We start from the raw sequence: 72,089 nt of genomic DNA on the forward strand, positions 1-72,089 counted from the left end.
TGATGTTTAGATTGATTCTGATCTAAAAAGTGCGATAACAGAGTTTTACATGAATTCATGCAGTTTTCGAGCAAAGTACAATGTAACCCTGCAAGTATAAATTTAACCCACAAAATATATGTGTGCATGTGGGTCTTTTTCTGTCTGTGTGTGTGTGTCTGTCTGTCTGGGTTAGGGGTTGTGAGTGTGAGAAAGCGTATGTGTGTGTGTGTGTACTGAGTGTAGAGTGTCTGAAGTCTGTGAGGGGGTGCATGTGTGAGTGTGGGTGTCTGTGCATATGTGTGTATAGGAGTGCCTGTGTGTGTGTGTAGTGCAATGGTGGTCATCCTGTAATGTGACATGAACCCAAGGTCCTGGTTGAGGCCCTCCCTATGGGTATCGAACTTAGCTATCAGCCTCTGCTCGACCACTTTTCGCTGCTGCCTGTCCCAAAGTCCGCCTTGGAGGATGGTCACCCGAAGGTCTGAGGTCGAATGTCCTGGACCACTGAAGTGTTCCCCAACTGGGAGGGAACACTCGTGTCTGTTGATTGTTGTGCGGTGCCCATTCATCCGTTGTCGTAGCCTTTGCTCGGTTTCTCCAATGTACCATGCCTCCGGGCATCCTTGCCTGCAACGTATAAGATAGGCAACATTGGGTGAGTCACATGTGTACCTGCCATGTACAAGGTGGGAGGTGTCCCTTGGCGGTCACCTGCAACACTATCAATGAGGATGAACACCTCAACAAGACCGTCCCCACATCTCCACTGCTTGCCTTTAAACAACCGCCAAACCTCAAACAGATCATTGTTCGTAGCAAACTGCCCGGCTGTCAGGACAACTCCATACAACCCTGTCACGGTAGGCGCTGCAAGACATGTCAGAGTGTGGACATATAGATACCACCATTATGCGTGGGGACACCTCCCACCTTTCTTCCTGAAGGGCTTATGCCCGAAACTTCGATTCTCCTGCTCCTCGATGCTGCCTGGCCTGCTGTGTTTTTCCAGCACCACATTTTTCAAACCTTCAACATATTGTCTAGCTATCACCATTGTTAACTGCTAACCTGAGAATGCAACTTTTAAAAAAAAAAGGTTTTGTGATTTACACATGAAAGAAGTGAAAATATCATGGTATTCTAACAGATGAAAGACTTAACAGACAATCAATTTTTCAATGTATAATTTCAGTTACATCACACTGTAAAGTTTTGCTATAAATTCTGTGTGTTAGGATTGAGCCCTTCACTTCACCTGATGAAGGAGCGTCACTCAGAAAGCTAGTGTGCTTCCAATTAAACCTGTTGGACTATAACCTGGTGTTGTGTGATTTTTAACTTTGTACACCCCAGTCCAACACCGGCATCTCCAAATCTTGACATAACTAAGGGTTTTTATCAGACAATACATTTTAGGTGTGAGGCCTTGTTTCAAATCTGTCCTTGTTTTAACCTGGAGTCAGACTGGTTTTATTTCCAAAGCATGAATTTATAAAATGCCATATGACGGACTGACTGTGTCTTCAAATTGTATGCTTTTAGAACAAAATAGAATGTATCTGCAAATACAAATAACACAGAACAAACTGTGAAGGATTTGGTCATCGCTTTTACAAAAGGACCAAGAATCTGTCGAGAGTGAATGTAAGCCTAAAAATAACAAACAGCTCTGCATAAACATAAAACATCAAAAACTTTGAAGACCAGCTCTGAGCAAAATACAAACATGAAAGGGTTCATGGTCTGAGAATTTCTTATCGAAGAATATAAGAAATAGGAGCAGGATTAGGTCTTCTGGCCCATCAAATCTATTCCGCCATTCAATAAGATCATGACAGATCTTTTTCTAGACTCAGCTCCACATATTCACCCACTCACTACAACCCTTAATTCCTTTGTTGTTCAATAATCTATCTATCTTCACCTTCAAAACATTCTTCCTAAACATTGAGTCCTGAAGGCAATAAAGTGACTCATCAGAAGATGAGCTGCTGATCTTGGGATTCAATGAAACATGACATGGCAGAAACATATACAGCATGAGACAAAACTGGTGAATTGAAATGGCAAGCAACTGGAAGCTAGTATCATTCTTTTCAAAAAGTGTCAGTCTTATCATCTGCTGCCTGTTGAGCAGTTTCAACTGTTTGGTTGTCAACATAAGATTGTTCATTGTTCTTGGTGAAAATAATCCCAAGCGGGGGACCCTTATCCAGTCGATGAGATAGACCTCATGAGCCAATATTAACAGGTAAGAGGAGCGCGCTTATTAATGAAAATTGAATTGGTAAATGGAGGAATCTTGTACAATTAAAAGTATGTGGAAACTAACAACCAGTAAGTATGATGTTTTCTTTCTCTCTCTCTCTCTCTCTCTCTCTCTCTCTCACACACACACACACACACACACACACACACACACACACACACACACACACACACACACACACACACCACAGACACTCTCATGAGCAACATCATCTGTTGCCAGGATGTTGCCAGGGTTGGAGGATTTGAGCTTTTGGGAGAGGCTGAATAGGCTGGGGCTGTTTTCCCTGGAGCGTCGGAGGATGAGGGGTGTCCTTATAGAGCTTTTCTCACATCATGAGGGGCATGGATAGGGTAAACAGACAAGGTCTTTTCCCTGGGATGGGGGAGTCCAGAACTAGAGGACATAGGTTCAGGGTGAGTAGGGAAAGCTATAAAAAGGGGCCAAAAAGGCAACTTTTAATGCAGAGGGTGATGTGTGTATGGAAAGAGCTGCCAGAGGAAGTGGTGGAGGCTGGTACAATTACAACATTTAAAAGGCATCCGGATGGGTATATGAATAGGAAGGGTTTGGAGGGATATGGGCCAAAGTGCTAGCAAATGGGACTAGATTAGGTTAGGATATCTGGTCGGCATGGATGGGTTGGACCAAAGGGTCTGTTTCCATGTCCATCTCTATCCCAGAACTGAACCAACAATCAATATAACTCTGAGAACCTTTGAAAAACAGATTAGAACATAGAACATTACAGATTAGTATAAGCCCTTCGAGCCTCGATGTTGCACCGACCTGTGAAACCAATATGAAACCATCTAACCTACACTATTCAATTTTCATCCATATATCTATCCAATTACCATTTAAATGCCTTTAAAGTTGGTGAATCTACTACAGTTGCAGGCAGTGTGTTTCACACCTCTACCACTCTGAGTAAAGAAACTACTTCTGACATCTGTCCTATATCTATCACATCTAGAAAGAAATAAGCTGATAATCAAAACAGTCTTGTGAAGGGTAGGTCGTGCCTCACAAACCTTATTGAATTCTTTGAGAAGATGATCAAACAGATGGATGAGGGTATAGTGATTGATGTGGTGTATATGGATTTCAGTAAGGCATTTGATAAGGTTCCCCACGGTAGGCTATTGCACAAAACATGGAGGCATGGGATTGAGTGTGATTTAGTGGTTTGGATTGGAAATTGGCTAGCTGAAAGAAGACAGGGTGGTGGTTGATGGGAATGTTCATCCTGGAGTTCAATCAGTAATGGGGCACTGCAAGGATCTGTTTTGGGTCCACAGCTTTTTGTTAGTTTTATAAATGACTTGGATGAGGGTGTAGAAGGATGGGTTCATACATTTGCAGATGACACTAAGATCAGTAGAGTGTGGACAGTGCTGAAGAATGTTGTACAGAGGGACAAAGATAAGCTGCAGAGCTGGGCTGAGAGGTGGCAAATGGAGTTTAATGCAGAAAATTGTGATATGATTCACTTTGGAAGGAGCAAAAGGAATGCAGAGTAATGAGTTAATGACAAGATTCTTAGCAGTGTAGATGAGCAGAGGGATCTTAGTGTCCATGTACATAGATCGCTGAAAGTTGCCAACCAGGTTAATAGAGTTGTTAAGAAGCTTTCATTAGTAGAGGGATTGAGCCTCGGAATCATGAAGTCATGCTACAGCTGTACAAAACTCTGGTGCGGCCACACTTGGAGTATTGTGTACAGTTCTGTTCACTGTATTATACGAAGGATGTTGAAGCTTTGGAAAGGATTCAGAGGAGATTTTTACTAGAATGTTACCTGGTATGGAGGGAAGCTCTTCGGAGGAATGATTGAGAGACTTGAGACTGTTTTCGTTAGAGAGAAGGTTGAAAGGTGATTTAACTCTGATGTAGATGCAGTTACATTGTGGTAATTGTAATTAACAATAAAACTGATAGTGATATAAGCATGAAAATGTTACCCGGCTATGGGCTCGTCTTTTTTGATCCCACTAGGAACAGATGGGCAAATGGTAAAATGGGAACGTATGTTAACACATTCGTAACATTTCGTATGCTTGTGCCAAATGTATTAAAATCTGCAGTCGCTGGGTTTGTTCACACATTCCCTTACATTCAAAGGGTGGTATCGTCTGAGACCTATTCTGTTTAATGCATCTGAAATGGCAGAATGGATCACTCATGAGATGGAGTCCCTAATAGTTGGGGTTCACAGAGCTGATAAATGCTTTGCAGAAAACATGTAATATTGGAGAGACATTACTGGTACCGAGATAATTGGGAAACAGCAGCGTACAGCTTTTCTGTGTTTGAACGTTTGTATCAACCCCAAATTAATACCTTTCATACATTACCATTACCAACCCATCAAGGATAGAAAGACCAGTTGCCTCTATTTGCCTTATTAGATCTGAGCTAGTGGGTTGGTCTGCGGGTCAGAGTTATTGCATTCAATATTTAAATATCAATTTAAATGTGATGCATATATGGAATGAGCTGCCAGAGGAAGTGGTGGAGGCTGGTACAATTACAGCATTTAAAAGGCATCTGGATGGGTATATGAATAGGATGGGTTTAGAGGGATATGGGCTAAGTGCTGCTAAACGGGGCTAGATTAGGTTAGGATATCTGGTCAGCATGGGCAGGTTAGACCAAAGGGTCTGTTTCCATGCTGAATATCTCTATCCCTATCTATCTCAGACCTTCACCAATAATCAACATAAACTCTAATTTTACCAATCTCATGTCAGCAGGAAGTTTTAATCATGTCTGGTTTTCTTAATATACAGCTAAGTTTATTCCAGACAATGGCGATTACCTTGTGTTTGGACACAAAGCATACATGTGGCTACTGCCATCTTGGACAGGATACGGAGGAGCCAGTGTTGAAATGGTTCGATAAAGTTAAAAGTTACACAACTCCCAGGTTATAGTCCAACAGGTTTATTTGAAACCACTACCTTTTGGAGCACTGCTCTTTCATAGGAAGTTGTGGAGTGAGACCATAAGACACAGAATTTATAGCAAAAGTTTACAGTGTCATGCAACTGAAATGATATATTGAACAAACTCAATTGTTGTTAAGTCTTTCATCTTTTAGGATTTCAGTTCAGTAATATATAAATCCCAGAACTTCTTTTAGGTCACACACTCAAGATAACTTAAGGGTTTATAACAAAAGGTGACAACCAGTTTAGATAATGCATTAAAGGTGTAAGGTTATAGTCTATCTGTATCCCAATCTTGAGGCAGACTGCTTTTATTTCCACTTTTAATCTTGGACAGGGTTATGTTACATAGGCTATGAGGTACCATTTGTATGTCGTTCGTCATCTCTCTTGGAGGGATCACTGAGACAGCACTTTGGAAATTGAACCAGTTACCTTGAGAATGTGACTTAAAAGAAGTTCTAGGATTTACATATTAATGAAATGAAACCTGCAACCCATTCTAAAAGATGAAAGACTTAACAACAATCTTTTATGTTCAACATGTCATTTTAGCTGCATTACCATAATCTTTTGCTATGAATTCTGTGTCTTATGGTCCCGTTCCACAACTACCTGATGAAGGTAGTTTAATGCTTTCAAACAAACCTGTTGGCCTATAACCTGGTGTTGTATGATTTTTAATCTTGGATAGGGTTATGTTACCTCGGTTACATGGTACCATTTGTATGTGATTCGTCATCTCTCCTAGAGGGATCACTGGGCCAGGACAAATGTGCCATACAGAAACAGAAAGCTTCTTCACCATCTTGTTATCCTGCTACTGTGTCGTCAAGTTAACCAGAGAATCTATCAATATGGCAGCTATTCTAGAACAGGTAACAAATGATACCTTAAAAGTCCTTGAAGATTAATGCTCAAGTAGTCACCATACAAACTACAGCAAAAACAATGTTCAAAGTGGAAATGAAAACTGTAGCAACTGTGAAAAAGAGGAAGCCAAAGATGATGAATGGGACATTTTAAGTTTCTTAGTAGGAGTAAGTTTAGCAGAGAAAAACAGAATGGATTAAAGACAGGGCAGTATTAGGAGCAGATGACATTTGGAGGAAGGGCGGTAAGGTGTTAGCGCTCACATTCTGTTAACAGACAATACGCAATGTTTACCATGGACTAGCACACACATGGAGGGATAAAATGATACAACTGAAATCCAATTGCTGGAGGTGGAAAGAAATGGGAAGAGACAGAGCTACATTATTGTCAGAGATGCACAGCATGTACACAGACACAACCAGGCCAGGGAATTAAAATTAAAATGAGCCACCAGCACTATCCATGGGGATCATGGGAACATTTCCCAATGGACTTCTATCAGACCACTCCCACAACGTTAGAATACAAATTTTTGCCAAGCCATGGTTGATCAGTTCACCAAAATGTGGAAGCTGTCCCCATGAGGGATCGAATAGCAACCACAGTAGCATGAATATTTTCCATAGAAATAATGCCCAGCTGGGGCGTTCCTTAACAACTGGACTCAGAGTGAGGGACCCATTTTACAAACAGATGCCAGAAGAAGATTGCAAACTCTTGGGAATAACAGAAAAGTCCCCTCCCACCCAGAGAGTTTGGGGATGGTAGAGAGGATGAATAGAACTCTGAAAAATGCTCCAAACGAGGCAATGGAGAGAAGCAGTTAAATGGACCCTTGCCTCACCAGCCGTTTTCATGGCCCAGAAAGCAACACCCCTGAGGGCCACAGGACTAACACTCTTTGAACTCATGATGGGATGGCAAGTCATACTCCCCCAGGCCCTGATCACTGGGGGAAGCAGAACTCACTAACAGGAGTGGACAATCCTGGGATGACATGAAATTCCACTGTAAATATTTTACATACACTTCATGGGCATGCAGCCTGTGAAGGGCTGGGAGGCTAACAGATGCCCAGGACAAACAGGAATGTCATCCCCAATATGAAACATCCTGGTGCAAGTTTTACAAAGTTGAAGGCATGTATATACACTTTAAAATAGAGAGTGTTTTCTGAATATTGAAGTCAGCGTAAAGTGCAGGCTCAGATGCCTGAATGGAAAGGCTGGGAGATGGGCTGTTCCAAAATAGGTACATGTAACAATTGGCTGTTAAATGGATACCAGAGGTTTGGTGTCTATTTTGAAAGCAATTTGAATTTAACTGGCTACTTTAAATTATGCTCAGGATACTAAAACCCAATCGAGTTTGAATTTAATTGTTTTGACAACATCAGACCAATGACCGAGAATGAAGTTGGGTTGGGGGGGATATTTAAAAGCAGGGCATTTTGAAAATTTGGTCAGAACTACCACCAAACAGCAGTTGAACTGTTGTAGAGCCAGAGAGCTAACTGCCCTTCCAATATCTTGCTCTCAAAGAAATTAGAAGATACTCCTTATCAAAGGTATCTTTTCCTGTAAAACGTACTTGCAATAAAAAGAAAAAAGACCCAGGGAGATCAGGAGATCTAAAATTGAGGATAGAGGAAAAGACAGAGACTGGATTTGAGATTAAGTTAATGTAATGTTTAATAAGTGTGTCATTGGAACAGCATGGTAATAGGATTATGTTCAGTTAAGGGAAAGAGTGTTCAGTTTGTTAATAGTTTTGTTTAGTGTTTACTATTAGAGTTAGGAAATTGTTATTTTTCTTTAAATAGTGTAAATTAGGAGTTGTTTGTCACTCATTCACATTTTAACAGATTATAAGATGAAGCAAACTGTTCTGGGTGTTTGGTTTTAATTAACAGAGGAGTTCAACCTCTATGTCATAACAGTTTGTGGGCTTGTTGTCCATGATTTGGACATGTTTGGACAGATCCAGTTGGGGATCTTAACAGCTTTAGTTGGAGTTAGACAGTTTTGAGCAGATTTGGGTACAAAAGGTCCCAGCAAACTTGTCAATTAGCGTCCCAGATCCTTAACTAAAACTTAGGTGAGAAAATTTGTTTAATTTTGATTACTTGTGGTTGGTTAAATTAAAGCTGAGGGAAATGGCTCTTAACATTGGTAAAGAGATTCTGGGGTTTGAAAATGCCTCCCAGATTTGCCAAGAAAGTTTAGAAAGATAGAGGAAGGATATACTTTAGAATTAGCAAACAAGTTAGAATTGGGTTTAACCAGGTACAAAAGGAAAGCTGAAATTGTAACGTAGTTGGTCGAGCACTTAGAGATATCAGAGAAACAGACAAGTGTAGTGGACTTAGAAAAACGTAAATTGCAAATGAGGCAACTGGAGTTACAAGATAAAGAAAGGGAAATAAAAGTCATGGTAGAAGATAAAGAAAGGGAAAGAAGGCTCTCAGCTGAACAAAAAGAAAACAAAGAGGAAGAGAGAAGGAAAAGAAAGAGAAATAAAAAGGGAGAGAAGGTTCTTAGCTGAGCAAAAACAAAGAGAGAATTTGAATGTGAGAAGTTATGAATTAGTCAGGAAAGTTAACAGAATGGAAATGAAGGGAGAGGTAGAGATGTATACAAATATGTTAAAACATTGCCACATTTTGATGAGAAAGATGTTGAAGCTTTTTTATTTCATTTGAAAAATTGGCTAGGCAGATGGAGTGGCTAGAGTACTTGTGGATAATGCCTGTACAGACTAAGCTGGTCGGCAGAGTAGTGAGGTATTTGCAGCTCTGTGAGCTGAGGGGGTCAAGAGATTATGCAGATGTCAAAAAGGCTCTTTTGAGTGCTAATTAATTGGTACCAGAAGCATATAGACAACAATTCAGAAACAGTGCAGATTCTTATGTTGAGTTTGAAAGAATTAATCATAGCAAGTTTGATAGATGGGTACGGGCATTAAAGATAAGACATTTGAGGCTCTAAGAGAGATTATTCTGCTGGAGGAGTTTAAAAACTCAGTTCTGGAGATGATAAGAATTAATGTGGATGAACAGAAAGTTCAACAAGTGAGAAGAGTGGCAGAGATGGCAGATGAGTATGCATTGGTGTATAAGGTGAAATTTAACTTCTGACAAGAATTTCAACCCACGAGGGATAGAAATTGGGAGACTGGGAGATCCTTCACTACAAAACAAAGAGTAGAACACAGAGAGAATAGTTTACCACAAGTGAGAAAAGAAACCCAAGCAGCGAAAGGGAGGTGAAAGGCCTCGGGTGTTTCCATTGTGCTAAGGTGGGACAGGTAAAGACCCAGTGTTGGTTGATAAAGAAAGGCACTTTGGGGAAGATTTGGTAAGAGAGGCTAAGCCAGTGTGATTAGTGGAACTGGTAAAGGAAACCCTAAGGGAAGTCAAGGAGCTGCAGGGGAATGCACAGCCTAGGCAGGGGCTGGGTATTGAGTTAGTGCCAATCCACATTTACTCAGGAAGAACAGACCGAGAAGTGAAAGAAGTTATGATTTTAGGAGATATGGGATCTGGTCAGTCTCTAATAGTAAAAGATGAAGTATTTACACTCTTCCTGACATGTTACCTGAGAGGGTGATAATTTGTGGAATAGATGGACAGAAATTTAACATTCCACTGTATTAGATCAGGTTGGAGAGTCGAATCAAGATTGGGGAAGTAACAGTGGGAGTGATTGACAGAGTTGAGAGTGTGGTGCTGGAAAAGCACAGCCGGTCAGGCAGCATCTGAGGAGCAGGAGAATCGACATTTCGAGCATAAGCTCTTCATCAGTAATGAGGTTGGTGGCCCAAGGGGGCTGAGAGATAAACTGGAGGGCAGTGGGGCTGGAGAGAAGATAGCTGAGAATGCGATAGATGAAGGTGGGCGTGAAGGTGATAGGTCAAAGAGGAGGATTGAGCAGATAGGTGGGAAGGAAGATGGACAGAAGATTTGAATGGAGCTGTTTTTGTAAGGTGTGTTCAGGAGGGTTTCCTAACTCAGTACGTTGACAGGCCGACGATGGGAGAGGCCATTCTAGACTTGGTGCTCGGAAACGAGCCGGGGCAGGTATCGGATCTTGTGGTTGGAGAGCATTTTGGTGATCGTGACCATAACTGCCTCATGTTCCACATAGCTATGGAGAAGGAGAGAATTAGGCAAAATGGGAAGATATTTAATTGGGGAAGAGGAAACTATGACGCAATTAGACATGAGTTAGGAAGCATGGACTGGGAGCAATTGTTCCATGGTAAAGGTACAATAGACATGTCGACTCTGCTTAAGGAACAGTTGTTGAGAGTGATGAATAAATATGTCCCTCTGAGACAGGCAAGAAAGGGTAAGATAAAGGAACCTTGGATGATGAGAGCGGTGGAGCTTCTCGTCAAAAGGAAGAAGGTAGCTTACATAAGGTGGAGGAAGCTAGGGTCAAGCTCAGTTCTAGAGGATTACAGGCAGGCGAGGAAGGAGCTCAAAAATGGTCTGGGGGGCACGAGAAAGGCTTGGCAGAACGGATTAGGGAGAACACAAAGGCATTTTACACTTATGTGAGGAATAAGAGAATGGTCAAAGAAAGAGTAGGGCCGATCAGAGATAGCATAGGGAACTTGTGTGTGGAGTCTGAGGAGGTAGGGGAAGCCCTAAATGAGTTTTTTGCTTCTGTCTTTATGAAAGAAACAAACTTTGTAGTGAATGAAACCTTTGAAGAGCAGGTGTGCATGCTGAGAATGGATAGAAATAGAGGAAGCTGATGTGCTGAAAATTTAGTCAAACATTAAGATTGACAAGTCGCCAGGCCCGGACCAGATTTGTCCTCGGCTGCTTTGGGAAATGAGAAATGCAATTGCTTCGCCACTTGCGAAGATCTTTGCATCCTCGCTCTCCACTGGAGTCGTACCTGAGGACTAGAGAGAGGCAAATGTAATTCCTCTCTTCAAGAAAGGAAATAGGGAAATCCTCGGCAATTACAGACCAGTAAGTCTCACGTCTGTCGTCTGCAAGGTGTGTTGGGGAGATTTCACTGCGGTGTTTAATGTAGGGCTAGGGAGGGTGACACTTCCAGCCCTGAAATGGTTAACAACAGCCAAGCGAGCTGCTGCAGGCGATTGCATGACTGCTGGAGCTTGTAAGGGATATGCATAATGTTAATTAAATCTTGGAGCCTGTAAATACCAGCCAGTATCAATTGCCCCATCGAAACTCGGGATTAATAAAGAAACTGATCGGAATCTGTAACTGTTAGACAAGTGTGAATTGCTCTATCGGAACCTGTAACTAGTGAGTGTGAATGGCTCTATTTAAGTCTAAAGTTGATAAGTGTAATTGACAATTTAGTTAAACTAAAACTATTGAAAATGGCTAGCCTGTCAGACGCAAAGTAATTCCTTGACACAATGGACTATTGAATACGGGATCGGAACCGCTCCCAGGGATGGCTGAGCCATTGTCAAGCACAGCAGGAGCTGGACAGGCACTTCGATGCGGCCAATAGGAGGACGGATCCCCAGCGCGCGCAGATGAATGGACCAATGGGGAAGGCGAACTGACCGGGGACTCCAGGCAGCGCGAAGTATAATTGTGTCAACTTTGAACGGGAAGGCAGAACGCCTTCTCCAACGAATGCATGCTTGTAGATTCGTTGTATCAGTTAAGATTCTGTGAATAAACTGCTGTCTGCGTCTAATCATAGTTGCCAGTGTGAGTCTCTCCTTCCAAAAGAACACGCAAAGACGGGACCCTCCGGGTCCGTCTTAACATTTGGTGAGCCTGACGCGGGAAGGGAAAGAGACAACGGCAAGTTGGCAACGTTGGCGGATCAGGGAGCAGACAACCTTCGGCCGAAGTTTTCTAAAGGTGGGGAAGCGCCTGTTAAATCCAAGGCTTCCAGTAGTTAGATTTACTCTCAGTTAGTTTCTTGTCTGCTCTCCGACCCTCACCAACCCAAAAAAAAACCTGATCAATTTGACAGCAGCATCGCAGAGTCCTGACTGGTAAGCTTTTACTAACCTTTTGACGTACCCAGAGTGTGAATCACTAGCGTGGCTTTCGGAGCCGGAGCGCATATATATTTTTACCCAGAGTGTGAATCACTAGCGTGGCTTTCGGAGCCGGAGCGCATGTGTTTTTTCCCGTGTGTTTTTTCCCCTGAATCTCTAGCGTGGCTTTCGGAGCCGGAGCGCATATATATTTTTACCCAGAGTGTGAATCACTAGCGTGGCTTTCGGAGCCGGAGCGCATATATATTTTTACCCAGAGTGTGAATCACTAGCGTGGCTTTCGGAGCCGGAGCGCATGTGTTTTTTCCCGTGTGTTTTTTCCCCTGAATCTCTAGCGTGGCTTTCGGAGCCGGAGCGCATATATATTTTTACCCAGAGTGTGAATCACTAGCGTGGCTTTCGGAGCCAGAGCGCATATCTGTTTTGCCCGATTTTGCAGATAGTTCTGCCTGACGATTACCTGACGTTTCCTACCTGAGCGCTGACCATATTCGACTTCCTGGATCCATGTTACTGAGCACTTAAACCTGACGGACTTTTGGTTTGTATATTTGTTGTGACCACCGAACATACCCGGGGTGACAGAGGTCGGAGCTCTTCTTATGAAGAGGGTGTAACCGTACAGACGTCTGCCTTAGACCGGTTGTTAAGAGCAGAGATCTGCCACGCGAAGGTCAGGTTTTGAAAGACGTACTGTTTTTGAAGCGGTTCCCTTCAGGGGAGATCCGACATGGGGGACCTGAATTTTCGGACCACCTAAGTTGACTCACCTCAGGACAGCATGTCCCGGAGTGCCCTGGTGGCACTGCAGGGACGGTGGGGACATGCCTATTCATAGTCAGTTACTACTGGATAGCGTAGCCCTGCATAAGGAAAGGTTGGACCTGGTGATTGCCCAAGCACCAGAACAAAAGGGAATTATCCTGACAAGATTGAGAGAAACATTTAAAAATCCCACATTAATGATCAAGATTCTGGACGGTCTCTACAGGTCGCCACATTATTCGGCTCTCCAAACAATTGTGCTAGGCAAGCCCCCCGCGGGGTGGGCACCCCCGAGCCAGACTATTTAGCCGCGACTGTTACTTTACCCACTGATGCGTACACTGACGAGTCCACCCCAGTCCCGAAAACCCCCGACTCGCGGCCACCAACAGGGGAGATATTGGGGGAGATCAGGACCCAGTTAAGGGAGAATAATACTGCTATGGAGGCTAAACGAAAGGTCCGAAACCTAGAGAATAGTCTCAAGCTGTGGCGGGTTAAGAACTGGTTCCCTAAAGATGAAAGTCGAAGGGCAGGCCTCCGAGACGGCTACACATATCTTGGAACAGTTTGGGAAGATTCTAGAGCAGGTGGGGGCAAAGACCGCCGCGCGGGAGCTGGTGCCTCCAGCCGCTCAGATGTACAGTTAACCCTAGTGCCCGATTCCCTCACTTTCATCCGGATGTGGGTGCTGTCTTCCACAGACCCAGCGCTGGGTCATCTGTCCGTTTAAATCGGAAACTCACCCAGCTTTTACCTCAAAGGGTCCTTGCTGTTTACACAGCCAACGGCCTGTGGTGAAATTGCTAGAGTTCTGGGTAATCACTTTTCAAGTACGTTTAATATATTTCACAGCTGGCGGGCTGGGGGGGATCTCCTGCTGATTCGAGTACTTAAATCCTAGAAAGCTTACCCAGCTGACAGCCGGATTGCCTCCCTGTGGTTTATAATGATTTTTTTTCTCGATGCTTGCGGTTTATAATGATTTGTCTAATGGTGCCTGTGGTTTATAATGATTTTTTTCTCGATGCTTGCGGTTTATAATGATTTGTCTACTGTTGCCTGTGGTTTATAATGATTTTTTTCTCGATGCTTGCGGTTTATAATGATTTGTCTACTGTTGCCTGTGGTTTATAATGATTTTTCTCGATGCTTGCGGTTTGTAATGATTATTTTTTCTCTCTCTTGGATAGATACAGATGCTACAGTTTGCGCGCATGTCCGTTCCCGGTAGACGGGGGATTATCATTAATGTACGGCAATTCACACTGCTCACGGTGACAGGCCTATTTGAGGGTCATCTATTTCCGTAGGGTACGGGGCTCCAATAGGTGTGCTTATGTTTTTGTTTTTCCCCTACTTCTACCCAATACTATTCCTTCTCCCTCAATGTAGCATCTACTGTTCGAAGATTATAATGAACCCCTTCCGTGTTAGTTTTGCCCACCTACATTGGCAGCACTTTAGCCTATACTGTACGCTGCAGTCAGGGGCCGAGAAGTACTGTATGCCCCGGGATCCAACTGCTGGTCACACCAGTAACTACTACCCTGCAATCGGAGGCTCTATGTGGGTTTTGACCGGGTTGCCACTGCCCGGCTCTGTCCTCAGCGGCACCTGGATGGAGGTTGCTGTCCGTTACTGACTGGAGGTTGTCCAGTGGCGGAAGACTCTCCTCGGGCACGGGTCAGCCTGGCACAGGTGCAATTGCGCTGTGCACTGGGAGGAGATTGCCTCCGACCACATGGCCTGCAGTACACACATCAGACGCCTGGATGGGCCTGCAGGCCGGTGAACCATTCTGGCCGGCAGGAAGGCCGGGGCACAGTACACTGTTCCATTGGGTTTCCGGTCGCTGGCGTATACCTGACTGCGGGCAGTATGCCCTTACACCTTCTCGTTTGTTGTACAAGGAAACACGAGACAAACCACACACCACCGTAGCGGATGGGCATTTGCACTTCTTTTCTTGGACAGCAGACGTGGCACCCTATGTGGTTTACTTTCCCCCTTCCGGTCCTCTTACGTTCGTTACTGTTTACATGGGTTGGTATGGCCTCAGTAGAGGCCAAGGGAGGGAATGTTGGGGAGATTTCACTGCGGTGTTTAATGTAGGGCTAGGGAGGGTGACACTTCCAGCCCTGAAATGGTTAACAACAGCCAAGCGAGCTGCTGCAGGCGATTGCATGACTGCTGGAGCTTGTAAGGGATATGCATAATGTTAATTAAATCTTGGAGCCTGTAAATACCAGCCAGTATCAATTGCCCCATCGAAACTCGGGATTAATAAAGAAACTGATCGGAATCTGTAACTGTTAGACAAGTGTGAATTGCTCTATCGGAACCTGTAACTAGTGAGTGTGAATGGCTCTATTTAAGTCTAAAGTTGATAAGTGTAATTGACAATTTAGTTAAACTAAAACTATTGAAAATGGCTAGCCTGTCAGACGCAAAGTAATTCCTTGACACAATGGACTATTGAATACGGGATCGGAACCGCTCCCAGGGATGGCTGAGCCATTGTCAAGCACAGCAGGAGCTGGACAGGCACTTCGATGCGGCCAATAGGAGGACGGATCCCCAGCGCGCGCAGATGAATGGACCAATGGGGAAGGCGAACTGACCGGGGACTCCAGGCAGCGCGAAGTATAATTGTGTCAACTTTGAACGGGAAGGCAGAACGCCTTCTCCAACGAATGCATGCTTGTAGATTCGTTGTATCAGTTAAGATTCTGTGAATAAACTGCTGTCTGCGTCTAATCATAGTTGCCAGTGTGAGTCTCTCCTTCCAAAAGAACACGCAAAGACGGGACCCTCCGGGTCCGTCTTAACAGGTGTTAGAAAGGATTCTGAGGGATAGGATTTATGACCATCTAGAAGAGCATGGCTTGATTAAATGCAGTCAACATGGCTTTGTGAGGGGCAGGTCATGCCTCACAAACCTTATTGAGTTCTTTGAGGGTGTGACTAGAAAAGTTGATGAGGGTCGAGCTGTGGATGTGGTGTATATGGACTTCAGCAAGGCACTTGATAAGGTTCCCCATGGTAGGCTCATTCAGAAGGTCAGGAGGAATGGGATACAGGGGAACTTAGCTGTCTGGATACAGAATTGGCTGGCCAACAGAAGACAGCGAGTGGTATTCCACAGGGCTCTGTCCTTGGGCCTCTACTGTTTGTAATTTTTATTAATGACTTGGATGAGGGGATTGAAGGAAGGGTCAGCAAGTTTGCAGATGACACAAGGGTTAAAGGTGTCGTTGACAGTATAGAGGGCTGTTGTAGACTGCAGCGGGACATTGATAGGATGCAGAGATGGGCTGAGAGGTGGCAGATGGAGTTCAACCTGGATAAATGCGAGGTGATGCATTTTGGAAGGTTGAATGTGAAAGCTGAGTACAGGATTAAGGATAGGATTCTTGGCAGTGTGGAGGAACAGAGGGATCTTGGTGTGCAAATACATAGATCCCTTAAAATGACCACCCAAATGGACAGGGTTGTTATGGTGTTTTGGCTTTCATTAACAGGGGGATTGAGTTTAGGAGTCGTGAGATCTTGTTGCAGCTCTATAAAACTTTGGTTAGACCGCACTTGGAATACTGCGTCCAGTTCTGGTCGCCCTATTTTAGGAAAGATGTGGATGCTTTGGACAGGGTTCAGAGGAGGTTTACCAGGATGCTGCCTGGACTGGAGGACTTATCTTATGAAGAGAGGTTGACTGAGTTCGGACTTTTTTCATTGGAGAAAAGGAGGAGGAGAGGGGACCTAATTGAGGTATTCAAGATAATGAGAGGCATAGATAGAGTTGATAGCCAGAGACTATTTCCCAGGGCAGAAATGGCTAACACGAGGGGTCAAAGTTTTAAGCTGGTTGGAGGAAAGTATAGAGGGAATGTCAGAGGCGGGTTCTTTACACAGAGAGTTGTGAGAGCATGGAATGCGTTGCCAGCAGCAGTTGTGGAAGCAAGGTCATTGGGGACATTTAAGAGACTGCTGGATATGCATATGGTCACAGAAATTTGAGGGTGCATACATGAGGATCAATGGTCGGCACAATATCGTGGGCTGAAGGGCCTGTTCTGTGCTGTACTGTTCTATGTTCTAGGTCAAGAGGGCACTGCCGAGTTGGAAGGTTGGATCTGGGACAAAGTGGGGGCAGGAGAAATGAGGAAACTGGTGAAATCCACATTGATCCCATGTGGTTGGAGGGTCCCAAGGCAGAAGATGAGGCGTTCTTCCTCCAGGCTTCAGGTGGTGAGGATTTGGCGATGGAGGAGGTCCAGGATCTGTATGTCCTTGGGGGAGTGAGAGGAGGAGTTCATGTGTTTGGCCATGGAACAGTCTGGGTGCTGAGGAAGGAGATGTAGATGTGATAGCAAGTCTGCTTCAGGACATGGCTGAAGAGCTTGAGGGCAGAGGAGATGACCTGGGGTTTGACAGAGTATCCGTTCCGGAAATACAGTTTGTGTTTGTGAACAACCTAGCAGGATCCAAGGTAAGAGTGAGGCCCCTTTATGGTGGAGTGCCAAAGGAAAACCAGGGAACTGAGGAGTTAAAAGAAAAATACCCTGAGTTTTTTTCCAGACTGTGTAGTAACAAGGTCCCACTGTCATTAGTTTTTCTCTCTTGGTGTAACTTGAGAGAGACAGAGAGTTGAGGTTTAATTAGCAGGCACCCTGTTTCATATAATGGTGCAGGAAAATACCTGAACAGGCAGAGGATCAGACAGAAGTACTTAGTCCTGAAAGGCTAATGGACTGAACCGGAAGATGAGACAATAAAAGATATATATTATGATGCATACTCAGAAAATGAATCAGAAGCCCGAGGGTTATTATCTTAAAGATAAAATCCTAAAATGAAAATGGAGACCATGGCAGGTTAGTGCAGAGGAGAAATGGCTGGAAGATCACCAGATTGTGTTACCAGTAGCATACAGACAGGAAGTATTATGGATAGCATATGAATTATCAGTAGGAGGTCATGAGGAAGACTCAGGCTAAGGTACAAAAGCACTTATCTTGGCCTGGACTGCATAAAGATGTGGTTAGATTTTGCCATACATGTCAAATGGTAGGTAAGCCACAGGCAGTAAAGAAACCACCACCTCTGGAGCCAGTTCCCACATTCGATGAACCTTTCACATGGGTTTTGATAGATTATGTAGGTCCCCTCCCAGAAACCAAAGGTGGGAACCAGTATTTGCTAACCATTGTGGATGTGTCCAACAGATTTCCGGAGACAACTCCATTACGGAGTATTAAGGCAAAATGTGTGATGGAGAAGTTGGAGCTTTCTTCACCAGTATGGGCTATCCAGGGAGATTCAGTCAGACCGCGGGTCTAAGTTTACAGCTAGGTAGTTTAAGGAAAGCATGGATGGCTTAGGCATACAGCATTTTAAACCAACTGCATACTATCCTGAATCCCAGGGAGCCTTGGAAAAGTGGTGTCAGATCATATTAAGAGCGTACTGTCAGGATTACCCAAATGATTGGGATAAAGGTTTGTTTGTTTGTCATTAGAGATGCACAAAACAAATCTAGTCAATTTACTCTCTGAATGAATATTCAGGTATGAAGTAAGAGGGCCTTTGAAACTAATTTTAAAAAGATGACAGGACCAAAGTCAGAGATCTCACACTTGGATTATGTATCTGAGGTGAAGGAGAGATTAAACTGGGTATCTGGATTAGCTACATATCACCTGAAGAGGACACAGCATAGAATGAATAAGGTGGTAGATAAAAACTGGAAGTTCAGATGTTTGCCCGTGGGGGTGATGTATTAGTATTGTTACAGTGGAAGAGGATCCCTTCAAAGCCAGGTTTAGTGATTGCTATCAAATGTAAAAAAAAAACTTGAATCAGGTAAACTATCTGGTAAAAATGTCAGATAGAAAAAAACTGTGTCAGGTATGTCATATGAGTATGTTGAAACCTTACTATAATAGAGGCAGGGAACTGGAGAAAGAGATGTTAGTAACTGCCTCACAGAGTGACGAATCAAATCCAGATGGTGTGGATTTTGATGCGTCTCAAAATACATTAAATAATGAGGAAGTCCTTGCGGAATGGTATAAGATAGTGAGCTATCTGTCTCAGGAGAAAAGAACCGAGTTGAAAGGCTTGTTGCAGCTGTATGAGGACATAGGCAGGAATAAGATGGGGAGGACTAATACTATTGTGCATAAGTTGGAAGTACGGAATGCTGTTCTGATAAAACAACACCCTTACAGGCTTAATCTTCTCAAAGCCGCACAGGTCCAGAAGCAAGTGGATGTGATGCTCAATGAAGATATCATTGAACCAAGTCAGAGTAAGTGGAGTTCACCGATCGTATTAGTTCCCAAACTTGATGTGACTCCGCAATTTTGTGTGGACTATCGGAAGGTCAACACCATAACTAAATTGGACTCCTGTCCAATACCAAGGTTGGAAGACTATATGTAGAAAGTTGTACAAGCCACTTACATCTCAAAGTCGGACTAACTGCGTGATTATTGGCAGGTACCATTATCAGAGAAAGTAAAAGAAGTTTCTGTGTTTGTAACCCCAAATGGGCTATATCAATTTAAAGTGATAGCCTTTGGAATGAAGAACACACCAATAACTTATGAACAGAGCTGTGGTCAGATTACAAAACTGCCATATATCTTGATGACGTAGTGATCTTTAGCGACTCATAGAAAAATGACTTAGTACAGTTGGCAGAGCTCGTTGAACGATTACAGGAAGCAAAACTGGTAATAAGCATAATAAAGACAGAATTTGTGATGGTAGAGGTGGATGTTCTCGGTACATAACACCTATTGAAGACTGATCCCAAGAAACATGAGGACAAAGGCCATCAAGGAATGTCTAAGACAATCCTCGAAGAAAGAGGTGCTTTTATTTTTGAGACTGAGTGGATTCTACCGGAAATTTGTTCCAAACTTCAACAGCATGGTGGCACCGCTGATGGATTTACTAAAGAAGAGCACAAAATTTCACTGGATAGAACAATGACAGGAAGCATTTGAGAATTTAAAATCCATATTAACCACTACACCAATTTTTCTGAAATCCTTCAAGGTTGCAATTGATGCTAGCGATATAGGAGTTGGAGTTGTACTGCTACAGGAAGATGATGATGGAATTGAACGGCCAATTGGCTACTTTTCAAGGAAACCCAACACCCACCAGAGAAAATACTCCACCATCGAAAAAAAATATTGAGTTTGGTACTGGCCTCACAACATTTTTATGTTTATGTGACAAACAGTGTGTTGGAGACAATTATGTACATGGAGCATAATCCTCTTACATTTTTGGAAAGATTTAAAGACAAACATATGACACTATTTAATTGGAGTCTTATGTTACTGACTTTTAATTTACAAATTGTATATGCTGCTTGTCGTAAAAATGTATTAGCAAGTGCATTATTGTGGATTTAAAGGAATGTGAAGATAAGATTTGACTGATTCCAATGTTATTTATATGTGCAGAAATTAATAGGAAAAGAATGGCTTAGATTAATGACATATGTATTTCATAGTAATAGTATTAAGAATTAGTTAAAATATGGCTTTTTTTAACTATGGTGGTTCATTTTTTTCTTAAGGGGAAGATGTTATGAAGTTGAAGGTGTGCACTATACCTTTTAAGACAGAGTGAATGCTGTTCTGAACTGAGAGATGATAAGCACCTGTGTCTATGACTGGCAGTCCCAGAGTGTACTGGAAAATTGAAAATATGTAACATTTGGCTGTGAAATAGATACCCGAGTTTTAATTGCTGTTTTGACAACAATTCAAATTTAATCAATCAGTTTAAATTATGTCCCAGGTTACTAATACCCAATCGAGTTTGAATTTATTGTTTTGTCAACATCGAGCCAATGAAACGATCCAATGTTTAGGGGATATAAAAATGTGGATATTTTAAAAATTGGTCAGAGAGCAACTGCCATGGAGAGAGAAACTTCCGGAGAGTTAAAAAGCCATCTAACATTGTGCTCTTAAAGAAATCAGAAATATAAACCCTCTGTATCAAAAGATACCTTTTCAAGTAAAGCCAATTTTTCAGTGAAAAGGAAGAAGATAACTCAGGGAGATCATCAGCTCGAAGAGTGAAAATAAGGAAGAAAACAGAGACTGTGTGGTTTTGAGATTAAGTTCATGTTAATTTTAATAAGTGTCTTATTGGAACAGCATTTGTCATAGAGTTGGATTCAGAGAGTAAGTAATTTAGAGAAAAGGAGGCTTCGATTTATGACATTATTGTTGTTTAATGTCCACTTTTAGAGTTAGAAATTGATGTTATTTTCCTTAAATAGTGGAATTTAGGAGTTCTTGGTCACTCATATTTTATCAGATTTTGAGGTGAGGTGAGCTTTTCTGGGTGTTTGGTTTAATAAACAGAAAAGGTTCACCACCATGTCATAAGAATATCTACAAAACCGCAAGAGTTCAACCAACAGCAAAACTTAAAAAAATGTGACCAGTACCATTGGCAGGATTCAAAGAATATATTGTTCACTACTCACAACTTCTCTTCCCTCCTACATGCCATCCTTAAATGCTTGGCAATGCATCCACATTTACACTTATGTTAGTTTTAAATAAAAACTATTTTGTTTGAATTTTTTTGCACAAATACTGTTGTTCTATTGTTAATTTAGATGTTTCAATTTGTTAGTCAAGTGATTGATGTCGTCTGACCATCACTAATGCATTTTGCCTGTTCATTTTCATTAATCAAATACTTTTTTGTGCATAAGTTAGTTCACTTCCTAATCAGCACTTTACTTTTTCTGAACCCCTAATAATTACTGAGTGTCCTATAAATCTAATTGTGGTCATAACTTAGTTCAAAACGATAGAAGAACAGCAGGCAGGAGGCCTGGAGTGGAGCTGAGTGGGATGACCAGCAGATTGGAGGCCTGGAGCTGAGTGGCACAGCCAACAGATTGGAGGCTTGGAGCTGAGCAGAACGACCAGCAGATTGGAGGCCTGGAGCTGAGCTGAGCAAGATGGTCAGCAGTTTGGAGGCCTTGTGCTGAGCGGCATGACCAGCAGTATGGAGGTCTGGAACAGTGTTGAGTGGGACAGCCAGTCGATTGGAGACCTGGAACAGTGTTGAGTGGGATGGCCAGCAGATTGGAGGCCTGGAGCTGAGCAGGACCACCAGCAGCTTGGAGGCCTGGAGCTGAGTGAGACCACCAGCAGATTGGAGGCCCGGAGCTGAGTGGGACCGCCAGCAGCTTGGAGGCCTGGAGCTGAGTGAGACCACCAGCAGATTGGAGGCCTAGAGCTGAGTGGGACGGACAGCAGCTTGGAGGCCTGGAGCTGAGTGAGACCACCAGCAGATTGGAGGCCTAGAGCTGAGTGGGACGGACAGCAGATTGGAGGCCTGGAGCTGAGTGGGACAGTTAGCAGATTGGAGCCTGGAGCTGAGCGGGATGGACAGCAGATTGAAGGCCCGGAGCTAAGCATGATGGCAAGCAGGCTGGTAGCCTGAAGCTGAGGGGGATGACCAACAGATTGGAGGCCCGCAGCTGAGCAGAACGGCCATCAGATTGGAGGCTGGAAGCTGAGCAGGACGGCCGAAAGGTTGGACGCCTGGAGTGGAGCTAGCAGGACAGCTGTCAGGTTGGAGGTTCAAAGCAGAGCTGAGGGGGATGGCCAGCAGATTAGAGACCAGGAGCTGAGTGGTGCGGCCAGCAAATTGGAGGCTTGGTGTTGAGCTGAGCAGTGCGGCCAGCAAATTGGAGGCTTGGTGCTAAGCTGAGTGATGCAAAATATAGATTTCCATATACTCGTAACAATTTTTGTGCACCAGCAGGCTGGTGGCCTGGAGTTGAGCAGGACATCCAGCAGATTGGAAGCCTGGAGCAGAGCAAGATGGCCAGCAGATTGGAGTCTTAAAGCTGAGTGGAATGACGTTACAAAGAGTGACTACTAATGAAAATGCTCTTTTGATAATGAACTGAACACATTGTTCATCAGAACACATAATAGCACAAAATATTCATTTCCTTGTCCTAATATTTGTGTACAAGATTATACCTTGACTCACTAATATTCACCTGATATCTGTGAAGGACTTGGGTTGACTTTTGTGCTGTGCACAAAAATTGCTGATAAATATAGATTTCTAAATACTCATAATGTGATAATTACAATTTCCAATTATCAGCACAAAAATTGCTGCAAAATACTTACTACTGTGTCACGTAAGAGTAATACATAAAGACGAGTACAGTAATTAGTTCAAGACTAGAAGGTATTGACAAAATTGTCATACTCAGCAGCACTCCTTCACTAGAGTTATTCACAATGATCTGGATATCATGTCAGCATTCTTTCAGAGGCAACAAAATGCTAACGTGATTAACTAAGAATTAGCCTCTGAGTATTGAGTACAGGAGTTGGGAGGTCATGTTGCGGCTGTACAGGACATTGGTTAAGCCACTGTTGGAATATTGCGTGCAATTCTGGTCTCCTTCCTATCAGAAAGATGTTGTGAAACTTGAAAGGGTTCAGAAAAGATTTACAAGGATGTTGCCAGGGTTGGAGGATCTGAGCTACAGGGAGAGGCTGAACAGGCTGGGGCTCTATAAGGCTGAGGGGTGACCATATAGAGGTTTACAAAATTCTGAGGGGCATGGATAGGATAAATAGACAAAGTCTTTTCCCTGGGGTCGGGGAGTCCAGAACTACAGGGCATAGGTTTAAGGTGATAGGGTAAAGATATAAAAGAGACCTAAGGGGCAACTTTTTCACGCAGAGGATGGTACATGTATGGAATGAGCTGCCAGAGGATGTGGTGGAGGCTGGTACAATTGCAACATTTAAGAGGCATTTGGATGGGTATATAAATAGGAAGGGTTTGGAGGGATATGGGCTGGGTGCTGGCAGGTGGCACTAGATCGGATTGGGATATCTGGTTGGCATGGTCAGGCTGGTCTGAAGGGTCTGTTCTCATGCTGTACATCTCTATGACTCTATGCTGTTCAGATGTGTTACTGTACATTCTGGCTTCTGACTCAAAAGGTAGGGACAGTATCATTCTGTCCCGAGAACCCCTTCCTATGATCTTGTAGGCTTATGAGGGACATGCATGTAAAAAAAAGTAACCTTTTGAATATACCCCAGATCAGATGGCAATATTAGGTTCCTAAAAATTGAGTCTCTGATGCTGCTTGACATACCCAACATCCACACAGTACTAATGAGAAATCAAAGAATGGAGACAGAATATTTTGCCAGATGAGGGCTTGCCATAAAAAGCTTTTCTACAGCAAGTTAATTGAAGAATGCTGACATGGAGAGACCACAGTAAAGTGCATCAAGGATATCCTGAAGACTTCAGGGAAGAATGTTATCTTTATAACTGAGAAATGGCACAAACCTGGCACAAGGTAAATCACGATATAGACCTCATAAATTCTGAGTCAAGATACTACCTTCAGTAAACACTGGCCTGGAGAAATAATATGCGACAACTCCAGAGTCACAAGTATCTCTTTTGCACCAACAATACACATTCAATAGATGTTCTAGTGCAAAATTTCAACAGCGATTTTCAAATACATTGTACTGGAAGGTTCAACTCCATGCACTCCAGTTGATGTCTTGATCATGGTGGATGTTGAATGGCAAACAGCTAAACTAGTGGTAGGTCACTCTAATGAGCTCTGAAGGAGAATCACTGGAATGGAAATGTTATTTTTTTTCTCTCCACAGATGCTGCCAGAACCGTTGAGCTTTTCCCCCCCAGGTATTTTTGCTTTTGTTTGTTGTAGCTCATTCTACTAATGTGCACCATTCATTCACACCATATTTAGTTTGACTAATTTCAAGTAGAGAAAGAGCATTTAATAATTATTTGTCATCTTATTAAGTGGTCGAAATACCTGAACATCACCGAGATTCAGGTTAAAATATTTCCCCAGCTTGGAGTGAGACAGGAAGACAAATATGTCAACACAACAATTTTGAAATGTGTCCAGGTTGTCTTCCTTATCTCTCAATTCCTGTTGGTGCTTTCTAGTGTCAACACGGTCTGTTATGAAATAATACGATAATTTTGTTCCCATGCAAACGTATAATGTAAGAAAATCGCGTAACAGCTAATGGGACTGGAATTGCATTATAGCCAGTACAGGTAAGAAAAGGTCGCATTGTACAAATGATGGTCTAAATTCCTCAATCTCGTTATAGCCAAATTGCATTGGATAAACATGTATTACAGCAAAACTGACTGTAGAGCCTTCTTCCTCAGCCTCACCTGTACCCAGAAACTTATGCTAATAAGGTAATTATGTTAATGAGATGATTCATATGCTAATTATACCATTCCACCCTTGGCCACTGGAGTGGAGTTTCCAAACACCGCCCCCCCCCCCCCCCATAACCTCAACCCAGCTTCATTTACTGAACCCCAGTTCAGTCAGAGACATCAGTGCGAGAAATTCATTTCCTGAACCCCAATTTATCCAGGGGCTGCATCCTCAAGATTTCATTTAGTGACTGCTGGCTTATCCAGGCATTTTAGTCCTGTCTCCTTCCTCTTGATTTTTGGATCTTTCAATGGACCAAGATCAAGCCTTGTGATGTTAATCCTTCCTATGACAGACATTAATTGGCCAGGAGAGTTAGTCATGGATCCAACTGGTTGAGACATGACTGCGCCCAATGGCATTGCAGCCACTGAGCATCAAATCTGACTTCCTGGTCGGTACAGGCAGACAAATTTGATTGCAAACTTTAACTGTGTATCTCTCTCCCCATTGATCTTGTCAACCTGCTGAATTCTTGCAACACTTTGTTTTCTCCTCATTGCTTCCACATTGTTGGGCGAGAGGTACTGAGTGGCAAAGTTGCCATGGTTACTGCTTCTACCCAAGGGACTGGCGTGTCATTGCTGAGCACTGAACGGTGCACAAATTATGATCAGCAGCCACAAGAAAGCCAATGTAGATAGGACCCTGAAACAGCTGCAGGCTGTGGTGTTTATGTTTAGGGCATGGTCTGCCATGATAATAAGATGGAAGACTGCAAGGCACCAGTCAATGGGATACTGAGGTGCCAAAAACTGTTGACATCCTGGAGTTCAATGCTGCAGTCCACCCTGTTGTGGGAGGGTTTTGGATTGCTCAGAGGAAGCTGGGACAAAATTTTCAAGATTAACTTGAAAGCAGCTTTCCTCCTGGCTCAGCAAGTTGCGCCATCCGTGGTGCAATGAAGCAGTGGCACCTTTGTCTTGGTGAGCTCCCATATTGGCCATTCTGTACCATCAGCCCTACGGTGTTAGTAAGATGGCTCTAATGGGCCTAACCAACATACAGGCCAATGAACTGGCCTCTTCCAACATCAGTGTCAACTGCCTCGCTCAAGGTGGCATTTGGACCCAGTTCAGCTCTATCTTTTTGTTAGACAAGACTATTTGCAAGCAATTTGAGGTACCATACTCCGAATTGGTGAGTCAGAGGATGCAGCATACATCACTGGGGAGACCATTGTGGAGGCCAGAGCTTTCCACTGCTGACTTTGAGGTGATTGTAAGCTATGGGAATGCTTTCCTCAACTTTCAATCCAGTTGCCTTCTTGGAATATTCATGTTTACCTCAGCTTTTTAGACTTCTATTTGCCTTCTTACTGACTGACATAAATGCATTCTTTGTACTCTTACACATCCACCACTCTTTCACTTTCCACTATTTCCCGACCCTATAAGTCTCAGAAATTATGCATTCCTTTAGCTCTGAGCACTTGCATTTCCTTCACCTCCTCCATTGCTGGCTGTGTCTATAACTATCTAATATATATCTGGATGCATCACAGCTTGATATGGCAACTGCTCTGCCCAGGACTCTAAGAAACAATAGAGTTTCGAACACAGTGCAGTCCATCAGACAAGCCAATCTTCCATCTACTGACTCCATCTATACTTCTTGCTACCTCGGGAAGGCAGCCAACATAATCAAACACTCCTCCCACCTTGGTTATGGTCTCTTCCAACTTCCTTATTCAGGCCGAAGATACAAAAGCTTAAATACATGTACCAACAGACTCAAGAACAGCTTCTTCCCCACTGTGTTTAGACTTATAAATGGACCTCTTGGATTTTAAATTTAATATAGATGTTTGCATTGATTCCTCCCTCCCTCTCTTACCCATCTTTAAAAAAAAGAGGATCCCCCCGTGAACTAAAACCAAAACAAGGACAAAGACTGCCTCATCCTATCATCTGTAAAAAGGAGTGAGAAAAGTGGTGTAACCTGCTTTTCAGAAACTTCTAGTGGTTAAATAAAACCCCTGACACTCACTTTTTAAAAAAAAAAATCAACAAGTAACAATTTAGGTATCTAACTGTAACAGTGAATAAATTAACTAAACTGTTAACAAACTGACTATTAACTATTCCCGAATAAAGCAAGATTCTAATGGTATGCTGTTCCAATAACTACATTCATGTACAAAAAAGTAGAATTTAGTCTCTCAAAATTACAGCCATGGTACGTCTTTCAGAATGTTCTGCGCTTCCTCTACCATTTTGTCTGTCAGGAATGTCTTCGCCATTGGTTTCTTCTGTCAGTAACGTCTTTGCCATTGGTACTGTTATTGCTTAGACGGTGATTTCTCGAAGACATCGATGATTGAGAGCCAGTGATTCTCTCTCAAAAGCTGAGGGCTGTTCGCTGTAGCAGATGGCAGTTAGCTCTGGGCTCTTTGTCCAACTGCCCCTTTCTTTAATACCCATGATGACATATCAATATTTCTTACAATAGGATTGGTCCAATGTTGTCAAACATGTTAGATTTAAATTTATTAGGTTTTTGGTATCTTAAGTGCCTGGTTCAAACTGATTGACCAAATTCAAAGACCTGTTGCCTTAATAAGAACTGCTCCATGGCCTGCTAACTGTATAGCCTTTCGATATAAATGTTTCAGTTTGGGTGCTCTCTGTGCACCTGCATCCCCCAAACTACTGCTCACAGACACCTCGAAGCACTGAAAAAGCATCATATTTTAAAGGTACCACACTGCTTTCCCCCCCCTAACTTTTTTTAAACATTTTTATTTGCAATTTTACAAACATGAAGTTCTAACTTCCTGCCTCCCAATCCACAACCACTCTACCCAACTTTGTTTCTCCCTTATGCACTTTGTATGGTATGGTCTGCCTGTACTGCAAGACAAAACTTTTCACTACACGTGGATACATGTGACAATAATAAATCAAATCAAATACCAGCAATTCCCTCCCAAAAATGTTTGTCTTTTGTTCCTTCATTAAGATGCTCATTAACATCTACTTCTGTGAACAAATTCTCCTGATATCAATTCGCAGGGTTCATTAATCCTGTCTGATATTTTCTCCTGTGAAATGTTGCCAGAGATTTTACACTGAAAAAGATTACATAAACATGTTCTGATGTGATTCCAATTTTACAATAGCATAGTTAGTATGTAATTGTTATGAAAAAGCAAGACAAATCGATTGAAAACTTGAAACAATCTCTTGGGAGTATTCTGAAGTAAAGGGAATTTTGGAAGATCATAAGTGCATGCGTCCTCACAGCTCCCTCTTTTTGATTCTCAGGATGCAGATCATCAGATCCTGAGCAACTGTCAGCTCTAACATAAACATCAAACATATTCAGCTGAAGGTTTTCCACTACCTTATATTAAAATCTTGTTTCCACACGGCAGAGTTTGAAGAAGGTATTGTTGGAGGAATCTTGACTAATAAAGCATTTAAAATGCATTGTTGTATAAAATTCATTAGCTACAAAAGTTTACCGTAGAACCTCGATTATCCAAATACCAATTATCCGAAAATCGGATTATCTGAAGGAGATCTTGAGGTCCCGATAGAAACATTACATGAAAGACGTGTTTCCAACAGTGATCGTCTCTTTAGTTTACAATGATTAAACAGGCACGATCTCCAAATGACTGAGCTCGCCCTCTCTCTCTCCCCACACTTTCTCTAGAGTTCTACACAGGGGTGTATACTCCACCTCCGCCCCCCCCCCCCCATCCCAGGCATAATCTCTCCAACACTGTTCTGTGCAGGGCAAAGGTGGAACCTGTCAAAAAATTGCAGTAAAAAGTTGTGTGAGTGTGTGCTGTTTGGAGACTTACCCCACAAAGGCAGCTGCAGCAGTCTTGTTGGTGTACAGTCATGATGCCCTGGAAAGGCGGAGGGGGTAGATGGGGAGGTGGGGTGGCAAGCGCTGTTTCGGGGGCGGGGGCGCTATTGGACCAGGTTGGGGGGGTGGGGTTAGATGGGTCTTGGCGCGGTGTTTGACCGGGTTTGGGGAAGGGGTCAGGTTTGGACCGGGTTGGGAGTGTTGAGTGGGAGCAGGTTTGGACCAGTTTGAAGGCGGGGAGGTGGGTTTGGGCCTGATTGGGGGTGGGGGTTGGATCGGATTGGGCGCAGGGGGTGAGGTTGGACTGGGTTGGGGGTGATCCTGGTTGGGGGTGGGAGGTGGGGTTGGTCATGGCTGGGGATGGGGCTCTGGGGGTGGGCAGGGGGTGTGGGGGGTGGGGTCTCACAAGCTTTGTGCTGGGGGTGCGGGCGGTGTTGGGCCAGGTTAGGGGGGGCAGTGCTGGACTGGGGGGAGGGGAGGGGAGGCGGTGCCTCGCGCAACGTGTGCTGCTTCAACTCCTGATCGGGAAGCAGACTTTAAAACTCCGAGCCCCATAAGAAAAGCATTTAATCAATTTTCCAAATAGTCGATTATCCAAACGAAATAGTGCCCGCCCATCTCGTTCGGATAATTGAGGTTTCACTGTATTGTCAAAACACGTGGCACTGGAAAAGCATAGTTGAACAGACAGCATCCATAGAGTCATAGAGATGCACAGCATGAAAACAGACCCTTCGGTTCAACCTGTCCATGTTGACCAGATATCCCTGTCCATGTTGACCCAATCTAGTCCCACCTGCCAGCACCCGGCCCATATCCCTCCAAACCCTTCCTATTCATACACCCATCCAGATGCTTCTTAAATGTTGCAATTTTACCAGCCTCCACGACTTCCACTGGCAGCTCATTCCATACGCGTACTACCCTCTGCGGGAAAAAGTTGCCCCTTAGGTCTCTTTTATATCGTACCCCTCTCACCCTAAACCTATGCCCTCTAGTTCTGGACTCCCCAATCCCTGGGAAAAAACTTTACCTATTTACACTATCGATGCCCCTCATAATTTTGTAAATCTCTATAAGGTCACCCCTCTGCCTCTGATGCTCCAGGGAAAACAGCCCAGCCTGGTCAGCCTCTCTCTATTCCTGAAGAAGGGCCTGTGCCCGAAACGTCGAATCTCCTGTTCCCTGGATGCTGCCTGACCTGCTGTGCTGTTCCAGCAATAAAGTTTCAACTTTGATCTCCAGCATCTGCAGACCTCACTTTCTCCAGCCTCTCTCTATAGCTCAAATTCTCCAACCCTGGCAATATCCTTGTAAACCTTTTCTGAACCCTTTCAAGTTTCACAACATCTTTCCGATAGGAAGGAGACCAGGATTGCATGCAATATTTCAACAATGGCCTACCCAATGTCCTGTACAGCCGCGACATTACTTCCCAACTCCTGTACTTAATACTCTGACCAATAAAGGAAAGCATACCAAATGCCTTCTTCACTATCCTATCTACCTGTGACTCCACTTTCAAGGAGCTATGAATCTGCACTCCAAGGTCTCTTTGTTCAGCAACACTCCCTAGGACCTGCTAAGATTTGCATTCCGAAAATGCAACACCTCGCATTTATCTGAATTAAACTCCATCTGCCATATCTCAGCCCATTGGCCTATCTGGTCAAGATCCTGTCGTAATCTGAGGTAACCCTCTTCGCTGTCCATTATACCTGCAATTTTGGTGTCATCTACAAACTTATTAACTGTACCTCTTATGCTCGCATCCAAATCATTTATGTAAATGACAAAAAGTAATAGAGCCAACACCAATTCTTGTGGCACTTCACTGGTCACAGGCCTCCAGTCTGAAAAACAACCCTCCACCACCACCCACTGTCTTCTACCTTTGAGTCAGTTCTGCATCCAAATGGCTAGTTCTCCCTGTATTCCGTGAGAGTCGATGTCTCGGGCATAAGCCCTTCATCAGGTCATTCCCATTGCCACATGTTTTGACTCTGATCTCCAGCATCTGCAGCCCTCACTTTCATCTACAAAAATTTAATGTTTACACTCATTGTGAATGAAAACTCTATAATATGAACAAACCTTTTTTTTAATGTGCAAACAACTAATTTAGTCTAAGTTGAAGGAACTATACACAACTCACATCAATGTTTTTCAGTACTGAAGCCTGATCACTCTCCCTCCAAGTCTCTGATACTATGAGTGTTGTCCACACAATCCTAAATATTAAACCTCTCAAACTCTCCTGCAACAGAACGTAATTTCAACTGAGGCAAGACCATTCCTAATTACTGCACTGATTTCAACCTGCATTAATAGAGGTATACACCTCTTTTGACTTTCTTCCTATCTTTCTGATTTGTCAAAAAACCTTGAATGTTCCGTTCAAAATCTTTACATCAGAGGAGGATGTCAGTCAGGTCACTGCATCTGGACCAGACTTCTGGATGATCAGTTTGCCTATTGATGTAACCCTGTGCATTCTTCTTTATCAGATGATAATCTAATTTTCTCTTGAACACCTTAATTAATTCTGCTTCCACCATATTCTCAGGCAAGGCATTTCAGATCTTAATCACTCAATGTGTGAAAAAGTTTCTATCAAATCTCCATTGCTTCTTTTGTCAATTCTTTTAAAGCTGTGCATTTTTCAACTCTTCCAGTTATGGGAGCAGATTTTCTATTCTGACCGTGTTTAGACAGCTCATAATTTTGAATATCTAGATCAAGGTGTGGACAAAGGAGCCCTACCAAAATGGAAAACAATGGGTATCAGGGGGAAAACTCTCCGGTGGTTGGGGTCATATCTGACACATAGGCAGATGGTTGTGTTTGTTGGTCAGTCAGCTCAGCTCCAGGATATTTCTATACGAGTACCTCAGGGTAGTGTCCCAGGCCCAACCATCATCGGCTGCTTCAAAGAACATCCTTTTCTCATGATGTGCAAGACCATCATCAGCTGCTTCATTATAGGGTCAGAGGTGGAGATGGACTACCCAATATACCATACCTCAGGCCATCCTCGCCTGCAAATATGAGATAGGCATTTGCCAAATCATAGGAGTACCTGCTATGTACGTGGTGGATAGTGTTCCCACATTTGATGGTAGCATCCATGTTGATGATCTGACATGTCTTGCAGAGGTTGCCATGACAGGGTTGTGTGGTGTTGTTTTCGATGTTCTAAAGGCTGGGTAGTTTGCTGTGAATAATGGTCTGTTTAAGATTTGAGTGCGAGATGTGGGGGTATAAGGATGATCTTGGCGAGATGTTCATCATCATCAATGATATGTTGAAGGCTGTGAAGAACGTGGCATGGTTTGTCCACTCTAGGGAAGTGACAGAGGATGAACTTTATCAGTTGTATCCTGCGTCCATCTTCTGAGGAGTCATCACAGTTTTTCACTGTGGCATGTCGGAACTGCCGATCGGAGTTGAACATTGTCCTTATGGGGGCGTCTGTCGCATTCTGCCTCACCTGAGCAGATCCTGTGTACGCACAGGGCTTGTTTCCAGGGAATGGCTTCTTTAACATGTTTAGGGTGGAAGCCAGAGACGTGTAGCATCATGATGTTAACGTCGGACTTGCAGTTGAGTGAGGCATTGAGGTGTCCATCTGTAATGGAGACGTGCGTGTCGAAAGATGAGACTGATTCTGAAGAGTAATCCATTGTAAATCTGATGTGGCATGAAACCAGTTGAGATCATTGTGCAGTCACTTCAGTGATTCCTTGCTAAGAGTCCAGAGGAACAAAATGTATCTAGTGTACAGCACTGGTTGGAGGTCCTGCACAGCAAAGGAGTCTTGCTTGATCTTGTGCATGAAAATGTTGGGATATTAGGGTGCAAACTTCGTCCCCATGGTGATTCCATGTGTCTGGATAAAGAGCTGGTTGTTGAAGGTGAAGGCATTGTGGTCAAAGATGAAGCAAATGAGTTGTTGGATGGTGTCTGGAGATTGACAGTTGTTATTGAATATTAAGACTGCAGCATCAATGTTGGGGAGTGCTGTTGTAATGTGCTGAAACGTCCACTGTGATGACCTACCACCCCACCAATCTCCATGTACAGCGTATCATCCGCCGTCATTTCCGCCACCTCCAAATGGACCCCACCACCAAGGATATATTTCCCTCCCCTCCCCTATCAGCATTCCATAAAGACCACTCCCTCCGTGACTCCCTCGTCAGATCCACACCCCCCACCAACCCAACCTCCACTCCCGGCACCTTCCCCTGCAACTGCAGGAGGTGCAAGACTTGCGCCCACACCTCCCTCCTCACCTCCCTCTAAGGCCCCAAAGGAAACTTCCATATCCACCATAAATTCACCTGCACCTCTACACACATCATCTATTGCATCCGCTGCACCCTATGTGGCCTCCTCTATATTGGGGAGACAGGCCGCCTACTTGCGGAGCGTTCCAGGCAACACCTCTGGGACACCCGGACCAACCAACCCAACCACACCGTGGCTCAACACTTCAACTCCCCCTCCCACTCCACCAAGGATATGCAGGTCTTTGGACTCCTCCATCGCCAGACCACAACAAAACGATGGTTGGAGGAGGAGCACCTCATCTTCCGCCTAGGAACCCTCCAACCACAGGGGATGAACTCTGATTTCACCAGTTTCCTCATTTCCCCTCCCCCTACCTTGTCTCAGTCAAATCCATCGAACTCAGCACCGCCTTCCTAACCTGCAATCTTCTTCCTGACCTCTCCGCCCCCACCCCAGTCTGACCTATCACCCTCACCTTGACCTCTTACCACCTATCGCATTTCCAACACCCCTCCCCCAAGTCCCTCCTCCCTACCTTTTATCTTAGCCTGCTGGACACACTTTCCTCATTCCTGAAGAAGGGCTTATGCCCGAAATGTCGATTCTCCTGTTCCCTGGATGCTGCCTGACCTGCTACACTGTTCCAGCAACACATTTTCAGCAGCTGTTGATATGGTAGTTTACTGGCCTTGTAATTCTGCAGTTAGGCCGGTTTAACTTTACATTTTTTCTGTCTGTCTGCAATACTTTGCAAGGCCCTTACTTCTTTGTTTCCCTATGCTTTTATAGATTTCATAATAAATGTTAATTTTTCATTACATTTCCCCTCTTTTTGTCATTTTATGACAATAATGACATAAAAAAAATACAGAACCAGATAGCTATATATCAAACTGCTTAGGGAGCACCAGGCCTTTCCTCAGACACTAACTACCTGTAACACAGCTTTCTGGTGGTGTCGTCACTTGCTCTGGTGTGCCCTGTACATAGCCCATTTTCACACATCACACACTTCAAAATTATGGTATGGTGGGATCCATGCAATTGGAGTTTCCTGCTGTGGGGCCTCTGATCGTTTTACCATTTGGTATCCCGCTGTACTCATAAGCAAATGCCGTAGGCAGGTACACAAGCAGGTCCTATACAAAGCACTATGATTATTACCAGTTCTACAACTAGTAGAACGTGTAGGATCCAAAACCCCAATCTTCCCCAAAGGAAGGTAAGCCATTGAAACCAGGAGTCATCTACTGGGGGAGGCGGTCTTATTGCCACCTTCATAAACTTATTACAGTTGTGATATTCTGGGACTTATCAGGAATATTAAAACAGCATGAGGTACCTAATATTTTGCAAACGCCCCCTCTCTTGGCCGTCAGTATGTCTAGTACTAATCGATTTTGTATCACTGCTTCCCTTACTGCCATTAAGTCAGTATTAATGAGTGTTAGACCTTCCTCTGTCTCATTTCCTAACAGTAATACACTATATGCAAGGCCATTAATCTTGTTTATTGCCACCGTTGTCCCTGCTCCCAAGAGAACAGACCACCCCAATGTTCACACCGTGTAGTCCAGAGGTCTGCAAGTGTGCACCTATTCCAATGCCGTGGGATGTCCCTTCGGGTTCACCCGTTACTGGCCTTTAGAATGAACACTGTCGTGCCAGTGACAGTACCGTGGGGTAGCAGCACCCCGTCCATCCCAGGAGAGTACCCTGTCTCTCCACAGGCCCTTTTATACCCGCCATCATGGTCTGATTATTAATAAAGGAACAAGTAATGTTGACGATCGTAACATTTGTGTAGGTTGCTGAGCAAGAATCATTGTTCAAGTACAGCATCGTAGTTCTCTGGGAGATCCCTAAATGGAATCTCCACTATATGGAAGGCTGTGGTCGGCAGCGTGTCAGCATTTGGACTGCAATTAGCCTTGAGTTCTGGTGGTGGCGCGAGATTTGCCCTAATTGCTCCCCCTATCAAAGTCAGAGTAGTCGCCGCCCGCAGAAGCAGGCAGCTAGCATTTCTTGCCAGGCTCTCTGTAATTGGTTCGGCAGTCCACCGTTGGATTGTGTGCAAACATATCCAACAAGGGTAGCCAACCTCTAATTTCTGATGTTCTATTAGGGCCAAAGCACATGCTCTTTTCCCTTCACATCTAGAGATGGCCCTTCGCACCTCCCAACCTACTGGCGTTGCATTTACGCCACTTATCTCATGAAGGGCCAATTCCACTACCGAGTTACATTCACTCCTGAGCCCCCGGCCAACTCCCTCCAGATTCTGGCATGACATGAATGCCCTCTGCTCTGCTTGGTAACTGTACTACTATATTCACCTGTCTATAGATGTTAGCAAAGGGTCTATCTATTCCAGACCATCTATTCCATACCACCAGGCTCCCTCATCACGCTTCTGAGTCTTGGTTATTATTACCCGTACCCTGGTACCTCCTTCCTTGATAATAGAATACCAATTTCCTGTGCCAGGTGTCCCTATAGCCGTGGTGGCTACTACTAAATGCCAGTCACTGAGACCACAATGATTCCTGCATAAATATTTATTGTCCCATTTATAGTCGTCCTGGTTACTAAATGGTCATGAGTCACATGTAAAGGTCCCCTTAACACTCTCGGTTAAGATTACTGTCTGCAGCTGTATCCCAGACGCCCCTGCCCTTATGATGAGTCTTACCAGGGCACTAACTGATAGTGCGAGCTGGGACAGCCCTGCATTTATATGAGGCATCGAGCAACTTTACAATCCCTACGTATATAAGTCCAATCTGGTTATTGGAGTTTCACTACTTGCACTTATTTAGTTCCAGAGCCGTCTGATGTCTCCTCAGGTCCAGCTACCCGTTTGCAATGGCTGGTGTGTATCCATGTGGCTCTTTCACAATCTTAACATCTGTCTGTGTTGTAAGGAGCACTTGAAATGGCCCCAGCCACCTCTTCGTCTTCCAGCTTTTCCTCCTGAAGTCTTTCACCAATATCCAGTTTCCAGGTTCTAGGTCATGCAGCTTCCCTTTTGCCCTTCATGGTCCATAGCCGGTGGACCAACATCAAGTATCCTTCTGGTTCTACAACTTCAACTAATAGTGCTTGCAGAACCACCTGGTTGTGATCGTACATCAGTACTCTTACCATCTGACTCATTGTCTGTCGTGGGGTCATTGCGGGCAGGCCCTGGATGCCTTTCCATTTTGCAGTGGACGTCCTTCTTTTGGGCTTCTTGCTTCTATCTGTTGCAGGTATGAAGTGCTATCAGTGATTCAGCAGACCCTAAGGCGGTGGCCACTGACTTGGAATCTTCACCACACGGATTCCATAGGGGGGCTGTTAGTCTTGGAGGGCAGCCATCAAGGTCAGGATCTTGAACAAACTTAAGATACTGTACAGCTTCATTAGGTTGGTTTCCGCGCACATCTGCATGTTCCCTAGTGTTTGTACACATATATGATCTATCTTTTACTTGAGATTTCCTTTCCCTGATATCAGCCTCAGTCTTCCATATGTTATAAGCACTCCAATTCACAGGTTCTACTTTTCCCTTCCATCTCTCCTTCTCTCTCTCCTCCAACCGTTACCTCAGTATTTCCAACTGCCTTTTACACAAACTTCCTCCCTCTGGAAAACCATAATCCTTGATCCACAATTCTAACTGCTTTACATACTCTGGGCCGTAATTATTTAACATTTTTTGTATTGTTGGTTGACCATTCCAAGTCCTCTGTGGACTCGCTTTTTGTTTGCTCTTGCTGGAGCCCATTTTCAGCGTTATCGGAAAGGTGTTCAGCTCTCTCTCTCTCTCTCGCATGCGGTATCGTTATCTTTTTTTTGCCAATATGACTTGCTTTTACCTTCGGAGATCCTCTCTCATTGGGCACGTCCACCTCAATGCCTTGGTTTTCGTAAACCAAGAAACCATATACCCGGAATGTCTTTGATGAGTCCAACTCAGCCAAGTCTAAAAGCACCCTTAAACTTTCTGTCTCTTAAATACTCTAGAGACGACAATCCTTTCCTTTGAGTTTTACTTGAATACCGTGCGAGAGTTCACTGGACCCTCCTCCTGATTTATTTATTCTCTTAGAATGAGTCTTTATGTAGGATTACTCAAGCCATGACTCTTACCCTGACCCTATTCGATTCGGACCCCGGCGCTGGGGTGATCCACAAATTCCCAGCCCTTTCGCGCAAAGCGGTCAATTTAGGGCTCAAGATGAAATGGAAGTCCTTCAAGGCTCTGGCATCTATGCCTCCTGGGAATCTTCATAATCTTACCCAGTCATGGGATCCTGGACGAGCCCCCAACTTTACTGTCATGAAAATTAAATTGACTCGACTCAAATGCTAGCAAGAGCAAAGAAAAAGTTTACTTTTAACCTCTGCAGGAGACCCAATACATTGGCAAGACGCCTCATGTAAGGGGCGCGTGATTGCTTTCACTTATTCCCTTTATACTATAATTCGCTTCTCCTTGTCAACACCTCAAGGCCAGGAGCCTTTCCATATATGAAGTTGTTTTTCTCATTCCTTGACTGTTGATATGATAGTTTACTGGTTTTATATGTCTGCAGTTAGGCCGGTTTAACTTTACATTTTTTTCTGTCTGTCTGCAATACTTTGCAAAGTCAGGCCCTTACTTCTTTGTTTCCCTGTGCTTTTATACATTTCACAATAAATGTTAATTGTCCATTACACTCTATCTCAATTTCAAGGTTGTGGCGCGCGCTGTACAAAACGATTGAGGTGTGTGCAAGCGTGTGAGACTGCAGAATCTCTGTGTAGTGTGTTATAACTTGAATTGAGTGGGCTCCTGATCTGTAGTCATTTCCAGATTTTCTTTTCTTTCTTGCATCTGTGCAGAAAATTGATGGATGTGTCAATATGCTGATCTTCTTGGAGATCCTCTCCAATGTGAGCCATCAGTTTGTGATGTCAATGGTAGCCAAGATGTGGCAGTATTGGTGTTGGACAGGGGTGGACAAGTTCAGAAGTCACACGACACTAGGTTATAGTCCAAAAGGTTTATTTGAAATTGCAAGCTTTCATCAGATGAAGTGAGAGAGAAACGCTGAGAAAACACAATTTATGGGCAGAGACATCAACGGCAAGCAAGGTCAAAAGATCATACAAATGGTGTGAGCAGTTTATCAAATAATAAGTTTCTGAAGGTGACCAAGAGTGTTAGACAATGAGAGTAAAGTGTCAACAGCTGAATAACAAGAGACGGGTTGACTTATAACCCAATTAAATGGGGCAGAGAGATAATTTTGAAAAAAATTAAAAGTAAGGTGGCGCTGAAGATAAAATAAATGACTGGAATAACATGGAACAAAAAATAGAAGCTGCTGGAAAAGCCCAGCAGGTCCAGCAGCATCTGTGAAGAAAAACCAGAGGAATGGTCACTGAACCCAAAACATTTACTCTGAAATAGGAAGAGGAAAATGTCACTGATAGGTATTGTCTATATGCCGCTAAATAATAACATCATGTTGGGGTGAGTAATAAATAAAGAAATAACTGAAGCATGTCAAAATAGTATGGCAATTATCTTTTGGGAGGGGAGGGGGGGGGGGTGATTGTTAATCTACATATGGATTAGTCAAACCAAGTCAGTCAAGGTAACCTTGAGGAGGAATTCATAACATGTAGTTGTGCCACCTTGCTAGAAAAGTATGTAATGGAAACAACGAAGCAGCAAACTATCCTGGATCTGGTCCTGTATAATGAGACAAGAATAATGAATGATCTCATAATTACGGATCCTCTTGGGAAGAGCGATTACAATATGGTTGGTTTTGGATTTTCCCTCCTCACTCTACATCTGCTTTGTAAATACAATGTCTTGTGCTTCAATAAAGGAGACTACAATGAGGGGGAACTCCTTAAGGTAGACTGGGAGCAAAGATTATATGGTGGGAAAGTGGAGGATTTTCAAAGTGATGTTTTATAGTGCTCAGCACAAGTATATGCCAGTGAAAAGGAAGGACTGTAGGAAAAGGGATAATTGATCATGGATAACTAAGGGGATAAAGGAGGGTATCAAATTTAAAGCTAATGCATACAAAGTGGCAAAGGTTATTGGGAAACTAGAGAATTGGGAAATCTTTAAAAGTCAATAGAAAGTCAAGAACAAAGCTATAAAGATAAGATAGATTACGAGAGTAAACTAGCTCAGAAAATAAAAGCAGATAACAAATGTTTTTACAAATATTTAATGAAAAAAAAGTGGCTAAGGTAAACATTAGCCCTTTGCAAGATGAGACAGGTGAATTAATAATGGAAAATGAGGAGTTGAACAGGTATTTTATGTTATGTTAGATTTTATGTTAGATTTCACAAATAACATGTCAGTAATTAATGACAAGGACGCTGTGGCAGGTGAGGACCTAGAAATGATCAGTATCACTAAAGAGGTAGTGTTGTTCAAGCTAATGGAGTTAAAGGTAGACAAGTCTCCTGGCTATGATGGAATATATCCCAGCACACTAAAAGATGGCAAGGGAAAATAGCAAATGCACTTGTGGTAATTTAACAAAATTTGCTGGACTTTGGGGCAGTTCCAGCAGATTGGAAAACCTCAAGTCTGACACCACTAATTAAAAAAGGAGACAAAATGCGGGTAACTATAAGCCCGTTAGCTTAATTTCTGTAGTGGGAAAAATGCTTGAATCGATAATCAAGGAATAAAAATAGCGTGACATCTGGATAAAAATTATCCTACAGGCCTTATTACTCTGGGGAAAAACAAAAACAAGTAAACAAAAATGATTCTCCCTTGCAGTGACCAGAGGGAGCCAAAATAAAAAGAAACTGAAGCAAAATCAAAGAAAACAAACAACTGAATGAATAAATCCCTCTGCTCTGTACCCATTGAACACTGTTGGGTTGGGGACAACAATGGTTTAAAATCCAGCGGGAAGTTCCCCTGATTATTTCATCTAAAAATAAAATTCCCCTCACACCAATCCCCATCAAATGCATCAGAGACAGGGACAGTTCAGACCTAAAATAAAAGCCCATTTACCTCTCCCAAGGGGTCTAATATCAGAACAAAGGGAAAACAGAACAGCCCTCTTCCCAGGGCATCAAACCAAAAACAAATGCAAACTCGAACATCAAAATGAAAACTTACACTGCAGAGACAAATGAACTAAATCAGAGTATCGGTATCCAGGTTGATAATGCACTCCAGCCCCCACGACTCCCAGCGGTCTTGAAAGGGCTCAATCATGCTGGTGAGCATTGTGTGCTACCTCTCCAGGGGCACCCGAATGTAGACATAACCATAAAAGAGGGGCAGTCAGTCAGGCACAACATGCGCCTCTTCAGCCTGCTACCTGGACCTGTTAATGGCCACACTGGCCAGGTCCAGATGCAGAGCAATGAGAAGGCTCATAGACTTGTCCACTCCTCCCCACACTGGATATCCATAGATCAGGAGTGTGGTGTCGATGTGCCATTAAGCAGGAGCCCTACAAAAAAACTAAAAAGGGGCTGCAGACAAATGAACTTGACTTAAATGTGAAATACTGTATCCTCCATGGCACAGAACATCATGTGCCATTCCTGAAGAAGGGCTTATGCCCGAAATGTCGATTCTCCTACTCCTTGGATGCTGCCTGACCTGCTGCGCTTTTCCAGCAACATATTTTTCAGCACAGAACATCATGTGGTCTGGCACAAGGTAAACTCGCTCAGTCACCAGTTACTCAGGGCTGTCGAGTGCAGGACTCTCCACCCCAGAAATGAAGACCCCTTTGTAGAGCATCCTCCACTGGGGATCTCCAGTGTCATTATGCCAAGGTGTATCTGGGCGTGGGTATGGATCGTGCAGCATCCATCCATACAAATAGCACCTCTGTAACGTTTGAAAGAGCGCTGCAAGGATATCCCTGAGACAGCTCCGATTGTGGGGCAACATGTCACAGGGAAGACCCATGGCGCAGGGCTGACTTCAAGGTCTGGACAGACAGGGGTCAGTTTATCTGAAAACTCACCCAACGCCTGAGCCACATAGTGTACACAAGGTGTAATGGCTAAGTGCCTTGTCTGTCAGGCTCCGAACCGGACCTGGACCAATACCCTCACAGTCAACTATGCAGGTGTTATCCAGCCCGCTCCTCTGCCATCCAGTGTTTCTCCAACCCTAGTCAGCCCTACATCCTGAGCTCTCTCCTCCCTCGGCCAATGCAAACCGTGCTTGAGGAGAAACCTGTTCCTGAGTTGTGGCTCCCTGATGAAAGCCTTCACACCTGTAGTGGGGAGATCTCCAGTGCAAACCGACTGTGTCCCAGATTGTGATAAGGTCCAGATAGAGACAGGCAATTCTTGGAAGAAAGCCCAAGGCTGGGACCAATCCATGAACAAGAACTGTGTGTTGTAACAGAGGCCATGTGTCTGACAGAAGAAATTAGTCATCTGGGCGCACTATCTTGGAGAAGTCTCAATATAAAGGTATCACTACAGGCTCTGAAGGTGGAAAGTCACCACCTGGCAGCAGAAATATACCAGCGACTGACCACCCTTCTCAAGTGGGAAACTCAGAACCTGTGCTGTGACCCAATGTTGCCTCTTGTCCCAGAAAAACTGAATGTGTTTTATTGGGTTGGTGGTGGCAAAGACAGGGGGTTGAACCAAAGGGACCAACTGGTACCATGATGGCCACCAACTGGTTTATGACCAGCACTCGTGCGTTGTTGGACAACACTCAGACCAGTTCCGTCCAGTGTGCTTGGCGAGTGGTCACCTCATACTTATTCACCGGCCAGGATTCCTCAGATGTTGGTACAGGAGGTGAGTGATACTTCATGTGAATCCCCAGAACTTCTCTGGCAAGGGGTCCATCTTCCATGGACCAAGCAAAAGTCCCAAACACTTGCTCCAGTTCATCCTCCCAGAGGATTCCTCAGAGCAGGCCTCGTGGCACTCACACATCCTCCACAGTTTGCTAGATCCGTAAACATGAGAACAGCATCTGTATATGCTAAAAGAATCACCTCCAGCCCAGGTCCACGTGGAGCCAAACCCGACAGCCACTTACACAAGCACAGAAATAGCTCTACACAGACAGAATAAAGCTAGCTACTCAGGGGGCAGCCCTGACACACCCCTCTCCCAAAGCATTGGGGCTCTGTCACTAAGCACTCTGTGGTGGTGTATAGAAGTCAGATCCAGGTGACTAAGTGCATCCCGATCACATGCTCATAACCTACTCTGTCAAATGTTGTTTCCTGATCAAGGAAGTTAAAGGCATTTGACAGGCAAGCCCTCTGGGAATAATGTATCACATCCCAGATCAGGTGGATGTTGTCATGGATGCACTGGGCCAGGATGGTGTAGGACTAATCTGGGTGGATCATGTAGTCCAGCACGATGCCAAGGCGAGCAGAAAGTGCCTCAGCAAAGATTTTGACTTCCGTGCAAAGGTGGGGGACTGGAGCTAACTCTTTAACAATTGGAGATCCTTCTTCTTAGACAACAGTTATGACTGCCCTGCATCAAGAAAGGGGCATCTCTCCCAGGACATTCCCCCAGGACTTGTGCATAGTCATCTCCCAGAACATCCGACAACATCCTGAAGAATTCCAAGGTCAGCCCGTCCAGCCCTGGAGATCTGCTCCTGGAAAGACAGTCGAGACATTGGTCAGCTCCTCCAAACTCAGAGTGGCGTCAAGTCTCCTGGAACCTTCAGGTTTGACCCTTGACAGGTCCTCCCACAGAGCTATGCAAGCTTCTTCGTTGAATGGATCTGAAGAAAAGAGCTGTATTGTAATCCTCATTTGGGCTCCAATGCCCTCCCATCTGAGATGAAGGGTCTATTGTTGGGTAGCAGTACGTGGAGCTGCTGGTGGACCCTGTGCCTTACTTCTGCAAGTAGAAGGGGGAGCCACAATCGTCATCCCAGAGGAATGGACCTGTGATCTCACATGCGCGCCTTGGGACATAACAAGTTGCAGGTCTCAGAGTGCAGCCTTCTTCTCCTCGTACACCCTCCCTACATCCGGTCGTCCAAGATATGAATCCAGATTAAGCAACTCCTCCAACTCATGGATTTCTGCCTCTTCATCTACCCTTATGCATATTCCTGAGAGAAGATATGGATGTGAGCCTTGCCTACAACCCTTCATAGCCTCAAGGAGGGGAAGTCTCCTTGCTTCCTTCTCTAACCGGCCCAGAAGCGATGAAATTAATCCCAGAACCACTCATCCTCTAGCAGCAGGCTGTTAAAAGGTCAGTATGCAGATCTGAGCTATGCACCGAATGGAAGGAGCTCCACCCAACCAGGTGATGGTCTGTGCACGGCACCTGATGCATGGATGCTGCCAGAACGCAGGATGCATATGCCAACAAAACATATTGGCAGTTGATCCTCGGCATTCCAATCCCAGGCCTCAGAAAGGTGAAGGCAATGGAATTAGGAAGAAGATTCTGCCAGATATCCACTAAGTCAATGGTCTTAACCAAATCCCTCAACTTCCCCACTGATACTGAGCTCTTCCGGGGTTCCGCCACAGTTCCACTTCTTGAGGGTACAACTGACATTTCCAGAGAAGGATGAGTTCACTCTAACCAATAGAGCCAAGAAGGGTAGACACTTCCTCAAAGAAACACGTCTGCTCAGGTCCCATCCGAGGCACATATAAATTCATTAAGTCAAGCACCGTGTCTCCAAAACAAACTGCGAGCTAGAGCAGACAGCATGGCACATGCTCCTTGACCATTAAGATCTCTGGCTGTAAAATAGGTGTCAAGAAGATAGCCACCCTGCCCAAACTGGAAGCCAAGTGACTCATGAATACCTTTCCCACCACTCCAGGAGTCCCATAGCCTCAACTCCTGAAACAATATGTGTTTCTTGCAGGAGGCTCACCATGTATTCCCATTCTCTGAGGAGTGAGAAGATAAGAAATTGGCATTGAGGCTAGCTATAGATGTTATCATAGCTGTACTATATGCCACCATCACCAGTTAAAACAACTAAAAATAACTTACTGAGCAGCAGAAGGAATGCTTTCCCCCTCTACTTCCCAAGGATGCGGCAATGGAAACCTTGGCAACGCTGCCTCATGTTCTTGTCCATTCCAAGGGCCACCAATAGCAACCAGGCAGACATGATCAGAAGCGGTAGTGAATTCTACTGGAAACAGGACTCTGTCTCAGTGATTGAGCATTGCTCACTAGAAGTCCTGGGATTTCCTGACAGGATGAGTGGAACCTCATCCTCATCCAACATGACATTGTCCACAACAGATGCCCTGGCACTCTCCAAGTCGTTGCTGCTGAGTCATGACTCCTCCTGCAGGTTTGACAGGAAGAGTATTCTTTGCAGAGACCTCCAAATCTTAAATTATACCAGACTCAAATAGAATGTTGACCAAATGTCAGGTCCCTTGGGTGACAGCAGTTTGGAACCTTGCCTCTCCTGCCATTGCTTCACTACCCTTTGCATCTGGCAAAAGATGCCCAGTAAGGGGTGAGGTTCCTGACATAAAGGCCTGGGAGGGAGTGCCAAGGTCTGATCCTTCATCACTACCATCCAGGGTAACGTCAGGATAACAATTCCCACCGCAGTCCCTAGCTAGCACCTTGAGTTCCAGTTCATGTGGGTGGGCAAGACCTTAGCAATGATGCCTATCTCAGACTCTGAGGTACCAAGTCCAGTCGCGGGGGACTGTGGTGGCAGGTTCATGTCTCCCGCCTCTATTGAGGAGGGATAAGGGGTTTCCATTGAACACTACTCTCTCATCCCTGAGAGAGGTGTTATCAGTACTGGATTCTCCTGGTCCTTCAGGTGCTGAGGAATGCAGCCTTTTCTGGGAGGGTGGGGGAGATAAGGTACTCCTCCATCTGCCCATTGTCCTGCTGTCCCATTCCCCTTCAACCCTCCCCCCTTCTTTCTTTTGTCTCAAAGGTCTCGGGACACGTAGGGGCAGGGGAAATGGGGGCACTGCCTGTTCATTCTTGTGTTTATGTCTGACAGGCCCTGGGCCAGGTTCCAAATCCTGCACTTTCTCTAGTCCAGACTTGTGGTTACTATCCTCTGGAAGGTACCCCATCCTGCTCTGGAGAGCAGCCAAGGAATCCTCCTGAGAGAGTTTAATTTTAGGGGGATGCTCGTGAGCAGAAGGGCAACGATGCTAGCTGCGGCCAGGAGTTGCCCCATCTCCCCAAACCTGACAATGCACACCTTCTGCTAACCAGAACAACTGATATGCATCTCTAAGCTTGACAGTAAACGCATTTTTGATGACCTCCTCCTGGGCCAGGAAGAAGTAGACATATCTCAGGCAGGCCTCCTTCAGACCAAGCAGCAGCAGCTAAACTTCAAGGAAGTTCATCAAGGAATGGAATTAAAGGAGCAAGTTTAAAGGTTGTTGGAGTATCCCCAATACTTTATATGTTTGGTATATCTGGCAAAATCTCACAATTTTTAGAATAAGGTTTTTTAGCTTGTGTTTTCGTAATTCCCAAGTGATCTGCCATTGGAATTTCATGAGCTGCTCGTTAGATTTTGTAACCAGACTCAGATGAAACATAGAAAGTAAGAGCAGGAGTAGGACATGGCCCCTTCAAGACATATGACTATACCAGAGTTGAAAAATTTGGTGCTGGAAAAACACAGCAGGCCAGGCAGCATCCGAGAAGCAGGAGAATTGACGTTTCGGGCATAAGCCCTTCTTCTTATGCCCGAAATGTCAATTCTCCTGCTCCTCGGATGCTGCCTGGCCTGCTGTGTTTTTCCTGCACCACATTTTTCAACTCTTGTTGACTCAGCATCTGCAGTCCTCACTTTCTCCTATATGACTATACCAACTCAGTACCCTGTTCCCACTTCCTCTCTCTGATCCCTCTAGGCCTATGAAGTAAGTCAAGCTCCTTCTTGAAAACTTTCAATGTGTTGGCTTCATCCATTTTCTGTGACAGATAATTTCACAGGCCCTCTACTCTGAGTGATGAAACTTCTCCTTAATTCAGTCCGAAACTGCATACCCTTTATCCTGAGACTGATTTCGTCCCCGAACCTCAAGGTACTGTTTAAAGGACCACAGCTGTTTTTTCTCCCTGTGTAGATGTTTGAGGTCATCTGCATTTTATTGAGTATATTGTCTTTTAAATATCAATCAGATATTGATTTTGACTCAATTTGAGTAGATATTCTGTCTGGTATAACTCTATTCAGGATTCTTCTTGCATTACAGCCTCATTCTGTTTACCTTCATCTTTTTTATTTATGTTTTTGAAGCCAATAGATGGGATCATAAGAGTAATGGATGAAACTGAAGATGGATCAGTTCGAAATGTCAGTTGCTCATCTGTTGTTCACCAACATAACCCTAATACATTGCATCAGTATGATCTCATCCAAAACTTTGCTGACCTTATTAGTTCCCATTCACCCGTCACTCTTTCTGACCTGCACTGAATTTTAAAAGGTTTTGACGAACAGGGAATCAATCAGTCTGATGGAGAATCTATTAGAAGGAATTCTGTGGGACAGAATTAATCTACACTTGGAGAAGCAAGGATTAATCAAGAACAGTCAGCATGGTATTTGTGTAGGGGTGGTCATGTCTGATCAACTTGACTGAATATTTTGAAGAAGTAACTAGGTGCATAGACAAGGGCAATGGTTTTGATGTAGTCTGCTTGGACTTAAACAAGGCTTTTGATAAGGTCCTATGTGGGAGAATGATAGCAAACATAAGAGTCCATCAGGTCCAAGGAAACTTGGAAATTGGATCCAGAATTGGCTGAGGGGCAGAAAGTGGAGGGTGATGGTTGAGGATGTTGTTTTGTGACTGGAAGCCTGTGTCCAGTGGGATTCTGCAACAATTAGTGCTTTAGACCATTACAACTTGTGGCTTATATAAACTACTTAGACTTTAATATGGGGGGAAGGGGGGGTGACCAATAAGTTCACTAATAATACAAAAATTAGAGGAGTGGTAAATCATGAGAACAATAGCCTCCGATTACAGGAGGACACAGATGGGCTGGTAAATGGAAAATGGATTTCAGTCCAGATAATTGTGAGATGATGCACTTGTGTAGGACAAACAAGAGGTTGGAGCAGTCTGGTCTTGATCAACCCCTTGGTTGGTCTATTCCATTCCCTTGGTATCATGGTAGCCCACAAACCTACCAACACTCTGAAACTGGTACTGATGAACCTAAAGGATCCTGTACCAACAACCATCAAAATGTATGTCATGTAGAAAATACCCCCTGCAAGCACTGCAACAAACACTACAATGGACAGACAGGCAGAAAATTAGCCACCAAGATACATGAGCACCAACTAGCCACCAAAAGATATGACGAACTATCACTAGTATCCTTAACATAGACAAAGAAAGACACCAGTTTGACTGGGACAATACATTCATCCTCGGGCAGGCTAAAGACACATGAATAGAAGGTGGGACAGAAGACCAATGCTTCAACGGAGGCTCAGTGATGATGTTACCTAGCATGGTGACCAAACGACCAAGAACAAATCTACCAACTCAGCAAACAAACTTACAACTTGAATCTCAACAACTCTCCAGGGACCAAACAAGTGCACAAGAATTGGAAGTTAACTTTTGAATATGGTTAAGGTGGGGTGAATATGTTCTGGTAAACAAGGAATTAGACATTCTTTTGAGATTTGTAGCACAGGTTGATGACTAGCATGTAAATTAGCCTGCTGAGCTGGAAGGTTTGTTTTCAGACATTTCATCACCATGACTAGGTAACATCATCAGTGAGAGTCTCTGGTGAAGCACTGGTGGTACATCCCACCTATTTATAGGTCGGGTTTCTTCAGGTGGGTGATGTCATTTCTGTTTTTTTTTTACAAGGGAAGGTAGATGGGATCTAGTTCATTGATAGAGTTCTGGTTAGAACTCCATGCCTCCAAAAATTCTCATACGTGTCTTTGTTTTGCCTGTCCGAGGATGTGTGTGTTGTCCCAGTCAAAGTGACGTCCTTCTTTGTCTGTATGTACGGAAATTAGTGATAGCAGGTCCTGTCTTTAGGTGGCTAGTTGATGTTCATGTGTCTTGGTGGCAAGTTTCCTGCTTGATTGTCCGATGTGTGTTTTGCAGTTCTTGCATGATATATTTTTAAATGATGTTAGTTTTGCTGGCAGTATCCAACAGATCCTTTAGTTGTTGTGGTTCTGTTCGCCGAGCTGGAAATTTTTGTTGCAAACGTTTCGTCCCCTGTCTAGGTGACATCCTCAGTGCTTGGGAGCCTCCTGTGAAGCGCTTCTGTGGTGTTTCCGCCGGCATTTATAGTGGCCTGTCCCTGCCGCTTCCGGTTGTCAGTTTCAGCTGTCCGCTGTAGTGGCCAGTATATTGGGTCCACGTCGATGTGTTTGTTGATGGAGTTTGTGGATGAGTGCCATGCTTCTAGGAATTCCCTGGCTGTTCTTTGTTTGGCTTGCCCTTTAATGGTAGTGTTGTCCCAGTCGAATTCATGTTGCTTGTCGTCTGCATATGTGGCTACTAAGGATAGCTGGTCATGTCGTTTCGTGGCTAGTTGGTGTTCATGGATGCGGATCGTTAGCTGTCTTCCTGTTTGTCCTATATAGTGTTTTGTGCAGTCCTTGCATGGGATTTTGTACACTACATTGGTTTTGCTCATGCTGGGTATCAGGTCCTTCATTCTGGTGAGTTGTCCGAGGGTGGCTGTTGGTTTGTGTGCTGTTATAAGTCCTTGTGGTCGCAGTAGTCTGGCTGTCAGTTCTGAAATGCTCCTGATGTATGGTAGTGTGGCTAGTCCTTTGGGTTGCGGCATGTCCTCGTTCCGTTGTCTTTCTCTTAGGCATCTGTTGATGAAATTGTGCGGGTATCCATTTTTGGCGAATACCTTGTTCTTCTTCCTCTTTTTGCAGTTCTGGTGTGCTGCAGTGTGTTGTGGCCCTTTTGAATAGTGTCTTGATGCAACTTTGTTTGTGTGTGTTGGGGTGGTTGCTTTCATAGTTCAGGACTTGGTCTGTGTGTGTGGCTTTCCTGTATACCTTTGTGGTGAATTCTCCATTCGGTGTTCTCTGTACCATCACGTCTAGGAATGGAAGTTGGTTATCCTTTTCTTCTGCTCTCGTGAATTGGATTCCTGTGAGTGTGGCATTGATGATTTGGTGTTTTCTCTATATCTGTGTTTTTAATTATTACAAAGGTGTCATCAACATATCTGACCCAGAGTTTGGGTTGAATTTGTGGTAAGACTGTTTGTTCTAACCTTTGTATTACTGCTTCTGCTATGAGTCCAGAGATCGGTGAGCCCATGGGTGTTCCGTTGATTTGTTCGTATATCTGGTTGTTGAATGTGAAGTGTGTTGTGAGGCACAAGTCCAGTAGTTTAAGTATGCCGTCTTTGTTGATAGGTTCAATGTCCTGTTGTCTGTTCTGTATGTCCAGCAGGTTGGCTATTGTTTCTCTGGCTAGGGTTTTGTCAATAGAGGTGAACAGTGCGGTTATGTCGAATGAGACCATAGTTTCTTCCTTGTCTATGTGTATATTTCTGATGATGTCCAAGAATTCCTGTGTTGATTGTATAGATTGTCTGGATCCGCTGATCACGTGTTTCAGCTGAAACGGACAACCAGAAGCGGCAGGGACAGGCCACTATAAATGCCAGAGGAAACACCACAGAAGCGCTTCACAGAAGACTCCCAAGCACGGAGGATGTCACCTAGACAGGGGACGAAACGTTTGCAACAAAAATTTCCAGCTCAGCGAACAGAACCACAACGAGCACCCGAGGTACAAATCTTCTCACAAACTTTGAAGGTCCTTTAAGTTCACTAGTTGCTGTTTGGTTTGGTGGTAGGTTTGTGGGCTACATAGAACATAGAAAAATACAGCGCAGTCCAGGCCCTTTGGCCCTCAATGTTGCACCGATCCAAGCCCACCTAACCTACACTAGCCCACTATCCTCCATATGCCTATCCAATGCCCGTTTAAATGCCCATAAAGAGGGAGAGTCCACCACTGCTACTGGCAGGGCATTCCATGAACTCATGACTCGCTGTGTAAAGAATCTACCTCTAACATCTGTCCTATACCTACCACCCCTTAATTTAAAGCTATGCCCCCTCGTAATAACTGACTCCATACGTGGAAAAAGGTTCTCATGGTCAACCCTATCTAAACCCCTAATCATCTTGTACTCCTCTATCAAGTCACCCCTAAACCTTCTTTTCTCCAATGAAAACAGCCCCAAGTGCCTCAGCCTTTTCTCATACGATCTTCCTACCATACCAGGCAACATCCTGGTAAACCTTCTCTGCACCCATTCCAGTGCCTCCACATCCTTCCTATAGTATGGCGACCAAAACTGCACACAATACTCCAGATGCGGCCGCACCAGAGTCTTATACAACTGCAACATGACCTCAGGATTCCGGAACTCAATTCCTCTACCAATAAAAGCCAGTATGCCATAGGCCTTCCTCACCGCACTTTCAACTTTCAGAGTGGCAACTTTCAGAGATCTATGTACATGGACACCAAGATCCCTCTGCTCATCCACACTACCAAGTATCCGACCATTAGCCCAGTACCCCATCTTTTTGTTACTCTTACCAAAGTGAATCACCTCACACTTACCTACATTGAACTCCATTTGCCACCTTTCTGCCCAGCTCTGCAGCTTATCTATATCCCGCTGTAACCTGACACATCCTTCCTCACTGTCAACAACTCCACCGACTTTTGTATCATCCGCAAACTTGCTCACCCAACCTCCTAGCCCCTCCTCCAGGTCATTTATAAAAATGACAAACAGCAATGGTCCCAAAACAGATCCTTGTGGAACACCACTAGTAACTGCACTCCAAGATGAACCTTTACCATCAACTACTACCCTCTGTCGTCTTCCAGCCAGCCAATTCCTAATCCAAACCTCCAACTCACCCTCAATGCCATACCTCCGTATTTTTTGCAGTAGCCTACCATGGGGAACCTTATCAAACGCCTTACTAAAATCCATATACACCACATCTACCGCTTTCCCCTCGTCCACCTCCTTAGTCACCTTCTCGAAGAATTCAATAAGGTTTGTGAGGCACGACCTGCCCTTCACAAAACCATGCTGACTATCCTTGATCACATTATTCCTATCCAGATATTCATAAATCCTATTCCTTACAATTCTCTCTAAGACTTTGCCCACAACAGAAGTGAGACTCACCGGCCTATAGTTACTAGGGTTATCCCTACTCTCCTTCTTGAACAAGGGAACCACATTTGCTATCCTCCAGTCTTCTGGCACTATTCCTGTAGACAACGAGGACATAAAAATCAAGGCCAATGGCTCTGCAATCTCTTCCCTTGCTTCCCAGAGAATCCTGGGATAAATACCATCAGGCCCAGGGGACTTATCTATTTTCACCCTTTCCAGAATTTCCAACACCTCTTCCCTACATACCTCAAAGCCATCCATTCTATTAATTGTGACTCGGTATTCACATCTGCAACAAATGTCCTGTTCCTGAGTGAATACTGACGAAAAGTATTCATTCAGTGTCTCCCCAATCTCTTCAGCCTCCACACGCAACTTTCCACTACTATCCTTGACTGGACCTATTCCTACCCTAGTCATTCTTTAATTCCTGACATACCTATAGAAAGCCTTTGGGTTTTCCCTAATTCTATCAACTAAGGACTTTTCATGTCCCCTTCTTGCTGCTCTTAGCTCTCTCTTCAGATCCCTCCTGGCTACCTTATAACTCTCAATCGCCCCAATTGAACCTTCACACCTCATGTTTACATAGGCCGCCCTCTTCCCTTTAACAAGGGATTCCAATTCCTTATTAAACCACGGCTCCCTCACACGACCCTTTCCTCCCTGCCTGACAGGTACATACTTGTCAAGGACACTCAATAGTTGCTCCTTGAACAAGCTCCACATATCAATTGTGCCCATCCCTTGAAGCCTACTTTTCCAAGCCACGCATCCTAAGTCGTGCCTCACCGCATCATAATTTCCCTGCCCCAGCTATAACTCTTGCCCTGCAGTACACACTTATCCCTCTCTATCACTAGAGTAAAAGTCACCGAATTGTGGTCACTGTCCCCAAAGTGCTCACCTACCTCCAATTCTATCACCTGGCCTGGTTCGTTACCCAGAACCAAATCCAGTATGACCCCACCTCTTGTTGGCCTGTCTACATATTGTGTCAGGAAACCCTCCTGCACACATTGGACAAACACCGACCCATCTAACGAACTCAAGCTATAGCTTTCCCAGTCAATATCTGAAAAGTTAAAGTCCCCCATAACAACCACCCTATTACTTTCAGTCTTCTCCTGAATCATCCTCGCAATCCTTTCTTCTACGTCTCTAGGACTATTAGGAAGCCTGTAGAAAACTCCAAACAGGGTGACCTCACCTTTCCTATTCCTAACCTCAGCCCAAACTACCTCAGATGGCGAGTCTTCATCCATCGTCCTTTCCACCGCTGTAATACTATCTTTGACAAGCAATGCCACACCTCCCCCTCTTTTACCCCCACCTCTGACCCTACTAAAACATTTAAACCCTGGAACTTGCAACAGCCAATCCTGTCCCTGTTCTACCCATGTCTCCGTAATAGCCACAACATCGAAATCCCAAACCACACTACAAGTTCACCCACCTTATTTCGTATACTTCTTGCATTGAAGTATACACACTTCAAGCCAATTTCCTGTTTACAGGCACCCTCCTTTGAGATTGGTGCCATGTTCCTAACCTCCCTACACTCCAGATCCTGCACCCTAAAGCTACAGTCTAGGTTCCCATGCCCCTGCAGAGTTAATTTAAACCCCCACCAAGAGCACTAGCAAACCTTCCCCCAAGGATACTGGTGCCCCTCAGGTTCAGGTGTAGACCATCCTGTTTATAGAGGTCCCACCTTCCCCAGAAAGAACTCCAATTATCCAGATACCGGAATCCCTCCCTCCTGCACCATCCCTGTAGCCACGCATTTAACTGTTCTCTCTCCCTATTCCTCGACTCTCTGTCACGTGGCACGGGTAACAAACCAGAGACAACAACTCTGTTTGTTCTAACTCTGAGCTTCCAACCTAGCTCCCTGAAAGCCTGCCTCACATCCTCAGCCCTCTTCCTACCTATGTCGTTGGTGCCAATGTGGACCACGACTTCGGGCTGCTCCCCCTCCCCCTTAAGGACCCGGAAAACATGATCAGAGACGTCACGTACCCTTGCACCTGGGAGGCAACATACCAAACATGAGTCTCTCTCGCCCCCACAAAACCGCCTATCTGTGCCCCGAACTTTCGAGTCCCCAATAACTATTGCTCTGCTCTTCTCCACCCTTCCCTTCTGAGCAATGGGGACAGGCTCCGTGCCAGAGGACCCTGGTAAGTCGACCCCCCCATAAGTATCCAAAACGGTATACTTGTTCTTGAGGGGAATGGCTGCAGGGGGTCCCTGCACTGTCTGCTTCCTCCTAGTCCCCCTCACTGTCACCTATCTGTCTGCAATCTTTGGAGTTACTACTTCCCTAAAGTTCCGATCTATGGCCCCCTCTGCCTCCCGAATGATCCTAAGTTCATCCAACTCCAGCTCCAGTTCCCTAACACGGTCTTGGAGGAGCTGGAGATGGGTGCACTTCCTGCAAGTGTAATCAGCAGGGACGACCATGGCATCCCTCACCTCAAACATGTTGCAAGAGGAACATTGCACTGCCTTCACTGCCATCCATCTAAAAGTAACCTATTAAAAAAAAACTAGGTCTAAAGAATAGAGCAAGCAAAATGCAGCACTTACCTACTTACCACAACGGGTCTTATTATTAGGTTAGAGGAGGAGGGTGGATGGGAGGCACTACCTCTGTAGTGCCTCGGGTTCCTCTCCTGCATGCTTTTATAGGACAAAAAAAACCTACCCGGCTGCCCCTCTGGTCGTCGTCACTTCCCCCGCTGCTCCCGCTCTTTCTGTGAAGAGAAGAAAAAAAACACTGCTGCCCGCTACCGGTAAGTAATTTTACAACAAACTGTCTTACCTTAGCTGCTGCTCGCACTCAATATGGCTACCATGATGCCAAGAGGTCTGAGTAGTCTGGAAATCATTTCTGATATGTCTTTGATGTAAGGTAATGTGGCTATAGTTTTTGTTGCATTGTGACTGCGTATTTGGGTTGGTTTCTGAGAAATCGGTGGATTGCGTTTATTGGGTACCCGTGTTTCTTGAAAACGTTGTATAGATATTTTTGTAATTCTTGGGTGCTGCAGTGTGATGTAGCTGGTTGAAATAATGGCTTGATACAAATTTTCCAGTTCAGCGAGCTAACTTACATACTTATCCTTGAAGGTAGGTGAGAATATGGATTTTAGATTTGATCAAATTAGATTCCCTACAGTGTGGAAATAGGCCCTTCGGCCCAACAAGTCCACACCGACCCTCCGAAGAACAACCCATCCAAACCCATTTCCCTACATTTACTCTTGACTAATGCACCTAACACTACAGGCAATTTAGCATGGCCAATTCACCTAACCTGCAGATCTTTGAACTGTAGGAGGAAACCGGAGCACCCAGAGGAAACCCACGCAGACACGGGGAGAGTGTGCAAACTCCACACAGACAGGTGCCCGAGTGGGAATTGAACCCCGGTCCCCAGCACTGCAAGGCAGCAGTGCTAACCATTGAGCCACTGTGCCACCCAAATTGTGGTTCCAATCAGGGCAACGATGACTTTAGTAAATGGATCTGTTTCAAGACACCAAACGGTTTATTCTGGTCTTTATTTGTATTAGGCTAAAAATCGTATTGTCAGTTTATATGTTCCTCATAAGACAAAACTCAACAAAAAACAGCCCTCTGCGTTTTATAGGAAATCCAAAATGGAGGTCTACACTTCTCAAAAGAATCCTTGTCTCCAACTCCCCCCGAGCAACTGATTTCTAGAACTGCCTTCAACAAATCACTAAATGCACTAATTGTGCACTTCTTTTAAAATTCCTGTGCAGAACATGGAGGGAAACCAAAGACTATGTTAGTTTAAAGGATGATATTGCCACTCAGTGGATAAATAATGAATAGCAGCAATGATATCAACATTTGTGTCACTACCAGACCTCTTCAATGTCAATACAGACACAATGGTTACAGAAATGTTTGAAGACAAAACATGTGCCATTAATAATGGGAGCAAAACTGGCAAACGATAATATCACTTACATTTTCAGATGAGGAAGTATTGTTCACAAACACAGAAGATTTCAAGAACTAACAGATAGACCAGTTACAACAGACATGAACTCTGAAATGAAAGAAAGCATTGGCAAGACTCAACTTAAGTGAATGTAGGTGTGTGTCATAATAGATGCAAGATTTGAAGGAAAAAAAGGAAAAGAATATCCATTATGAATAGCTGAAAACTAAAGGAAATTACTGAAAAATGAAAGGATTGCTATTGAATATATTGATAGTCTTTCCTCATTACGAGCCATGACTCTGCCTTTCAGCACAGCACCTATGATGGTTCATGCAATTACAGAATAATTATGCCATTCAGCCCATCATGCCTGTACTGCTATGTTACCGACTACCAAACTTCTGTTGCTTCCAATATTCCTGCATTTGTCCTATGCTATCTTGAATGCCTTAATTAAATCTTCTTCCACATATCTAAGCAGTGTATCAGGACCCTAATTACTCAGGATGTGAAAAAAACTTTTTTGTCACTTTATATTAATGTATGGGATGATGGCATCACTGGCTGGGCCACTACTAGCCTCTTGGGAAGGTGATGATGGGCTGCCTTCTTGAACCGCCACAATCCACGGTTGATTGCTGCGCCACAACCCAATGCTGTGGGTTGATTCCATTAGGGAGGGAATTCCAGGATTTTGACACAGTGATATGGTATGAATAGCTCAGAGGGGAACCTGTGTGGTGTTCCCATGTATCTGTGTCTTTCACAATGGAAGTGATTGTGGATTTGGAAAGTGATGTCTAAGGATCTTTGATGGATTTCAGCAGTGCATCATGCAGATGGCACACACTGCTGCAAATGAATGTCCGTGCAGGAGGGAATAGATGTAGTGGACTGCTTTGTCTTGGATTGTGTCAAGATTTAGATGTTGCTTGAGGTGGACCCATCCCAGCAAGTTCAGGGCTTTCCCTCATTCTCCTGATGTGTGCCTTGTAGATGATGCGGTCTTTGGGAAGACAGGAGATGAGCTACTTGCCATAATTTTCACACCTTGCTATTGCAGCTGCTGTGTTTATATGGTGAGTCGAAATCAGTTTCTGGACAATGGCAATTCCAAGGATATTGATAGCAGGGACAGTGAGTACCCTTACCAACTTTTATAGGTGCGCCAGAGAGCATTCTGTCTGGATGCATCACTACCTGGTATGGCAACTGTACCATTCAAGATCAGAGACGGTTGCAGAGAATGGTGAACTTGGCCCGGACAATCACAAAGGCCAATTTTGCATCTGTAGAATCCATCTACCAGGCCCACTGTCAAGAAAAGGCTGCCGGCATTCTCAAAGATCCATCCCACCCTGGTAATGTTTTTCTACAACCTCTATCACCAGGGAGAAGGTACAGAAGGCTGAACACACCCATCAGCAGGTTTCATAACAGTTTCTACCCTACTATTGTTAGAATACTGAATGGACTCACAATCTCTTAACATTCACCTGTAGCTGTGTTTTTGTTTTTGCCGGTGTTACCTATTATTTAATTATCTATGCTACTTAATTATGTGATCGGCCTATATTGCTCGCAAAACAAAGTTTTTCACTGTGCCTCGGTACACATGACAATAAATTCAATTCAATTCAGTCATGGTAACAGCATTGAATATCAAGGGTTGGTGGACAGATTGATTGGAAATGGTCATTGTTTGGCATTTGTGTGGCATAAATGTTAGTTAATACTCGTCAGCCCAAGCCTGGGTATTGTCCAGGTCTTGTTTTATTAGAAAATTTACTGCTTGAATATCGGTGGAATTGTAAATGGTGCTGAACATTGTGAAATCATTCAGCGAGCATACCCTCTTCTTACCTTAGGTCAGTTATAAAGCAGCCGGAAATTATTGGGCCCAGGATACTACCCTGAGAAACTCCTGCAGAAATATACTGGAGTTGAGATGACTGACCTCGAACAACCACAACCATCTTCTTATGCATCAGGCATGACAGAGTTTTCTCCCAATACTGATCTTGTTTTGCTTGGGCATCCTGATGTCAAAAACTATCACTCTCACCTCATCTCTGGAACTCAACATTTTTGTCCATCTTGGAACCAAGGTTGTAATGAGATCAGGAGTCAATTGGCCCCGGTGAGCAGGCTATAGCTGAACAAGTGCGACTTCATGACATTGATAAAGTCTTCCATCACTTTCCTAATGATCAGTGTGGAAATAGTAAGAACTTAGCACACTGCTGTATGATGGGATACTTGACCAAGGGAAAGGGTATCTTGGCTCTAAGGCTCGTAGTGTTAGTTGAAAAATACTAGAGATAAAGACTGAGATTGTGTAATTAAAAAACTGACGAAATATAGGGAGTGTACCATAGGCTCACGAGTGGGGGTGCTTCTTGAGCTCATAATTTATTTGTCCTTGAGCACCATCAAAGAACAAAGGGGATAGCTGCACTGTGCTTATCTTTATCTTGAATTATTGTAAAGTTTGGAACACAAGCACATTTTTTTTATACCATTGCATTATTATAGGCTGACTGATCAGCTTGAGAGTGCTGTAACTGGAGCAACCTCTCTGTGAATTCACCAAAAATAAAGCTTCTTGAAACAAGACTCAAAGTCTCAGATGAAGTAATTTCCTTGACAATTAGGAATAGAATGATCGGATGGGAATTGCTGAGTTGGATTTGTCCTGCTTTGAGTACAGGATATACCTGAACACATTTCGACATCACCAAGTAGATGCCAACTACGATTGCTTCGCTAGGGGCGCAGCACGCTCTGCAGCAAAAGTCTTCTGTACTATTGCCAGAATATTGTCAGGCTTTACCTGATCCAGTATCTCCAACTGTTTCTTGATATAGCATAGAGTAAACTGAATTGGCTGAAGACAGGAATCTGGTACGCTGGGGACCACTAAAGGGGGCAGACATGGATCATCCACTTGACACTTTTGGCTGAAGATTGTTGTGAATGCTACAGTCTTATCGTTTGCACTGATATTTGGCCTTTACATTCATTAAGGATGAGGATATTTGTGGAGCTTCCTCCTCTAGTGAGTTAATTCTCCACCACCTTTCACAATTGAATGTGCCAGCACTACAGAGCTTAGATCTGACCCATTCATTGTGGGATCATTTATCTCTGTCCATGACTTGCTCCTGATGCTTTTGGGCAGGTTGTCCTGTTTGGTGGCTTCACCGAGTTAGCACCTCATCTTTAGGTATGACCGGTGCTGCTCTTGTCTTGCCCTCCTGCAGTCTTCATTGAACCAGGCTTCATGGGAATGCTTGAGCTTGGAGATATGCCAAGCTATGAGGTTACAAGTTATACTTGGGTTCAATTCTGCTCATACTGATCTACAGTGCCTTGGGTCTATGGATGTCCAGTTGCTGCATCTGTTCGAATTCTGTCCCATTTTGCACATTAACTGTGCTAAACAGCACAATGAAAGTTATTTTCACTGTGAAGATAGGACTTTGGTCTCCACTGTGTAGAGGTCCCTTTTGCAGATACTGTCATGGATAGATGCATCTACTGCTAGCAGATTGGTGAAGATGATAATGTCAATTGAGTTTATCCTTTTGTTGGTTCCCTCAACCTACTGCAGACACAGTTTAACACTTCTGTCCTTCAGTAGCTACTGAGCCACTCTTGGTGGTGGACATTGAAATCCCCCTCCTCCATAATACATTTTGCTCCCTTGCCATCCTCAATGCATACTCTTAGTGTTGTTCAACATGGAGGAGTACTAATTTATCAGCCAAGGGATGATTCATAGTAACCAGCAGGAGGTTTCTTTGCTCAGAACTCATGAGACTTCATGGAATTCATCCAATGTTGAAGACTCCTAACGCAACGCCCTCCCAACACACCACTATGCCGCCACCTCTTCTGCCAGTGGGACAGACATTTTCAGGGATGGTGATGGTCATGTCTGGGACACTGTCTATAATGTATCATTCCATAAGTATTACTGTACAAAAACAGCCTGAATTGATGGGGTCAAGCTCTCTCAGAACCAGCATTTTCATTTTAGCTTTTTAGTAGCAGTTGCCAGGGTCTTGAAGTTGGGTTTGTAAGTTGCAGTGCATCTCTCCCTAGTCTGAGTTTTCTCTTGATGTTGTTCCCCCTGGACTGAAGAAATGCACACAAAACAATCTATTTTGCTGAATTTGCCTTTTCCAACAGTGTGTTCATGGGATGTTGCTGTATTGGAACAGTTGCTGTTTAGTAGTTAAATAATCTATTATTTTGTTAAGTTTTCCAACAGAGTTATTAATACAAATTCATATTTCATTTGACGTATTTTGACAATTGTGTATGAATAAAGTGTGTTTTGCTTCAAGGCCATTTCAAATTGCATCTGAAATGTAATGCCAGGTCTAGACTATCGTTTCAATCATCTTTTGAGGAGGTTTTGTCTGCTTCATAAAAATGGTAACCAGCAGGAGGTTTTCTTGCCCACGAAACTTCATGGGGTTTGAAGTCAATGTTAAAACCTCCCAGGGCAGCTAGCTCTCAACTATATACCTCTGTGCTGCCATCTCTGGGACAGGATGGTGCTGTCTGTGACAATGACTGTAATATATCATTCCAAATATTACTGTACACACATTTGCAGCTGAGGACCAACAAGCATCTTTCAGACAAAACTCAACAATTTCCTCCTTATTCTGATACAAATCATTTATACTTAGACTCAGAGATGTACAGCATTGAAACAGATCCTTCGGTCCAACCCGACCATATATCCCAACCCAATCTAGTCCCACCTGCCAGCACCCAGACCATATCCCTCCAAACCCTTCCTATTCATATGCCTTCCTATTCATCCAAATGCCTCTTAAGTGTTGCAATTGTACTAACCTCCACCACATCCTCTGGCAGCTCATTCCATATACATACCACCCTCTGCATGAAAACGTTGCCCCTCAGGTCCCTTTTATATCTTTCTCCTCTCACCCTAAACCTATGCCTCTAGTTCTGGACTCCCTGACTCCAGGGAAAAGACTGTCTATTTATCCTATCCATGCCCCTCATAATTTTGTAAACCTCTATGAGGTCACCCTTCAGCCTCCGATGCTCCAGGGAAAACAGCCCTCGCCTGTTCAGCATCTCCATGTAGCTCGGATCCTCCAACCCTGCAACATCCTCGTACATCTTTTCTGAACCCTTTCAAATTTCACAACATCTTTCCAATAGGAAGGAGACCAGAATTGCACGCAATATTCTAACAGTGGCCTAACCAATGTCCTGTACAACCGCAACACTGTAAGTCCTGCCAAGATTTGCTTTCCCAAAATGCAACACTTCGCATTTATCCGAATTAAACTCCATCTGCCACTTCTCAGCCCATTGGCCCATCTGGTCCAGATCCTGTTGTAATCTGAGGTAACCCTCTTCACTGTCCACTACACCTCCAATTTTGGTGTCATCTGCAAACTTACTAACTGTACCTCTTATGCTCGCATCCAAATCATTTATGTAAATGACAAAAAGTAGAGGGCCCAGCACCAATCCTTGTGTCACTCCACTGATCACAGGCCTTCAATCTGAAAAACAACCCTCCACCATCACCCTCTGTCTTATACCTCTGAGCCAGTTCTGTACCCAAATGGAGAGGTCTCCCTGTATTCCACGAGATCTAACCTTGCTAATCAGTCTTCCATGGAGAACCTTGTCGAATACCTTACTGAAGTCCATATAGATCACAAGTACTGCTCTGTCCTCATCAATCTGCTTTGTTACTTCAAAAAACTCAATCAAGTTTGTGAGACATGATTTTCCACGCACAAGGTCATGTTGACTATCCCGAATCAGTCCTTGCCTTTCCAAATACATATACGTCCTGTCCCTTAGGATTCCCTCCAACAAATTGCCCACCACCGAGGTCAGGCTCACCGGTCTATAGTTCCCTGGCTTGACTTTACCACCCTTCTTAAACAGTGGCACCACGTTTGCCAACCTCCCAGTCTTCCGGCACCTCACCTGTGACTATCGATGATACAAATATCTCAGCAAGAGGCCCAGCAATCACTTCCCTAGCTTCCCAGAGTTCTCAGGTACACCTGATCAGATTCTGGAGATTTACCCACCTTTAACCATTTCAAGACATCCAGCACTTCCTTCTCTGTTATCTGGACATTTTGCAAGATGTCACCATCTATTTCCCTACAGTCTATATCTTCCATATCCTTTTTCACAGTAAATACTGATGCAAAATATTCATTTAGTATCTCCCCAATTTTCTGTGGCTCCATACAAAGGCCGCCTTGCTGATCATTGAGGGGCCCTATTCTCTCCCTAGTTCCCTTTTGTCCTTAACATATTTGTAAAAACCCTTTGGATTCTCCTTAATTCTATTTGCCAAAGCTATATCATGTCCCCGTTTTGCCCTCCTGATTTCCCTCTTAAGTATACTCCTACTTTCTTTATACTCTAAGGATTCACTCGATCTATCCTGTCGATACCTGACATATGCTTCCTTCTTTTCCTTAACCAAACCCTCAATTTCTTTAGTCATCCAGCATTCCCTATACTTACCAGCCTTCCCTTTCACCCTGACAGGAACATACTTCCTCTGGATTCTTGTTATCTCATTTCTGAAGGTTTCCTATTTTCCAGCCGTCCCTTTACCTGCAAACATCTGCCTCCAATTAGCTTTCAAAATTTCTTGCCTAATACCGTCAAAATTGGCCTTTCTCCAATTTAGAACTTCAACTTTTAGATCCGTTCTGTCCTTTTACATCACTATTTTTTCTGAATGCAAAAATTTTAATGGATGAAACTCCTCATTGAATGCATTTTCAGATCCTTAATGAACAGAAAACTTTACCATACTTGATCTTGGAAAATTATTTCAGCAGTATACTGATGATGATTATGATAGAGCCAAGAGACTTTCAGATACACCTTATGGCACACATTTTTACTTGAAAAGAGACAGATACAGACATAGCAAATCCACTGGTTGTTGTTTTTAAGAGTTTCCTGTAATGCAATGGAATTTTCAGGCTAGTTCAGAGGGCAATTAAGTGTCAGTGAAATGAAGTGATGAGATTTGAGTTCCATTTAAAACATGATGCAATTATGTCCAACAAAGCACAAATGTCCAACAAAGGTTCACAGGACAGAAAAGCAGGCAGCATTTCACAATGAGATTCAGAAATAGATTTTAGGATTAGATGATGACAGATATCAATGAAAAAAACAGAGATGGTGGTTTTGGGAAGAGATCTAAAAAGGTAGGTGACTGAAAGCACAGCTGCCATTGCAAGAGCCAAGAATAAAGATCACAGAGGCAAGTTACAGAAACAGTGGGGAATGGGGGATTGGTGGATATGGAAGAGGTCAGGTCAGAAACAACATCTACATAACAGATGACAACAGGTCAGCAAAATATATCAGAGACAAAAGGGGAAGCATGAGTAATCCTGGAGCATATCCCTAGACTGAATGTCAGCTTAAAGCCAGTAATGAAAATCTCCAGCCACAACTGTATTCTAGGGGATGGAGGTTGTGCTGTGTGAACAGAGGAAGGAAAGTGTCAGTGTACTCCTCTGGCTCACCAGAGTCAATACTGAACTATCACTGCAATTACCTCCCTTTTCTCATGGACAAACGCAAGTCCAGCTTGTCTGCTGGCTCCACAGGTTCTGCCCTTCCTTACCTTCTGTAAGTCACCAGAAGTGACTGCTTTCACACCCGGGAAAACTCAACCTCTGAAAGAGCCATTATTTCACAAGGCACTCTCCCAATGTAAACCAGCCAACTGCAATATGGACTTCCATGGTGTCAGCAAACGGGTCTTGGAATCACTTGTGTTGGCGAGGTTTGACACCCTTTCCCTTCTCTGCCCCTCGAACCCCCTCAAAGTTGTCCGGACAGAGCAGCCTTCAACTGACGGAAATGGTCCCTGAACACATCATCCCTCTTCGCCACAGCGACCACCTCCTTCCTACTGCCTGTCAGGTTCCCACCCTTTCACCCCACCACACCGTCAATCACCCGCAGGGACTCCCTATTGGCTTGGGGGGAATGAAGCTCTACCCATAGCACTCAGTTATCTCATGAGCACAGCAATCAACTCATTAGTAGAACAGTCACGCATTACCATAACAGTCACCTAATTAGCATAATGGTTAACTCGTCATCAAAACGGCCACTCAATCAGCCTAATGGTCACCTCATTACCATAACGGTCTGCTATCGGAATATACCAATAGACATTCAGATAAAAACATTTGACGTTTGGAGCAGACAGTACCCGGGATGTAAGAAACAATCCGCGGAGGGAGAAAAACAGATTTAACGCTTCATCAGAAAGAGTTTTCTAGTGTTGATTTGAGCATCGGTGTGGCCACTCAGTGAAAAAGAGCAGTTGTGCTCATCGTGGACGGGAGTAACCGCGTGATTACTTTAAAGGGACTACATCTTGTGGATTCATTTGAGACATTTATAATGATAAATAGAAATACGGAAATACGGATCAATGATCGGGTGTCATTGATTTAATGTAAGGGGCAGGAGGAGAGAGGACATGAGGAAAATATTTTCACCCAGAGGCTGATGTGAATCTGAAACTCTCTGCCTAAAACGATTGTTGAGACAGAAAGCCTCATGACATTGAATAAATATTTACATATGCACTTGCAAGGCGTGTAGGCTATGGGCAATTTGTGATTAGGATAATATGAATAATTGATTGTCAATTTCTCAATGTATAATTACAGTTACATCACACTGTAAATTTTTGCTATAAATTCTGTGTTACGATTGAGCCCTCCACTATCACCTGATGAAGGAGCGTCACTCCGAAAGCTAGTGTGCTTCCAATTAAACCTGTTGGACTATAACCTGGTGTTGTGTGATTTTTAACTTTGTACACCCCAGTCCAACACCGGCATCTCCAAATCAACCATACAAGATTGCAAGAACCTTGAATCTTTTGGACAATTACACTGGGGTGAGGCGCCTTCCACATCCACTACCCTCTTACTTGACTCACTTGCAGTTACACCAGTCTGTACCAGACCACTGACTAAATCAGAAGATCCTAGGCAAAGATGTTTGTCCAGAACAAACCGTCAAAGTACTTTCCCTTTTTCTAATGCAACTCACTGTCTATAGCTCAGCCTCCAGTTCATTAACTCTGAACCAAAATTCTTTGAGCTACAGACATTTGCTGCAGGTGCAGACCTTGGATGTCACTGCCATCTGCCAGTGCCTACATACTGCAGCTTTAATATTTCACCTATGCAACCACTAATTTTAAGTGATAATGAATTTTCTTTTACTTTTTGGTTTATAATAAATCATACTACTACTAATAAGCATTAGTACTCCTCATAAACCTTGCTAGATCTAGTGAATAATGTTTTGGAAATGTTTTAAGTTCCAGAAAAATACTCATCAATAAATCTGTTTTCCGAAAATAGTGCATATCAATCTTTTGTTTGGAACAAGCTCAGTCTATTCTGAAGCCAGGCTGGCCACTGTTTTTATGCTGTGCCCCACCCCTCTCTTTTTACATTCTTTTTATGGCCTGTTCTGCTTTCTGACTCTTCACGCTCTGCCCTATTCTTTCTCTTGATACTCTTATGTCTGTTCTGCTCTCTTCATTCTTTTCATCCTTATGTCCCCATTTTATAATTGTTTAAGAGTCTGGAAAAGTAAATACTGAAGACTGCCTTCAAGCATACTGATGATCTCTTTTGAACTTTTTGGGACAACAGCTGAGGACTTTGATGGTGTACATCCTGCCATTGAGGACATACTCAGTCTCTGTAAGCCAACACATCAGCGTAACTTGTATGTAGTTATAATGCAGTAAACATGCTTCAGACAAAAGGTTCTTCTTGTTCGAACACAAAGTAGATTTCCTCCACCGTGGTAGACCAAATATGCTCTCTCTCTTCATGTTCTCTTTACTCTTGGTGAATAGCCAATGTGCATTTTCCACAGTGGGGAAGTCCAAAGCTCGAGGGCATAGGCTTAAGATGAGAGGGAAAAGATATAAGAGGGTCCAAAAGGGCAACTTTTTCTTGCAGAGGGTGGTGTGTGTTTGGAATGAGCTGCCATTGGAAGTGATGAAAGCTGGTATAGCTACAACATTTAAAAGGCATCTGGATAGGATTGTGAACAAGAAAGGTTTGGAGGATTTTGGACCAAATGCTGGCAAATGGGACTAATTAATTTATAATATCTAGTTGGCATGGATGAGTTGGATTGAAGGGTCTGTTTCCATGCTGTACAACCTTATGAGTCTCCCTGAATGTCCTCTTTACACTCTCCCAATGCGTACTTTTTAATGCCTCACTCTCCACACACTCACTCAATTTTTCCACTCTGTCTTCACATTCACTTTGCGCTCTCTCTTTCTCTCTTCACATGCTCTTTCCACATATTCCTCCCTCTTTGTGCTTGTTTATGTTCATTCCTGATGGAATGTCTGCTCAGTCAACTACTCAGACTTATTTGCATAACGTTCACCTCATTGGTTCAATAGTAAAACATTGGATAAGACAATCTGTAATGAGTGGGAAGATTGCACTGATTAACATTAGACAGCATCAATGGAAATTGACATAAAAACAGGGTAATGGTAAAATGTTATCAAATAAAACAGAATACATTGAAAATGCTCAGCTGATCAACCAGATTTCATGGACAGAGAAACAGCATTAACACTGTCAGTCAATAAATCTTAAAAAAACTGAGTCTAGTAAAAATTTACAATACATTATCACTCTGCCAATTATGTGGGAATTTTAATATCCCTGATCTTCTTGAAATCCAAACATTATCCCATGTGCAAGAAACCCAGTTCAGGAAGAACTAATATACAAAACAACTACTTGTTCACAAAGACATCAACTTTACAACTGGGAGAGACATGAATGAAACTGAGTGCTTGATCTTCTTACCACACATCCTGCTTTGATGAGATCTGGCAGACCTCAGTTTTGGATAATGACGACTCAGCAGTTCTGGCTGGGCATGGTGTCAAATCAACACTGCACTTAAAACCACTAAACAAAGCACCACAGTGGAATGGTATCAATGAGGAAGGGCTCATGCCCGAAACGTCGATTCTCCTGCCCCTTGGATGCTGCCTGACCTGCTGCGCTTTTCTAGCAACATATTTTCAGGAATGGTATCGATATCAATGTCTTCAAGACGCAAGTGGAAGAGATGATTCTACAATTTATCAATAATTCTCCAGACACCAAACGAGTGTACAAGAATTGGTAGTTGATTTTTGAATATGTTTAAGGCAAGGGTGAATATATTCTGGTAAGCAAAGGGGTTAAATATTCTTGGAGGTAGGTGAGAATATGGATTTGTGGTCCCAATAAGGTCAACGATGACCTTATTAAATGGATCAGACTAGAGGCGCAAAATGGTTTACTCTGGTCTTTGTTTGTGTTAGGCTAAAAATCATCTCTTAAGTATAAATGTTCCTCATAAGACAAAACTTCACAAGATGCAGTACTCTGCAGTTTACAGGAAATCCAATACGGAAGTGCATACCTCTCAAAAGGAAAGGCTGATTCCTAGTCCCCACCTTCCCCTGAGCAACTGATTTCTGGCATTATCTTTAACAATTCATCAACTGCACTCATTGTGCATTTCCTGTTAAAACACCTGTGCAGAAGAACATGAAGGGAAACCAAAGACTAAGTTGGTTTTAAGGATGATATTGCTATTCAGTGGACAAATAATGAATAGCAGCAACAATATTAACATTTGTGTCACCACCACATGATGCATATAGCTCCATATATAGAGAAAATATTTAATATTTTCTATGATCATTTCCCTTGTTATTTGTCTTTCTAAAAAATCTATTTCAATGGATCTAATCAATATACTTCAAGAGACAATATACATCTGTATATCACTACTCCTCTTCAATGTCAATACGGACACAATGCTTACAGAAGTGTTTGAAGACAAAAAAATCACAGATTTTCATATGAAAAAGTACTGTTTGCAAATACAGAGGGAGGATTACAAGAACTGACAGACAAACCAGTTATAGCAGGCATGAACCCTGAAATGAAAGTAAACATTGGCAAAACTCATCTTAAGTGGAAGAAGGTGTGTGACATAAAAGATGCATGATTAGAAGGAAATAAAATAGGAAGAGAATATCAATGATGAAAGCAAAAACCTAAACACAATTCCTGGAAAATGAAACGATTCGTATTACATATATTGATAATCTTTCTCCAACACGAGGCAAGACTCTGCCTTTGCAGAGCATGTGATGGTTCACAGAATTACAGAATGATTACAGTGGCGGAGGCAATCCAATCTATCATGCCTGTACTGCTATGTTACCTGGTATCAAAATCCTGTTATTTCCCATATTTCTGCACATCACATGTCCTGTGCTATCTTGAATGCCTTAATTGAATCTTCTTCCACATATCTAAGCAGTGGATCAGGACCCTAATTACTCACTATGTGAAAAACCATTTTTTCTCACTTTTTATATTAATTTGTTGGATAGTGGCATCACTGGCTAGTGATTGCCCGTCACTATTAGCCCCTTGGCAAGGTAATGGTGGGATGCCTTCTTGAACCGCCACAATCCATGTGCTGTGGGTTACTGTCCGTAGGGAGTGAGTTCCAGGATTTTGACCCTGTGACACTGTAGGAATAGTGATATGTTTCCAACGTGAATGGCTCGGAAGGTACCTTGTTGGGGGTGGTGTTTCAATGTGTCTACTGCCCTTGTCTTTCTCAATGGAAGTGGCTGTGGATTTGGAAGTTACTGTCTAAGAACCTTTCATGGATTTCAGCAGTGCATCTCAGCAGTGGGCGGCACGGTGGCACAGTGGTTAGCACTGCTGCCTCACAGCGCCAGAGACCCGGGTTCAATTCCTGACTCAGGCGACTGACTGTGTGGAGTTTGCACATTCTCCCCGTGTCTGCGTGGGTTTCCTCCGGGTGCTCCGGTTTCCTCCGACAGTCCAAAGATGTGCGGGTCAGGTGAATTGGCCATGCTAAATTGCCCATAGTGTTAGGTTAAAGGGGTAAATGTAATGGTATGGGTGGGTTGCGCTTCGGCGGGTCGGTGTGGACTTGTTGGGCCGAAGGGCCTGTTTCCACACTGTAAGTAATCTAATCTAATCTAATCATGCAGATGGTACACACTGCCGCAACTGAATGCCCGTGGAGGAGGGAATAGATGCGGTACCAAAAGAGAAGCAGCACGGTGGCACAGTGGTTAGCACTGCTGCCTCACAGCTCCAGAGACCTGGGTTCAATTCCCGCCTCAGGCGACTGACTGTGTGGAGTTTGCACATTCTCCCCGTGTCTGCGTGGGTTTCCTCCGGGTGCTCCGGTTTCCTCCCACAGTCCAAAGATGTGCAGGTCAGGTAAATTGGCCATGCTAAATTGCCCGCAGTGTTAGGTAAAGGGTAAATGTAGGGGGTATGGGTGGGTTGCGCTTCGGCGGGGCGGTGTGGACTTGTTGGGCCGAAGGGCCTGTTTCCACACTGTAAGTAATCTAATCTAATCTAATCTAAAGAAGCCTGCTTTGTCCTGAATAGTGTCAAGATTTAAGTGTTTTTGGACATAGGCTCTTCCAGGCAATTTGGGGGCTTTCCACCATTCTCCTGTTGTGTGCCTTGTAGATGATGCACAAGATTTGAAGAGACAGGTGAGTTTCTTGTTTATTTTCATAGTCTCTGTTATGCTTTTGCAGCCACTGCGGTTATGTGGTAAGTCCAGATGAGTTTCTGGTCAATGGTAATCCCAAGGATGTTGATAGTGGGGGAATTCAGTCATGGCAACAGCATTGAAAGACAAGGGGTGGTGGTCAGATTGTGTCTAAATTGGAGATGGTCATGGATTGGTATTTATGTTGCATTAATATTAGTTAATACTTGTCAGTCCAAGCTTGGATATTGTTCAGGTCTTGTATTTGAAAATTTACTGCGTGAATATCTGAGAAATCGCAAATGGTGTTGAACATGGTGAAATCATCAGCGCACATACCCTCTTCTTACCTTAGGTCAATCATAAAGCAGCTGAAAATTGTTGGGTCTAGGATTCTACCCTGAAGAATACCTACAGAGATTTCCTGGAATTGATATGACTGACCTCCAACAAGCACGACCATCTTATACGTCAGGTTTGACACACAGTTTGCCCCCGATACAGATTGATTCTAGTTTTGCATGGGCTTCCTGATGTCAAGGGCTGTTACTCTCACCTCGCCTTTGAAATTCAGCTTTTTTGTCTATCTTTGAACTCAGGCTATAATTAGGCTAGGAGCTGAGTAGCCCTAGTGGAATTCAAACTGGACATCACTGAGCAGTTTATTGCTGAACAGCTACTGCTTCATAACATTGATACCATCTTCCATCACTTTACTGATGATCAGGAATAGAATGATGGAACAGGAATTGCTGAGATGGATTTGTCCAGCTTTGAGTACAGGATATACCTGAACACTTTTCCACATTGCCAGGTAGATGCCAAATGGGATTGCTTAGCTAGGGGAGCGGCATGTTCTGCAGCAAGTCTTCAGTACTATTGCCAGAATGTTGTCAGGCCTATAGTCTTTACACTATCCAGTGTCTCCAACTGTTAGTTGATATCTTGTACAGTAAATTCAAAAGACTAAAGACAAGAATCTGTAATGCTGGGGACCACTGGAGGAGGCAGAGATGGATCACTTGCTTGGCAGTTTTGGCTAAATGCTGCGAATACTATAGCCTTCTCTTTTGCACTGATGTATTAGCCTTTACATTCATTAAGGTTGGGGATATTTGTGGAGTTTCCACCTCCAGTGAGTTAGTTCTCCACCACGTTTCACAATTGAATGTGCCAGGACTGCAGAACTTAGATCTGACCCCATTGGTTGTCGGATCATTTATCTTTGTCCATGACTTGCTGCTAACGGCTTTGGGCAAGCAAGTTGTCCTGTTGGTGGCTTGACCAGGTTGACATCTCATCTTGAAGTATGCCTGGTGCTGTTCCATTCTTGTCCTCCTGTTGTCTCCACTGAACCAGGGTTGATGCCCTGGCTTCATGATAATGGTTGAGTTGGGAAATATGTCAGCCATGAGGTTACAGGTTATGCTGGAGTTCAATTCTGCTGATAACGGTCTACGGTATTTCATGGATGCTCAGTAATGAGTTGCTATGTCTGCTCGAAGTCTGTCCCATTTCACACAGTAATTGTATCACAGAGCACAAAGGAAGTTTTTATCACTGTAAAAGGTGGGACATTGGTCTCCAAAAGCACTGTGCGGCAGTCACTGTTACTGATATTGTCATGGTCAGATTCATTTACAACTGACAGATTGGTGAAGATAATATCACGTATATTTATCCTCTTGTTGGTTCCCTCACAATCTACTGCAGACCCAGTTTAACAGTTAAGTCCTTTATGGTCTAATCAGCTCACTCAGTAGCTACGGAGCCACTCTTGGTGGTGGACATGGAAATCCCCCTCCTTCGTTACATATTTTTCTCCTTTACGACCCTCAGTGCATACTAAGTGTTGTTTAATAAGAAGGAGTACTGATTCATCAGCTAAGGGATGATTCATGGCAACCACCAGGAGGTTACTTTGCCCATGTTTAACCTGAAACCATGAGATTTAATGGAATGTGAAGGCAATGTGGAGGACTCCCAGAGCAACACCTTTCCAACAGCATACCACTCTGCTGCCGGTGGGACAAGACATTTTCAGGGATGTTGATGGTTGTGTCTGGAACACTGTAAGATATGATTCATGAGTACTCATGAGACACAAGGAGCCTGAATAGGTGGATCAAGCTCCCACGGAAACAGCATTTTTATTTTAGCTTATGAGTAGCATTTTGCGGGGGTCCTGAAGTTGGTTTTGTTAGTTGTAGTGCATTTCTCCCTCGTCTGAGTTTTCCCTTGATGCTCTTCCTCCTGGACTGAAGAAAAGAATGCGAGACAATCTATTTTGCTGAATTTGCCTTTGCAAAGGTTGTGTTAATTGGATGGTACTGCATTGGAACAGTTGCTGTTTGGTAGTTAAATAATCTGTTAAGATTTCCAATAGCTTTATTATTCAAATTCCATATTTAATTTGTTGTATTTTAACAATAGTGTATGAATAAAATGTGTTTTGCTTCAAGCCCAAAACAAATTGCATCTGGAATGCAATGCCTGGCTCTTGCGTTTAAAACAAGAAAAAATTCAGGTCTAGACTATCATTTCAATATCTTTTGAGTAGGTTTTGTCTGCTTCGTAACAATGATAATCAGCAGAAGGCTTTCTTGTCCATGTTTAACCTTAACCCATGAAACTTCATTGGGCTTGAAATCAACGTTAAGAACTCCCAGGGCAGCTCCCTCCGAATTATATACTTCCTGCTGCTGCCTTCGCTGCCATTGGGACAGGATGTATCCAGCGATGGAGATGGTGGTGTTTGTGACACTGACTGTAAAACATCATTCCAACTATCACTATACATAATTCCTGCTGAGGCCTAACAAGCATCTTTTACACAAAGTTCAACAATTTTCTCTTTGCTATTGTTCACCTCCTTATTCCGATACAAAATTATTTAACACTTCTGAATGCAAAAATATTTTACTGGATGAAACTCCTCATTTAATGCATTTTCAGATCCTAACTGAA

Source organism: Chiloscyllium plagiosum, unplaced genomic scaffold (assembly GCF_037043375.1).
Source record: "Chiloscyllium plagiosum isolate Xiang-an unplaced genomic scaffold, Cpla_swu_hap1 HiC_scaffold_38, whole genome shotgun sequence".
In the NCBI taxonomy this organism is placed as follows: domain Eukaryota; kingdom Metazoa; phylum Chordata; class Chondrichthyes; order Orectolobiformes; family Hemiscylliidae; genus Chiloscyllium; species Chiloscyllium plagiosum.